We start from the raw sequence: 60,948 nt of genomic DNA on the forward strand, positions 1-60,948 counted from the left end.
GTGTCTCCCTCCGTGGCTGTGAGGAGAGTGATGTTGGGGCAGCCTTTCGTCCTCAGCCCTGGAGCCTCAGCGAGGCCATGTTTCTCTCTCTGCTTTCGGCTTGGCTCTGGCCAGGCCCCACGGAGCCGCTCTTGGGCTTCCAGGACTGGGGGTCCTCGGCATGAGAAGGGGTGCAGGGTCCCCTAGGACGCTGCCTAGAGCGGCCACAGAGCCCACACTCCGCTAGCGGCTCACCGTCAGGGCCGTGCAGAATTCAGGCCTTGAGTCCTGCCCAGAGCTGCCCCTCCAGGGATGCCGGTTAGACCCCCGCTCCCAGAGGCGTGGGGTTTGACGGAGGTCAGGTCCCCTTGGATGGTGGGGTGGGGAGCAACTGCACATCTACAGGAGGGTCCTGGGCCCGTCCCCGGGGTCTGCAGACGGTTACGCCACCCCACGCCAGGGCACATGTGGGGGTCTCCGTGTGCATTCACGTGGCGGGAGTGGGAAGTGAGGTGTCAGGCTGAGACAGGGCGGGGGTCAGACCACTCTGCTCGGACGGGCCGGGCTGCCCGAGGACAGGAAGGAGGCGGGAGGGGCGGTGAGAGCCGCCCCCACCCCCGCGCCTGTCCTGGGCCTCGGTCTCAGTGGTTGGGTGGGTGGGGCTCTTTCAGGTGCCCCCGAGGGAGACAGGCGGGGCTATTCGGCAGTCACGACCAGGGCCCAAGGGCCCCCAGCGTCCGTCAGCCCCTCAGTGCTGCCCCCAGCAGGGCCGATGTGCCGTCGGGCTCCAGAGCGGTCTCAGCCCAGCACTGCTTTGAGAAGCCGCTGAGAATGTTTCTGTTGCCCAGACCTGCGCCCGCCTCCTCTTTGCTCCTGCCTGCGGGTCCTCTCCTCCTCTTTAGGCACCGCTGGACCACATTTCCGGCCCAGGCACTTCTGGCCTCAGACACGGGGGTGGTGGGGACATCAGGCAGTGGTCATGCAGGTTTGGGACACGCTTGAAGCTCCAGGAAGGGACTTTGGGGTCTCTCTCGGCCCCGTCGTCTCTCTCGGGTATGGGGTCTCTCTTGTCCGTCCTGAGACGTCATCTCAAGTGGCGGAGCGGGAGCGGGCGCTGAGCTGCGTCCGAGCGCCCGGGCGTCTGCTTTGCTGCAGATAAAGAAACTCGAGTCTCGGCTCGGCACAGACTGTGTGGATGCAGACGGCAGCTCGTACGCGGACGGGGCTGAGTGGGCGCGGGATCCCTGCACCACCTGTGAATGCCGCGTGAGTGTGCACCCGGGCAGGCCCCGGGGATCGGAGCTCTCAGCTGTGGGGTCCCCTCCCTCTTCCCTCGGGAGCCGGGGCTCTCCCCCCAGAACCGTATGTAAAGGTTGATGGGGACCCCGCTCCCCCTGCTCAGCACAGGAGTGTCCACACGAGCGAGGAGGGGCGGCTCCCTGTCTCCGAGCGAACAGATGGAGCAGGCAGTGGGGGCCTCGGGGGCAGGTGGCCCTGCCCTAGAGGAGCTTCGGGGTGGAGTTGGGAGCCAGCTGGGGACGGGTCTGTCCCCCTGGGCGGGCAGAGCAGTGGTCTGGCATCCCTGGTTTGGACACAGCCCTGCCACTCAGCTCCTCCGTAGGCAACCTGGTCAACATGCAGGGACGTGATCCCCGGGGCCCCCAGGGCGAGGCTATGCAGGGGGCTGACAGCCCGGGGCCTGGGGATGGGAGGGGAGCCTCCGGAAGGAGCGGGGTGTCCGCTGTGGAGGAGAGTCAGTCGCCCTTTAACCCCAGAACCCCCCCAGGAGGCCAGCCCAGCGGGCCGGGCATAGCCAGGGCAGCTCCCAGGGCTGACGGCTCTGTGTTCTCCCCTCCAGGATGGGCAGGTCACCTGCTTCGTGGAGACTTGCCAGCCAGCTGATTGCCCAGCGCCCGCCAGGGTCAGCGGAGCCTGCTGCCCCGTGTGCTCCGGAGACTCCACGGGGAAGCAGCCCTGAGCGTCCGCGAGCCCGGAGCTTCTCCTGGCCCCGGGAGCTAGGCCGCGCAGGGGCCGGGGCGGTGAGGCTGGGATGCGGGGGCCACGGCTCGGGGCCGTGCGAGCTCGCCCGGGGACCCCCAGCCTGAACATTTCACCGGCCTGAGCGTTCACCGGCAGACCGTGGGGCAGACACGTGTCCTGACTCGATCTTAAGGTTTCTCAGGTTTCTATTTAATTTTTTTAATGAAAAATTGGTGCTACTATTAAATTGCACAGTTCAATCATTTAGGCTCCTAATTGATTTCACCTAGTATCACCGTTTCTTCTCAACTGAAAGTTAGTCCCGCTGGGTTCCGGCACCAGGAGCCTGCAGAGCGGAGCCGGCAGCGGAGGGACGCAGGATTTGAAAGAGAATCCGTCCCTGGCAAACAGAACAGTCTGCACGGACGTGGGGCGGCAGTGCCGGCGGCCAGCACCGGCCCCCGCGCCCCCTCCCTCGGCCCCTGCTGCTCCGCAGGCCCTGCCGGGCCCTGCCGCCTGTGACCCCCGATTCCACGCGGCCCGGAAGGTTTGAAGCCGCTGCGCTCCCCCGTGACCGGCGCACACGCTGCTGGGTGTGGACCAGGCAAGACGGCACCCCATCCGCACCAGCATTGCCCACGGCCACGCTCGCCCTGCTCTGCCGCCCGGCTTCACCCGCCGGAGTCCACGGACAAGCCGCCACGCTCTCGATCCCTGTTCCAACGGGAGGAACGCGCGTGTCGGGGACTTTCTGACTTCAGGTTGTGAGAGTCCGTTCAAGAAAAGCAGCCGGTCCGTATACCTCATTCGTATCTCTGCCGCGTGTGATGTTTGATGAAATTTCACGCATGTTTTAGCTTTGAATACGGCAGAAACAGCACGTCCACGCCGCTCAAGTTCCCGTAGGGCTCAGTGAGAAACAACTTCCATACCTCATGGCCTCTGTCTTTTTACTCGACCGGAACCTCCTGTTTGGTTCCAAATGCAAATGGTCTGTGTTCTGGAAAACAGGTCCCTGGATCCCTGCGCTGTTCTCGGACCTGAGTGTCCAGCGAGAGCCGGGCCCTGTGCCGGGCGCAGACATGGTGCCTGCCCGCGCTTCCTACTGGAGACCCTCTGGGACCCCGGCTGCCTCTGTCCATGTGGGCGAGTCTGGAGTTGGTGGTACCGTGTGGAGCCTCTCATGGGCGGGGAAGAGGAGGCAGGTCTCCAGGCGGCGTCCAGCAGGTGCCGGGCACTTTGAAAGCTGAGTTCCGGCCCAGCCCTCCTCCTCCCCGCAGCAGGAGACCCCAGTGCCTGCGGGGCTGCATTCCAGCCGGGGGGCGGGCGGCGGCTTTCCACACGGGCGGCTGGACTTGTGAGCGCACATCACTGGTGATCGGATCAGTACAAGCTCCAGTGTCCCGGGCACAGGGCTTCTCTTCACATAGCAGGGCAGACGGGGTAGATAATCGGGCCTTGGCACCCATCTCTGCAGACAGGAAACGGTTCACTTTGTCTGAGGTGGATGGTTACATGAGTTGCTCAGGTATGAGATCCCACATTCTGGAGCGTGTGGAGTCTGAAGGCGCCCGAGGTTGAGCGGTGGCCTGGTGCAGAGGACGCGGGGACTGGGATGGCTCTGTCTGACGCGCCGGGTGGCCGTCTGAGTCACCGGGAAGCTCTGTGGCTGGGGGTGGACCGTCCGCACCCTCCAGCGGCCCCCGAGGAGGACGCAGTGTGTACATACTCACTGGCCCTTCTAACCAGATGTTTGCCAGCAGCAAGTGCCTTTCTTCTGTTCATTGTAATCAGCCCGTCACCAAAGAGACGTTTGCACTATGTAACAATGCCTTTCAGTTCCAATAAACGGGCCACGTTTCCAAACAGAGCATGGGTCTTCCTTTCGTGAGCCGATCGGGAGGCAGGTCCCCGAGGGGCTGGGCCCTTCATAGAGAAACGGTAAAGGGGGAGGGGAACTCGGGGATACTCGAGGAGGGCTCGTGTCTCCTCCCCTGGCTGGGTGCTGTCCTGGGGACCGAGCTGGCCTCCTTGCTGGGAGTCTCGGGCGGGTCGGGGCGAACTCCCAGGAGAAAGCTGCAGCCCCTGCCCCACCCCCCGATGTTTCTGGCTCTGTGGCTGGAAATGTGTGGTTGTGGACAGCTGTCCAGCCCGTGGTGCCCTGGGCCCAGGCGGGATACAGGATGGGGTCCTGAAGGGACCTGGAAGTCATATGGGGGTCTTTGCAGGAACATCATGACCATTCATGGAAATATGAGAAAAGATAGATCAGGGGAAGATTAAGTATTGACATTTTTAAGTTGCCACATCCTTCAGAGCTTGTAAGAAGACCCCTTGAACGTTCATAGTCGCGCTGAGCCTGCGTCACTGACGGTCTCCTGGGGGTCTCGTGGGTCATGGGGGGGTGGGGAGAAGGGCTCAGCTCTTTCTCCCAGTGACAGATGTCACGTGACGTTTTGTGTGAGGTGAAGACACTTCCCTGCACGTGCGCTTGGGTGTTTCAGGATCGCCGGGAGCTGGAGCCCCGAGACTCTGGTGGGGCGGCTGCAGAAGGGCGTGTGGGTGAAAGGTCGACAAACGCTGGCCGAGGGGGGTGCGGGGGCCGGACTGTGGGCCTGGCTGGGCGGACGTCCCCTCGCTTCCCCAAGACCAGCCCCGTGCCAGCCGCGTGCCCGCCGCCCCAACGCGGCCAGGGCTGAGGCCCCTGGCCCTGGAAGGACAGCAGGCTGAGCTGAGGGGTGAGGGAAGAGCCACCTTCGGCCCGGTTCTGAGCAAGCCCAGTGGTGGGGCACGGCTCCCACCCCTGGGGCGTGGGGCATCTGGGTTTCACGGTCCACGCCGCTCGCCTGGAAGCTGCCTCAGCCCGAGGCTGGTGCCCGGGGAATAGGGGGTCAGCCCACTGGCCCACCTGAGCTCAGCTGCTCGCCACCCTGCAGTCACCAGGAGACAGATCAGGCCCCTGCCTGGTCAGTGGTTGACGCAGAGCCGAGCGCCATGTGCCATTTTAACGGAAAGAAGGTGGATGCTGTAAAATCGGCAGAAGTCATTTGTGTCCTACTTTATTTTTATTTTTTGTATCTTGCTTTAGAAAATAAGGAGAGAGATTAATATAAAAAAACCAACAGGGAGATTAGATTATAGGCGGAAATCAGAAAGAGGCACATGAAGGGCTTTTGAGATGATCATGAAAAGTGAAACAGTGAAAGTGCTATTCACTCAGTCGACTGTGTCCAACTCTGTGCGACCCTGTGGATTGTAGCCCGCCAGGCTCCTCTGTCCATGGGATTCTCCAGGTCAGAAGACTGGAGTGAGTTGCCATTCCCTTCTCCAGGAGATCCTCCCCACCCAGGAATGGAACCTGGATCTCCTGCATTGAAGGCGGATTCTGTACAATCTGAGCCACCACGAAAGCCCTTTTCCTTCATCTTTGAGATCATTATGACAACAACTAACTTCCTGATCTTGGTGGTTTTCATGAGTTTCTTTATAATAATTAAGCTGTCAATTCATTTTTAGGGTTTTTTTGCATATTTTATTTCATAATAAAAATCTGAAGTCATTAGAAAGACATTGCAGGTTTCAGCAATTTCAACAACTGGGAGCAGGGATGTCTCTGTACTTTCAATTTTCTCATAAGCCTAACATCTCCTTTAAAATATAAGGTTTTCATTTAAAGAAAAAGGAGAATGTATGGAAACATACCTAGTGCCTTCTTAAAATATTTGCAGCTATTTCCTGTGGGGAAAAATGTGTGCTCACGGCCATAAATGGGGCTTCCCAGGTGTCTCAGTTGTAAAGAATCCGCCGGCCAGTGCAGGAGACACAGGTTTGATCTCTGAGTCAGGAAGATCCCCTGGAGGCGGGCATGGCAACCCACTCCAGTGTTCTTGCCTGGAGAAGCCCATGGACAGAGGAGGCTGGCGGGCTACAGTCCACGGGGTCGCAGAGAGTCGGACATGACTGGCTAAGCACACATGCAATGACATAAACCGTTGTGTTCCATCTGCCAGAAGATTCTTTCGTGTGCCTAGTGAATTACCACAACGCATTTTAAATGTATTTAGGGGGGAAAAAAGGTTTCTCTGACAGTTTCAGGAAGGTTTCTCTGGTTTTACGCCCTCATCACCTCCCGCGGCTGTAGCCATAGCACCCCAGGACCTTCGAGACAGGAAATGAGGGTGCAGGGCGGGGGTTGGGGTGGTCTCTCCCCAAACGTGCCAGAGCCTTGAACTCCCTGGGATCCCCACTGTGGACGGTGGGAGCCTTGGCTTCAACAGTGGCACCGGTCGACCTGTAAGTGCAGAGGAGAGAGTGGGCAGGAGGCGGGGGCGCGGGCACCAGGTCCCCCCACGGGGAGGCCGCCCGGTGGGGAGACAGATCTGAGCCCACCTGGCTCCCTGCAGGCTGTCCTGAGCCTGTCCTCCCCATGTCCATCCCGTCCCGTGTCCGTCCCGTCCCGTGTCTGTCTGTTCTGTCCCGTATCTGTCTGTCTGTCCTGTCCCGTGTCTCTCTGTCCTGTTCCGTGTCTGTCTGTCCCGTATCTGTCCATCCTGTCCCATGTCCGTCCCGTCCCGTGTCCGTCTATCCCGTGTCTGTGCCTTGTCTGTCTGTCTGTCCTGTCCTGTGTTTGTCTGTCCCGTGCCTGTCTGTCTGTCTGTCCCGTGTCTGTCCTGTCCCCTGTCTGTCTGTCCCGTGTCTGTCTGTCTGTCCCGTGTCTGTCTGTCCTGTCCCGTGTCTGTCTGTTCTGTCCCATGTCTGTCTGTCCCGTGTCTGTTTGTCCCGTGTCCTGTCCCCTATCTGTCCGTCCCGTGTCTGTCTGTCCTGTCCCGTGTCTGTCCTGTCCCATTTCTGTCTGTCCCGTGTCTGTCTGTCCCATGTCTGTCCTGTCCTGTGTCTGTCCCGTGTCTGTCTGTCCTGTCCCATTTCTGTCTGTCCCGTGTCTTGTCTGTCCCATGTCTGTCCTGTCCTGTGTCTGTCCCGTGTCTGTCTGTCCTGTCCCATTTCTGTCTGTCCCGTGTCTGTCTGTCCCGTGTCTGTCTGTCCTGTCCCGTGTCTGTCTGTCCCATGTCTGTATGTCTGTCTGTCCTGTGTCTGTCTGTCCCGTGTCTGTCTGTCTGTCCCGTGTCTGTCCTGTCCCCTGTCTGTCCATCCCGTGTCTGTCTGTCCTGTCCCGTGTCTGTCTTGTCCCATTTCTGTCTGTCCTGTCCCGTGTCTGTCCCGTGTCTGTCTGTCCTGTCCCGTGTCTGTCTGTCCCGTGTCTGTCTGTCCCATGTCTGTCTGTCTGTCCCGTGTCTGTCCTGTCCCTTGTCTGTCTGTCCCGTGTCTGTCTGTCCTGTCCCATTTCTGTCTGTCCTGTGTCTGTCTGTCCTGTCCCGTGTCTGTCTGTCCCGTGTCTGTCTGTCCTGTGTCTGTCTCTCGGTCCCGTGTCTGTCTGTCCTGTCCCGTGTCTGTCTGTCTGTCTGTCCCATGTCTGTCTGTCCTGTGTCTGCCTGTCCTGTCCCGTGTCTGTCTCTCTGTCCCATGTCTGTCTGTCCTGTCCCATGTCTGTCTCTCTGTCCCGTGTCTGTCTGTCCTGTCCCATGTCTGTCTGTCTGTCCCATGTCTGTCTTTCCCGTGTCTGTCTGTCCTGTCCCGTGTCTAGTCTGTCCTGTCTCGTGTCTGTCCTAGTCCACATCTGCCCTGCCCCATCGGCTCCTCTCAGAGAGCTTTCCCTCCCTTGGGGGCGCCCCTTTGGGAACCATCCTGCTTCTTGAATGCAGCTCCTGTGCCGCAGGCCCTGGGCAGAACGCTCCTGCTTCTGCAGGTGTGGAGGGTTATGCCTTCTGCTTGAAATCTTGTGTATCCTCCACCTTTTATGTTTATGGTAACAGAGACTCTCAAACCCAAACCTTGAGCATTGTCAGTGAGGTCACATGTTTTAATTTGGAAGGTTCCAGAAACTCCAGAGGTGCCTGTTTTAATGTCTGTGAAATTTGCTAAAAGTGACTCAGTCTTATTTTCTCCTTCAGCGTCTGAAGTTCTTTTTTCAGAGGCAGGAAGCCCGCCGGTCTCAGGCTCGTTCCCCAAACAGCTCTGCCTGGTGTTGTAACTTAACAGAGCGGCCTTGGAGTCAGGGTTTTCCCCTTTGTAACTCTGACCGTCAGCCCAGTGCTGGCCCAGTCGCCACTGCCAGGAAGCCTGTGTGCCAGAAACAGCTGCTCTGTGGGCCTGCGGTGTCCCTGGGGGTGGGCGGGGACCGGGGAGGGGAGGAGGCCGTCCTTTGCTGCTGGCACGGACGGGTCCGAGGGTGGAAGCCGGAGCCCCGGTGGCTTCCCTGTCCTGGAAGTTTGGGGAGGGAGAGGGTGTGGGGTGGTCTGATCTCCACTGTAACCTCCCTTTTCCCACTCCCAGCGTCATCTCAGGCATCATAGAAAAGGTCCTGCTGGATGTGGTTTACCGAAGCCGAATCTCTCTGTCACGGGATTGGATTGAAAGCCCCAGGTTTCGGAGCTGTGTGTTTTACCCAAGCCAGTCTCTGGCACGGGCTCGGACTGAAGCCCCGTTTCCGAGCTGTGTGTTTTACCCAGGCCGAATCGCTCTGGCACGGGCTCGGACTGAAGCCCCGTTTCCAAGCTGTGTGTTTTACCCAGGCCGAATCGCTTTGGCACGGGCTCGGATTGAAGCCCCGTTTCCGGGGACCTGGAGACGGCCGTCCTGAGAGAAGGAAGTCAGACAAAGACAGATACCACATGATGGCATTTATATGTGGGATCTAAAAACAACACAAGTGGACTTACTTACAAAAGAGAAAACAGACTCACCCACAACACAGAAAGCAAACTTAGGGTTGCCAAAGGGGAAAGATTGTGGGGAGGGGTAAGCCAGGAGTCGGGGATTAACCTACACGCACTACTGTATATAAAACAGAAGACTAACAAGGACCTACAGGACAGCACAGGGAGCTCTACTCAACACACGGTAATGGCCTGTACCGGAAAACAGCCCAGATGCCCTGCAGGCGAGACAAGGCTGCCGGAACTGTGTGAGGCCTAAATACTGTGTACAATTGACTCACTTAGCTACACACAGCATGTAAATCAACTATGCCTGCATGCATGCTAGGTCACTTCAATCGTGTCCGACTCTGCAACTCCGTGGACTGGAGCCCGCCAGGCTCCTCTGCCCATGGGATTCTCTAGGCAAGAACGCTGGAGTGGGTTGCTAGGCCCTCCTCCCAGGGATCTTCCCGACCTACCTCTGCATAACATAAAAATTGAATTTACAAAGTCACTGCTGATTCTGCTCTTCAAGGTGAAGAGCTTCACTTGGAGGCTGATAGTGACGATCTTGTTTTTGCAAATAATATATCTGAAGACAGGCAAGTCGACGAGGTCGCTGGACAGGGTTAGAGGCCACGGGCCTGGGTGCAGGGAGCAGAGACCCCACTGCTAGCTGCCACGCGGCCGTGGTGCTCCCTGTGGTCACCGCGGCCGCTGTCCTGGCCCGTGGGATGGGACAGTGCCCTCGCGGCTTGCGCCCCTGATGCCTGCAGCCCTCCTCGAGAGGAGGATGAGGAACGCACTTCTTTCCCGCTCCCTCTTGGCCATCGAGACGGAGCCCTGGAGAAGAGAGACCCCAGGGAGGTCTTACGGAGCCTCCCCGATTTTCCTAAGAATGAGTTGAAACAGCCCCACCACCCGTTCTCCTTAAACTTTCTGTTTTCAAGTCTAGGAAAAGCCCTATAAACTTGATGCCTTGTCTAAATCTTATAAAACAATGAGTCCACCCTAAACTCCGACCTACCCACTGGACGACCAGGCACATCCCCTGGAGTCAGGCCCTCAGCTGGCCTTCTGCAGCACACGGGGCTCCAGACCTGCAGATCTGTGGGAGCTGGGGAGGCAGTCGGACCGGGTCAGCACGTGGCGACCATGGGGAGTGTGACCGTCCAGGTCTCGGTCTGGTCCCGCTCTGCGGACCGTCCGTAAGCCCCTTCCTACCCCAGGCGAGACCCTGCAGGGCCCGAGGGAGCCCAGGTGCTCTTGGCCTCTGGGTCCTCCTCTCCTGTGACTCACCCACGGCCAGCACTGCTGCAGCCTCGAGGGGTCAGAGAACAGGAAGGAGACTGGCTCTTGGGGACAATCTAGGCTTTCCCTGTGGTTTGGGTATTTCAAGGACATCCCTGGTGGCTCAGTGGTACAAAATCCGCCTGCCGGTGCAGGAACCATGGGCTCAATCCCTGGGTCAGGAAGATCCCCTGAGAAGGAAAAGGCAACCCACTCCAGTATTCCTGCCTGGAGAATCCCATGGACAGAGGAGCGTGCAGGGCTACAGTCCACGGGGTCACAAAGAGACAGACACAACTGAGTGACTAAACAACAACACAAGGGTGTCTCGAGCATCACCCTTTCATCTCTGGGCTCTGCGAGTTTCTCTGATTTCCTCCTTGTTTGTTGCAAGAGTTGGTGTGCTGGGTGGAAGCCAGCCTGCTCTGAGTTCTTTTCCTGACACCTCCATCCCACCTGCCTCACTTTCAGCCTGGCCTGGCCTGACCTCTCCGGGTTCCCTTTCTCTTCATGTGGAATGGGACAAAGAGCACCTTCCCTGCACAGTGAGACGTCACTGGGTGTGGATTTCCTCTTCACTTCCACCCCTGGAGACAGACACCGAGTCTTGTTGACGCCAGGAGATGTTTCAGAGGCTGAGCTGACACCCTCTGGCTGAAACGCAGAAGGTGAGCGTGGAGTCCCAGCATTACAGCCTAGAGCCGTCAGAATCTCGATGCCAATGATGAACATGTAGCTCAGCCCACGGAGAGGACCTGAACTTCCCTGGGAGGCCCGTGGGAAAGCGACCGCACTCAAGGAGGCTGGCTGTGCGCCCTCTCACAGCTGCCCTGACTCTCAGCGGAAGACGTGGATCTCGGTGGCCTCCAGGGTCCTGTCGTCTGTTCCCCCAGAAAGACGAGCTCTGTCCCGCCTCACCAGGCCCCGTTCACGGCCTGGGAAACGGCTGTGATCGGGTGGCCGGTGGCAGTGCCCGCCGCCGGGGCCACCCCCGTGGGCTGAGGACACGGCCCCTCATGTGCAAAAACCCTCCTGGGGAGCAAGCCGCTCTCCAGCAATAGGGGGTCTTTGGGGAGGGGGTGGGCATGCTGGCCACACTCAGAGCCGCGGTGCCAGCTGTCATCACGGCTGTGTTCGAGTCCCTCACAGGCAAATCACACCTTTAACTACAAGGGAGCCGAGGTCCTTGGCAGGAAACACAGTGCGATCAGGCGTCTGTTCTCGGGACGGCTGGCAGCCGTCCGTCACCTCGCCCTCTGTTGGGGTTTCTCATCTCAGGGCCATGGTCAGTGGATCTTAGGAAACTCAATGTGTTTCCTGCAGATCGGCCTGCGGTGCCCTCGTGGGAAGCTGGTTTCCTGGCATTCTTGTGGTCACTGGTGCGCAGGAAACCATTAGCAACCTGGATTGTCCATAAACCGGGAGCGATGGCTTTGGTCCCATGCAGGCTTCTGGGATCTCCCAGCCGGGGCCACCGGATTGTGGTGCGGGTTCATCAGGAGGCTGTGCGCTGGGGCTCTGGGAGGCGTCTCTGGTGTTTGGCTGGAGTTGGAGCTGTTGGCGCTGAAGATTAGTCCCAGAGCCGCCGGTGTCTGCTGGGCCTGACCTTGCCCGGTGCTTTCCTCTCAGCAGACGGAGCCTCCTGACCACCCCCTCCCCAGCCTTCTGGTACACGTGCTGCCCCAGCCCGAGGCTGCTTCCCGCAGGGATTCCCGCTCCCCAGACACAGAGCCCCGAGAGGCTGCTCCAGGCAGAGCTGGGCTGCGTTTGCTGGGTCCTCACCCCGCATCCTGAACTCCCTGCAGCGGGAGAACTGACCGCCGGACGGACCTGTGTCCAGGTCTGCGCGGGGGGCAGGCCAGCGGAGTCCTTATTTCACACGCCGCCGCGTCAGTCCCTGCATTTCAGGCCCCGCCTCCCGGGGACCCTCGCCTCCTCCTTGCTGGCCCCGCCTCCGCCCCGCCCCTCTCTTGCCCTGTCCCATCCGTCCAGGATGGCAGCGCGTCGGCTCTGAACTTGGAAACCGGTCGATGCCTCAGACGACAGGGGCATCTTGGCGGGGAGGCGCCGGCCGTCCCACCCGGCTCCCGGGCAGCAGACCCCAGGCTGCGCGGAGACCTGGTTGGATCTCCAATCTCCCCTGGACACCCTCCCGGGCCTCTGCTTGCCCGGCGTTCAGCTCCGTGACCTTCTCGGTGACCCGGAAGCCCCGCCCACCCCCGCCCCGCACTCGGGGCTGTCAGTCAGCCCCGCTTCTGTGACGCTGGCAGCGGCCTCTGCCTGCGCCTGAAGGCGGGCCCGCGTGCTGGGTCCCGGCGTCGCATGCATCCCAGCTCGACCTACCCCGACCTTCGGATCCAGAGCGTCTTCTTCTGGCCCGGGCTCGTCTCCATCAGTTTCCTTCGCACTCACATCCGCCTGCGCGTCTCCCTGGTTCATGCCTGGGTCCTGGTGACTGGGTCCGCCCGCTGGGTGCCCAGTACGAGCGCATCGCTTAAGTCAAAGCCGCTCAGTCGTGTCTGACTCTGTGACCCTATGGACTGTACAGTCCATGAAATTCTCCAGGCCAGAATACTAGAGCGGGTAGCCTTTCCCTTCTCCAGGGGATCTTCCCAACCCAGGGATCGAACCCAGGTCTCCTGCATCGCAGCCGGATTCTTTACCAGCTGAGCCACCGGGAAAGCCCGGGTGCATTCGGGCAGCAGGGACCTAAGCTAGAGGCACGTTCTCTCACAGATGGGCACCTCTGGAGCTGGGCGGCAGGAGTGCCCCTCTCTGCTGCGCCGTCCTGGTGGTACGGCCCTTGTGCCATGGGGAGGACCCTCCTTCCCCGCCACAGCGGCGGCCGCTTTGACTGGGGGGCTGCCCCCGTGGGAGTGTTTCTGGGTGTGTGCTGCGTCTCTTTGCTGCAGCCTGCGCCAGCGCCCACTGTCCGAGCTGGTGCAGGGGTGTGAGCATCTTCTCGACAGAAGTGGTCCAACTGCATCTCTTCTGCAGGACCCTCTGTGTCCACGGGGTCCTGGCCTTTCCCAGCGTGTTTTGGTTTCAGCCTGTTGACTCCCTGCAGGGGTTTTGGTTGGTATCGCGTAGAATCTAGAATTCAATCTGAGTTCAGTTGACTTTGTAAACACTTTATCCTCCCATTCATAAACATGACATATTCCTACATTTTTAAACTGCTTCCCTTTAATGGGTTTTGGCAAGGATTTATGGTCTTTCCCAAAGGTTTTGCACATTTTTCTTAGGTTTGCTTCTTGTTACTGTTTTGTGTTCCCAGGTGACTCACTGCTAAAGAATCCACCTACCCCTGGAGGAGATGTGGGTTCAGTCTCTGGATTAGGAAGATTCCCTGGAGAAGGAAATGGGAACCCACTCCAGTGTTCCTGCCTGGAGAATCCCATCAACAGAGGAGCCTGGCAGGCTACAGTCCATGGGGTCACAAAGAGTCAGACATGACTTAGCGGCTAACCAACAAACTGTTGTTTCATGCTGCTGTAAACACCATTTGTTTTTAACTCACTTTCCAGCTGTGTGTTGTTCGTGCATAAAAATGCAAGTGAATTTTGGATTTTGACCTTGTATCCAACAATCTGTATAAGTGCAGTTATTAATCCTAATAACTTTTAAAAAATAATTTAGATTTTCTACACATCCAATCTTTTTTGTTTTCTTTTTTTTTTTAAATACGGACAGTTCTGTTTGTTTCCTTCCCATCTTCTATGGCACTGGGTGCCCTGCGTGTTCACAGCCTGGATGGTGATTTGTAGGTGGTCAGCCTCTGTTCTTTTTTTTGTATAAATAGAGTTGGTACTCAGAAATGGCTTGTTGTTTGAGAATTTTTGAATCTAATTGTTACAGTAAACTTGAGATTGCTTTTCTGCCTTCTTTATGCCATTTTGAAGATACTACTTTTGCAACGTGTAACTGCACCAAATTATCTAATTGAGCAATTTCATGGTTCAAAATGTCAAAAGTTCACAAATGATAGTTTTTTGCTTGTATTGCTGGACTGTTAAGCTGGACCATCCCGATGGCGTCCTTTGTGTTAACGCTAGCTGTCTGGGTGACAACGTGGCTCAGTCTGGGGGCCCCGGTTAGCGTCACGGTCTGAACGGGACGGTAGAGTCGCCTGCATTGAATCATCAGACTTGTCTGGAAGTCTGCAGTCTGCTTTCTGCCCGTGGCTGAGTGCCCGGCGCAGGACGGGGTGGGGGCCGGGGAGCGGGTGAGCCTCTGACCTGGTGTAGGAGCTGCACAGGCTCGGCTCCTTGTCTCCCCGATTCTCGTCCAGCCAAGCAACGCAGCCCTGACTTGGCAAGTGGCCTCTGTCTGGAAACACTCAGCTTCACTCTCCTGGTGGTAGAGAGTGGATCGTGGAGTGAGGGGCAGAGTCTCGGGGTCTGTGGGCGGGGGGCTGGCAGGGCCCCCCTGGATGCGCTTTGTTGTTTTGTTTCTGCTTCTTGCCTCGCCCACACAGAGGGTGTTTGAGTCACTGTGGGAGCCTTCAAAACCAGGACAAGGGGCGGGCCCCGAGGTGGTCGCTGCTGTCAGGAAGGCCGGCTGCGCAGGGGATAGCTTGCAAAGCACTCTGACCCAGCAGGTCAGCAGGGCTGGGCGTGCACCCCAGTGGGTGGACGGCTGACTCTGCTCCCAGGGGTGCGATTCCTTGAGCCTGAAGGGCTCGAGTCATGGTTTCCTTGTTCTCCTTGGCCCTGCAGACGCAACTGAGAATGACTGTCAGGGTGGCGTGACCAGCCCTGGACACGCCCTGGGGACAGCCCGCAGGGCTGGGGGCTGTGAGAACAAACGACGGACCCTCAGAGCTGCTGAGGGCAGGCTCGCCGCCGTGGGGCTGGCCAGGCGTTCCCAGACCCTCCAGGCAGATGGACCTGCTCCTACCTTCAGGCCAGGTGCTGCAGAAACCCGGACACGGCTCCGGGAGCTGATGAAACAGAGGTCGGTGGTCCTGCTCCAGCTGACCCGGGGCCGGCCTAGGGTCACTCTGCTCAGCAGAGGAACACAGCCTCGTCCTGTGCGTCTGTGTAAGGACGCCATATTAACACAGACAGCTGAGGGGCCGTGCCCTCTCGTCCAGCAGCCCGGCACCCGCAGGACGCTCAGCTGACGTGTGTTTGCTCCTGAGACGCATCACTGCCTCCTGGACCGCGGGCCCCCAGGCCGCCCTGCGGTGCTGTGGTTGGACCACTTTAAATAGAGACATCACCCCAAGCACAGAACTACGACAGCACCCAGCGGGGGTGAGGGAGCCCCAGTGCCCAGGCCAGCTGGAGCAGAGGCTGCGCTGGGACCTCAGCTGGGCACGGCCCCTGCTCTGCGGTGCCCATCGGTGACCTCAAGATGCTCTGAGTCTCGATTCAGGGTCATGAATGCGTCTCAGAGAATAGGTGATTTGCAGACGTGGAGGAGACCAAGGAGGAAGGCGGCTGGCCACGTGGGGGCAGGGGGCGGTGGTCCCGGACAAGTCTGGCACCCCGGCTGGCTCCGTCAGGGGGCAGTGGTCCCGGCCGAGTCTGGCACCCCAGCTGGCTCCGTCGGGGCAGTGGTCCCGGCCGAGCCTGGCACCCCAGCTGGCTCCGTCAGGGGCCGGTTGTCCCGGCCGAGTCTGGCATCCTGGCTGGCCCTGTCCCCTCTGCGTGGGAGCCGAGTGTGGGGTGTGCATCTCCAGCTCCCACTTCATCTGAAGGAGCCGCCCTGCTGGGCCCCGTGGCTCTGGTCACAGCCTCCAGCCCCCTGCTTGGCCGGCTCCATGGAGGACAGTTCACCTGGGGCAGAGGGCCCATGAGCTCCCCAGCGTCTGAGGGGCCAGAGACCTGGCACGTCCCCAAGAAGCAGGTCCACGCTCCCTGACCTGACCCAGAAGCTCCCATTTTCCACGGAGCCGCCGCAAGGCTGACCGCCCCCCAGGCCCTCTGGGGTGGACCGTCCACCTCCCAGCGCCTCACACTCTGAGTCGGAGCAGGAAGCACATACATTTTGGCTGGAAACGAGCAAAACCAGTCAGCGCTCCACACACACATGGAAGCACTCCCCTGGGCGAAACCACAAACCCCGGGAAAGATCAGTCTCGACAACCATGTCAGCCCAGGCGTTTCCAAACGAAAATTGTTTTTCCAGTTTGGGGGTTGGAGAAAAGTGGATTTAAACACTGCCAATAAAAAATAGTTCACATGGCAGTTTGAGACAACTCTATTTTCTCAAGAAGGATTTTTACAGCCCAGAGCCTAACTTTTGGGAAATTTGAATGAGCTTGTGCTCAGCATCTGAGGTGTTTGTAGAAAAGAGAAATGAGAATCTATCACAAGCCCACCAGCAAGCTGGGCCCACCTGCACTGAGACTCACGTCAGGACCCCCAGAGTTGCCATTATCACTAATTAATCAATAATTTTATATTGGCATATAGTTGATTTACCATACTGTATTGCTTTCATAAGTACAGCAGTGATTCAGCTTTATATATGTACGTGTGTACATTTATTTATATTCCTTTTTCATTGTTTTCCATTATACGTTGTCACAAGATGTTGAATATAGTTTCCTGTGCTATGTGGTATGTCCTCGTTCATCTATTTTATACAGTAGTACGTATATGTTAATCCCAAACTCCAAATTTATTCCTCCCTCAATTTCCCCCCTGGTAACCATACACTTGTGTTCTCTGGTCTGAGTCTGTTTCTTTTTGTAAATAAATTCATTTGTACCCCCTTTTTTAAAAAGATTTTACATGTAAGTGATATCACATGATATTTGTCCTTCTCTGCTTGACTTCCTTCACTTGGTATGATAATCTCTAGGTCCATCTATGCAAATAGCATAATTTCATTTTTTTTTATGGCTGAGTAACATCCCACTGCCTGTACCTAGCGCATCTTGGGTCCCCATTCCCCTGGTGATGGACACAGGCTGCTTCCACGTCCTGGCTGTTGTGAACAGAGCGGCAGTGAACACTGGGTTGCGTGTGTCTTGTCAAGTTTATTATCACTGTCATCACTGCAGTCCCACTGAGCCCGAGAGCGACCCAGGCGGCTGGAGGGGGTGGAGTCTGGGCCCCACGCGGGACACCCAGGCTCAGAGATGGCAGCGGTGTGCAGGCAGGCTGCTCTGAGCGTCCCAGGGCAGTAGGGCTCACTGGGACCAGCTGCTGTCCGCTCCGGACCCTCGACTGCCCACCTGCTGTCTGCCTTCAATGCCGAGCTCCCGGAAACATCTGGAAGGCTCCTGTGAAGCCTGGCACCCCCTGTTCCCTTCCCCAGCGGATCTGCAGGTTTGTGAACTTTGGGGGGTGAAACAGCAAGTTCCCTGTCCTGAAATAACCTCCCAGGCCCTAGATGGAGTTGCTCCTCCTAGGACCCTCAGGAGTGTCCGTGTCCCTGCAGAGGCTCTGTGGCCCCCAGGCCCAGCACCATGGCTGGCACACACCCCACGCGCCAAGCCACTGGACTCCTCACCCCAAACAGGGCTGGCGGGCGCCCCAGACGCGGTTTCTGCTTCTCTTCCTCAGTCTCTTTTTGCCCTGCAAAAGTTTCCTGCCCCCCACCCCACCCCTCCGCCAGCTCTCCCAAAGCAGGCTCTCTGCTTGGAGCCGTGCTGAGTGAAGTCTGCTGCCGTCACCTAAGCAGTCCCCTCAATTTCACTTCCTGTGACACCCCCAAGCTTCGCTGGCCGGGGCCTCTCTGCACACCTGGCCGACCCGGGGCTCCTGGTTCCCGCGGGCACCGGCAGATCAGGTCTGTCCGTCTGTACTGAGCCTGTGCTCAGCCGGACAGAAGCAGTTGCTGAAGTGCCTGGGCTGCTGACCGCAGGCAGGCCTTGCAGGAGGTCAGCCTGGCCCCACTGATGAGGACTGGGGCCCGGGAGAGGGCTGGTGTGGACCCTGGAGGGCGCTCCAGGGACCCCAGACTCCCGCTCCCCGGGGGAGCGGCTCTGAGACTCTGAGTCCACCAGACCGGGTAATTTTCCTCATAAAGTTCAGTAACACACAACCGCAAATGTAAGTGACCCTCTCAGCTCCTGGACGGGTCTGTAATATGAGAGGAAAGTCATTTATGAATCTGCAGAGACGGATTCCGGCTGGCGCGCGTGGTGAAACTGCACAAATCGTCTCTCCTCTCTGGCAAAGACGTGAGCCGCTGCCAAGCTCTACACCCCACCCTCCTACTTTCCCCCAAACCTTCGTTTTCTGGCATAGATTGTCACGGCCTCAGCCTCCTCCCTTTCCTCTGAATTTCTGTGGTCGGCCCTGCAATGGAAGCTTCTGAAGGAAGCATTTCTTACGAACAGTACCATGTTCCCCCTGACGACGAGCTGCCCCGAGCAGCCGCAGACTGCCGTCTGCCTCGAGAGTGCAGACGGCGGATAGTCAGGGAGGCCGGGCCCCAGACGCGGGCCGGGAGGGCAGGCCCCCGAGCACAGGCCGGACGGGGAGACCCCCTGGGTGCCGCCCGAGGGCACGGTGGTCCCCCGAGGGGCCGGGGGGACGTGGCCAGAGGACACAGCGGCACCCGGGGGCCGTGCCCCGTGGGGCTGCCCGCTCGCCCCGGGAGGGCACGCTGGCCGTTCCTCTGGTGGCCTTTAGCGCACCCTGCTCGCTCACCTCCGACGCGTGGGCTGGGTCCTGACGCAGCGCACCCCGGGGCCAGGCCGGGAGAGGCCTCAGCGAATGGGAGCCCCGGAGAGGCCGCAGCCCACGCGGTTCCACATTGCGGTCGGCCGGCGCCCACGGGGCGGGCCGGCTGCGCTCCGGATCACAGCGCCGTGGCCTGGCCCCAAAACAAGTTCCGGAAACTGGAACCCGCTTCCTTACGCCTGAGGAAAACATCTCCAGGAGTGCCTCCGCCCGCTAAGAAAATAGGTTTCCCAGCTGAGGTTTCTACAGCAGCAGCGGGGCCAGGGTTGAGGGGCCGTCTCTGGTTCCCCAGCAGGCCAGCCTGGGGTTCTGTGGGCTGACAGGGGTGCCGCTGGCCGATGCGGTCAAGCCTTCGCCGTCCACACCGTGTGGCGCCCCTCCACCGCGCCCCACCGCCCCGAGTCCCTGCCGGGCTTGGGGGATGAGCGGCCACTCTCTCCCGCCCCACAGCCTTGAGGGGGAGCTGGGACAGAGCCCCGGGGAGTGCCCACTTTCATTCTTGTGTATTTTGAGGCAAGTTTCCACCCAGTCTCGACTCTGCTGTGTTCAATTCAGTTCAGTCGCTCAGTGGTGTCTGGCTCTTTGTGACCCCATGAACCGCAGCACACCAGGCCTCCCTGTCCGTCACCAACTCCCGGAATCCACCCAAACTCATATCCATCGAGTCAGTGATGCCATCCAACCATCTCATCCTCTGTCGTCCCCTTCTGCTCCTGCCCTCAATCTTTCCCAGCATCAGGGTCTTTTCCAATGAGTCAGCTTTTCGCATCAGGTGGCCAAAGTATTGGAGTTTCAGCTTCAACATCAGTCCTTCCAATGAACACCCAGGACTGATCTCCTTTAAGATGGACTGGTTGGATCTCCTCGCAATCCAAGGGACTCTCAAGAGTCTTCAACACCACAGTTCAAAAGCATCAATTCTTGGGCACTCAGTTTTCTTTATAGTCCAACTCTCACATGCATACATGACTACTGGAAAAACTATAGCTTTGACTAGACGGACCTTTGTTGACAAAGTAATGTCTCTGCTTTTTTAATATGCTGTCTAGGTTGCTCATAACTTTCCTTCCAAGGAGTAAGCATCTTTTAATTTCATGGCTGCAGTCACCATCTGCAGTGATTTTGGAGCCCAGAAAAATAAAGTCAGCCACTGTTTCCACTGTTTCCCCATCTATTTGCTGTGAAGTGATGGGACTGGATGCCATGATCTTCGTTTTCTGAATGTTGAGCTTTAAGTCAACTTTTTCACTCTCCTCTTTCACTTTCATCAAGAGGCTCTTTAGTTCTTGTTCACTTTCTGCCATAAGGGCGGTGTCATCTGCATATCTGAGGTTATTGATATTTCTCCCGGCAATCTTGATTCCAGCTTGTACTTCTTCCAGCCCAGCGTTTCTCATGATGCACTCTGCATATAAGTTAAATAAGCAGGGTAATATTCTGCTGTATATTAACTGTTTTTTTCTTTTTCGTCTCATGAGCTCAGTACCAACCAAGCCGAGTGTATCTCACTGCAGAGGGTCCCTGGACACAGATCCCCCTTCACCTGCGGGGGAGGCCAGGGGTAGGAAGGCTTCGTGCAGAAAGGGACACCCGTGAGTATTGCAGTATTTCATTTTGTCTTCAGATCATCAGGTAAGATGCCTCCGGAAGTTCATCACTGATTAAAAACTACCCTGAGAACGTTTGCAGTGCAATTCTCTGACTGCCACAGGAATTTCTCTGAGAACTCTCCCTCCACGGGAAGTGTGTTTTGTCCCAAAGTTGGGGCACCTTGGTCCTGGCAGGGTGGCCCTCATGGTGGGTGCCTGCCTGTGGGGTCCCCAGAGGCCTGGGCGGGATGGAGGCGGGTTGGAGCAGAGCAGAAGGGCGCTGACATGCACTGACACCCCAACCCATTCTCTGGGCTTGTCTCCTGTCACTTTAGCCCTGCTCTTCAAGAGCCAAATGTTAGAGAATCGCCGCTGTGTCCAGGGACACATTTCATGGCTGAAACTCATTGTGGATAAGTTCGCTTTCAGCCTAGAAGCCTTGTGAATAAGCAGAAGTAAGTGTGAAGTGCTAACAACACAAGGGCTTGCGGGACCTTGGACCAGCCCACAGGAGAAGCAGAAGGACACGGACATGCTGTGCGTCCTTTAAGGCTGGGGCTCTAAGAACCTGCCCCGCACATTCACACCCAATTCTGAACCCTCCACTTCCCCTTCCCTTGTACAGACGAGCCTGAATTCCACCCCAAGTTCAGATGGTTTTTCAGGATGCCGGTCCACCTTCCTCTGTCTGCTGGCTTCTAAGTAAAGCGGCTATTCCTTCCCCATCACCTCACCTCTCGACTTGCCGGCCCACTGTGCTGTGACCCCAATGGGACCTGACCCCTCGGGGTGACAGCCGACAGGGGCAGTGGTGACACTGGACTCCCAGGCGAGGAAGCAGGTAGAGGCAGAGGCTGCCCGTGTTTGAGGCACAAATTGGAAAAGACCCTGATGCTGGGAAAGATTGAAGGTGGGAGGAGAAGGGGACGACAGAGGATGAGACAGTTGGATGGCATCACCGACCTGATGGACGTGAGTTTGGGTGGACTCCAGGAGTTGGTGATGGACAGGGAGGCCTGGTGTGCTGCAGTCCCTGGTGTCACAGAGAGTTGGACACGACTGAGCAACTGAACTGACCCCAAAGAGGCAGTCCTCTTAGTGGAAGCCCGGGCTAGTCCAGCAGAGAGCCGCGGCCAGAGCTGCCCCCGTCCCCCAGCAGGTGGTGCCGTCCACCCACAGAGCAGGCAGCCTGGCGCTCAGGGAGCCCTAGGGGCCAGACGTGTGCTGGAGGGGATGCTGTCTTCCGGTCCTTCGTTCACAAGGCTCGGGGGCCCAGGTCCAGCACAGGGGGCTGACACACACGGAGGAGCAGAACGAGGTCCCGGAGGCTGAGGTCCCAGTGGACTGGCGGTGCTGGGGGGCGGCGCCCGCTGGGGGCCCCGAGGCCGCGGATCAGGGCTGCCCACCGCCCGCCCGTCTGTCCCTCCGCCTCCTCAGCAGGAGTCCTCCAGAGCGGCCACTCCTTACCCCCCACAGCTGCGCAGGGACCCACGGGTCTGCTGTGTCACTGCTTCCCCTCCTCGGGACAATCTAGGCTCCCCCCAGGGACCAGCTTCCTCTCCCCAGGCGAGAATGGAGGGTGGTGGTGGGGGGTCTCCTGTGGTGGCCTAATCGTTGTCATTAACGGGTCTTATATCAACAATAAGAACTTAAGATCACGGGCCAGGCTGATCCAGGACCTACGTACGAGAAGCGGTATTTTCAGGTTACAAAGAGTAACACCTGCTTCTCAGCGCAACACCTTAACATGCAGAGCAATCCTTCGCCTTCCTGGCCAGCTCCCTTCTTGCTGGCACAGAGCTGAGCTGCAGGATCTTGTCTGTCACCACCTTCCCGTGCTCTCAGGGCTGGACAGGTGCAGGCCGCAGGCAGCTCTCTGTGCCCAGTTCTAACCAGGAGGAGGCTCCCTGTGTCCTGGGGAAGCAAAGACCCAGCGGGGCGGCGGTGGCGGGGGGAGGGGACTCCCCACGAGCCCACCGGAGTCCCTTGGAAGATGATCCAGCTGAGCGAGGAACAGGGAGGGGCAGAGATCGCCTGGAGCTGTGGGGAGGGGGCTGGGAAGTGGGGCCTGGACTCCAAAATCCATCGGCAGGTTCCCAGATGACGGGACGACTCGCTGACCCTCTCCCAGCCTCAGCCGTGGGGGAGGACAGGAGGGAGGAGGGACGCGGGTCCAGGCGCCCGCAGTGACGGGTGACGTGGCCCTAGGCTCGCAGTGCGTCCAGAGAATCAGCGGAGGAGAGGCAGGGCCGGGAGGAAACCCAGGTGGAGGCATGGGGTCGTGGAAGAGGGGGCAGAATGCAAGTGAGAGACAGTGAGGCCGGGTGTGGGGGCGGGGACACAATCTTACGTTCCTCTGGGCGGAGGGGAAAGTTCATAAATATGTAACATTGTAAATACCTTCTCACAGCCCTCCCCCCCCAGGAGGGACCCATCTGGTGTGCTTACAAAATATAAATATGTATGATATGTAAATACATTCTCTTGCCCCCCCCCCAGGCACCCGTCCAGTGTGTTTACAAAACATAAATATGCATAATATGTAAATACATTCTCATGGCACCCCCTCCAGGAGGGACCCGACCGGTGTGCTTACAAAAGGAGCCAGACGACTGTACAGTGGTGGGATTTATTCACCCGGGCCCGGTCAGCGTGTCCTGATCAGGCAGTGGGCAGCGTGTGAGGGTCCGCTCACTGCGCCCCAGGTGTCCAGGCTGATGTGAGTGCTGTCTGACTCTGGCCGGTGAGCAGCGCACACGCCCCACAAGGGGGCTCCTACTTGCAGAGAAGGACTTGGGATCCACAGGCCGGGCCCTAGGGAGAGAAGGAGAGAAGCCCTGGGGAGCTTCAGACCAATGGGAAGCCACGTGCCGCCCCCTGGAGGCTGGCGAAGCACCTACAAAGACCTGGTCCCCGGCCACCTGGCCCCTCCTCGCTTGGGGGAGGGGGAAGCATTCTTGGTTCCAGGCTTGCAGGCAGGTGCCAAGGCTGATTTCACTCCGCCTCCAAGGACGGGATCATTTTAGCTCTGAACACCACCTAGCCCTGAATTCCAAGCAGGCCCCGGGGAACAGTAATGACTTTTAAAATATAACCCCATTGGGGTCATTCATGCTTATAAGGTAAAAATAGTGAAAAGCTAGTTCGACTGATCTTTTCACACTGATTATAACTGTTTCCTTTTTTAAGAAGCGCACTGTAAAAGTTGACGCTTTCTTTCGGCTTCTGGCTCCTCTGCAGGCAGCGTCAGCCGGTACTTGAGACTGGATGCTGAAGCCTGAAGGGACCCTTGGGATGGTAGCCTTTCGTACAAATGAAAGGCATTTCCAGTCCTTTCCCTCCAGGTCATTGATTCCAATGTGCCTCTACTTTTTAAAAAAGTAGGTTAACACTTTGACAAATTAGCATCTCCCGTGAATGCAGTTCATAGAAGGAACCGGGCAGAGGGAAGGTGCCCTGGGGGGTGGAGCTGGCGTCAGATAGAAAATCAGGAGGGGCCAGGCTGATGGCCTGCAGCCCCAGTGCCTCCACTGACTCCCTAGGTCTTGACAGACACCTGTGAGGTTGCAAACCTCAGGAAGGCCCGCTATGAACCCACCTGCTCTGCAAGCCCCACGGAAGCGTCCGGCGGTGGAGCGCTCACGTCTCGGGATCCTTCTCCCTCTCCCTCCACGGGCGGCAGCGAGGACTTGGGGTCAGCGAGCGTCCTGTGGATAAACGTGCCCTCTCAGCGGTCGTCACCTAGAGGGGCCCGCGCCAGGCAGCCTCCAAGGGCCACTCCCAGCAGCACCAGCTCACTCCTCAAACACAGAGATGTGCTTTAGATTCAAGCCAACATCTTGGTTTAGAAAACAAAACTGGAAACTCCGTGGAGCGCGGCTGGAGGCAGACGCCTGGGCCCCACTGGAGCGTCTGAAGAGGCTCTGCCTCAGGGAACCCAGCACCACCCCCAAGTGAAGAGCGGGACAGCAGACGTCACGGTGTCGAAATGGGGGCGACTGGGACGCTTCTCAGACACAAGCTCAGGCTGAGCCAGTGGGGACTTTCAGAAACGCGTCCAAAGGTGTGAGGACGCCTGACTCAGGGTGGGCCATCAGCCTTCAGCTCTGAGCGACCCTGGGGGAGGGTGTGGCAGGGAAGGCGGGGTGCTGAAGGGGCTGGGTCCCAGGTAGGGGGTCCTGGGGCCCTGTGAGTGGGAAGGAGGGAAGGAGCAGGGGAACTGAGACGGGACCCACGGAACACGGCGTCATGGGCTCTGCCGGGCCAGGGGCCACGTGGGATACCAGCCTCCCTGGATGGCGGGGCAGGATGCCTGAGTCTGGGTCCCCTCGCTGGATGGCGGGGCAGGAAAACTGGGCTGAAACTGCCTCTACTCAGCCCCTTAACACAAGAACACAGCTCCATATTTTTCTCAAAGATAAACTGATAAACAGCAAAAAACTGACAGTAACAAAACCACACTCTGTATACTGTCTGCAGCCGCTGTTACAGCGACAGTAAGGAACTTGCCCTTTAGGCCAGCTCTGGGCTCTGGCCGGCAGAGCGGGCGAGGCCAGCCTCCCAGCAGGTCACCTCCCTGTGAGGAGGAGGCAGGACGGGGAAGCAGGTGCGCTGACCCGAGGTGTGTGCATGGAAGGTTGGCCCTTGGGCCCAGGAGAGGCTGCCCCGCCTGGGCCCCATCCCAGCTTCTTGAGGGTAAGTGGGAAGCATGCAAATTAACCCTTCTTTCCCCAGTTACAATAGCATTCCAGTAGAAACAGCACAAAATGCAGCTGCCAGCTGCCTAAGGCACAGGATAAGGCTTGTCCTAAACAAAGAGATTCTGAGGACTTAAACCTCAGGCCCTGAGACTCAGGGTGGGAAACTCAGGACAAATGATGAAACGAGAGCACATCGGAGGAACTGAGGTGGAAGCCTCACCTTCCCGCTGATGGACTGAGGACTGACTGGTAAACACAATATGGATGAAATTTACCCCAAAAGGGTTGACCTGAGAAGTTCAGACCGCAGGAGTAACTCGGCAGAGAAGCTCTCAGGACTGGAGACTGATCAGCAAGATGGATGGGCCCAGACAACCGATCACAAACCAAGCTTTTCATGCAAAAGTTGCACAGAAAAATATTTATCTTGGTGAACATAATTTCAATGAGATAATGTAAACAGTGGTGTGTTTTCATTGCATGAAGAAAGCTGATCAGACAGTTGGTTTGATGGAGTTAACTGTTGATCAGTCTTTCAGTGGAAACATGTCAATGCTGGCGTATTTCTGGTTGAAATAATTATGTTAATAGTCATTACCCCAAAATGTACAGGCTTAGATCCAAAATAGTAGGGGAGGGATAAATGGCGGGGGGGAGAGAATCAATACAGAAGGAAGGTCAAGGCCCCCAGAGCACCAGAGAGGTGCCCTAAGAGGTGTCTGTCTCTGTCTCTGTCTGTCTCTCCATCTTTCTTTCTGTCTCTCTCCATTGTCTCTGTCTTTGTCTCTCTGTCTCTTCTCTGTCTCTGTCTCCCTCTCTGTCTCTCTGTCTCGCCCATCAGCCCCCTCCCTTCCGCGGGGCTGGAATCATCAGGGCCGCAGCGTGCAGATGCCCAGGGGCTCAGAGGAGCCTCTGGGAGAGGGAGCTGTGGGTTAGGCTCCTCCCATCAAGGCTCTGAGGATGCAGAGTATCCAGGGCCCGCGTGCAGAGGCCTGCGTGGTCCCCATAAAGAACTCCTGCCCCTCCCCTCTCTGTCAGCAGTCTCCCTCCCCCCACGGGCTGACAGGTGGCTCAGGTAAGAGACACTTCGCAAACCAAAGTCGTGTCTGTAGGGACTTCTCCAGGCTCCAGAGTCTGCAGTCAAGTGTGGCAGGTGCTTCCCTCCCAGACTCCCTCAGGAAGGTACTCATTCATCCACGCTGATGATCTTAAAGAAAACAGCTATTGCTCCCGAGTGTGGGGGCTGGAGGCACAGCATTCTTCATAATAATAGGTGACAGATGTTTGACTGCAAGGTCTACAAACGCAAAACTGCACCCAAATGCTAAGCTATGGTAACACCAGCTTCACAGTGGGAGCGTGAAAAGCTCCCAGCTGATAGCTGTAGCTCACAGCTACAGAGCCAGCTGATCGGGGCTGCTTGCCTAAGCCTGTCTCATTTTCATTGCTTAATTGATTTATCGGTATCTAAGGGTTTTAAGAACTGGTAATAGCTAAACTTTCAGGACCAAGGGATTGTGAAAACACAGGGGCCATTTCCTGATGCCATCCCCTTCTAAGACTCCTGGTCTGCAGTCAGGGTAAGTCATCTACCGGTGTGCGAGAGGCGCTGAGCTCTCGGGAAGACAAGACACCCAGCACAGGCCCCTGGGAGCAGAGGGTCAGTGTGACGTGCGGACATGGGGTGGGTGCTACACCCGAGTCTTAGAAGCAGGACTCCTGCAGCCAGCAGTGGAGAGCTGGCCCCCAGGCTGACCTGAAGGTCAGCCGGCATTAGAGGCTCGTCAGGGCGGTGGGCCTGGGCCCTGGGCCAGTCTGCCCACATGGTGACTGCCACGCAATTTGTTAAGTGCACACTGGACGCCCAGCAGCAGAGCCGGGAGCTGGGAGGCCACAGCAGCGGTGGGGGCTGGGGGTAGGGCTGGGGTCCAGTCTCCCAAGGGGTGGACACAGCCCCCTAGGGGAACCTCGCACTTGGCTCTCACCCCCAGAAACACACAGACCTGGTCATTTGTAACAAAAGTTCACCTTTCAATTTCCCAGTTTCTCCGGAGTCTGCTCTTGAGGGAAAAGAGAGGAATGAAGAATAAGGTTCTATCCAGGAAAGACACTCTTCTCTGAGAAACCTTCGTTAGATCAAGAACCTTCGTCATTCATCACAACCACTTAATCTGACCAGCGATCTGGTATCACCGAGTCTCCATCCGAATGGTGGACACCCTCTGCTGTGTAGGGTCGCTCCACCCTCATCATTTCGAGCTGAAGGGGAGTCAGGAAGGCAAATGGCTCTAGACACAGATGGGTGCCAGTGGAGACAGCCGTGACCTCCACCAGCTTCAGGACAGCCGGGCCCAGGGTGGGGAGCCGCTGCGAAGTGGGGACTCACCACCTGCAAACCACCGTCCAGGTGAGGCCGGCCAGACCGCAGATAAGCACGGCGCCCAGCACCAGGGAGACCACAGACGCCCGCGGGAGCCTCCCGGAGTCTGGAACAAGGGCGTAGCCGGTCAGCGAGCCTGCCAGCCAAGGACTGGGGCCAGCCTGCCCACCCGACCCCAGCCCGGGCGCGCCGACCCTGGGAGCCCAGCAAGCTCTGTCCCGCTGGCCGCCCATTCCCTGCTCGCCTCTGCTACTCTCGGAGCTGAGCTCTGCTCTGTGCTGAGCTCTGCTCCTCTCGCGGGAGCTTTGCTGAAATGTCTCGCCCTGGTAACAGGAGCTGGTGCAGGAGCCGGAAGCCAAGTTAAGATTCCAGACCTGCAGCTGCGAGGCTGCGTGATCCTGAGCAAGCTGCTTATCCTCTCTGTTCTGCACGTGGGGCTCAAACACCGTGCTTCCCCCTCAGAGACAGTTCAGGGGGGTTGAAACTGTCTAAGCATCTGCAGCAGGGTCTGCACCGCCCCCCCAGGGGTTCATGGCCTCCTGTGTCTCAGGCACAAACCCGCGGCACCCTGCTCCCACCCAGTGTCAGAGGACGTGGTAGTGGGGAAACGCAAGGCCAGACGACGACCTGCAGTAACCCTGAGTGTCACACAGACACCCCCGGCTGGCACAGGGAGGCCGCAGTCACCCCGAGTGTAGCACAGACACCCCCGGCTGGCACAGAGGCTGTGGTCTCACCCACACAGGTCCTGCCATCCTCGCCGGGCACGTGGGGGTCGCTGCACTCACACTGGAAGCCACCCTTGGTGTTCTTGCAGCGCGCGGATGCGTGGCAGGGGGGGTCCACTTCGTCCTCACACTCGTTGACGTCTGCACGCACGACGGGAGGTCAGTACCCAGCCCCCTCGCCCCTCCCCAGGAGGCCAACCCCTCCCCGGTCCTGTCTCTCGTCCGGAGCAGGGGGAAGTCACCCCAGGCCTGCCCCTTCCATGGCGGCCACCAGGCCCGTGGCCCCGCAGTGGGCCCGGGGCAGGCCCCTGGGACAGGGCCTGGAGGCTCAGACCATGCAGGCCGCTGGGCCTCGCTCAGATGCAGAGACTCGGCCTTCCTGGGAGACGGTGGCGCCCTCGAGTCAGCCCACCCCAAGCCGCAGCGTCCAGCCCCACGGTCCACACTGGGTCCACCGCTGAGGACATGCTGGCTGTGCAGTGGGAGCCAAGACCTGACCCCGGGCCTGAGGGTGGGGGCGCAAGCTGAGCCCCCAAAACGGGGAGCATGTGCAGCCTCTGCGGTCTGCCGCCTGAACCCATGACCATGCCAGTTCCCCAGGCTCCGGTGTCTTAAGTAACTAGCCCTCTATTCGGCCGATTCCAGGAGACTTGGGCTAGGGCAGGACGTGCAGACAGAAGATGCGTCCTGCACACTCCACGACCACACACACTGCCCCACACTCTCCGTGGGCCCTGCGTTTGGAGGCATAAGTGAGCAGGGGTCAGCCTTTGCTGACCGAGCCCCCACCCCCACCCTGGACCCCTGAGACGGGCTGTAACTCAGACCTCGGAGCAGCCAGCCTGTTCAGAATCCGGCTGACAGCGCTGTCAGCCCGATACCACCCTGTACCCGTCTCCGGGGAGCAGTCAGCCCGAGATGTGAAACCTTATGTTAGGAAAAGGCGGGAGGTGTGAGGACGTCGGGTGTGGAAGGGCGATGCTGCCCTCCGACAGATGGTTCCGTTCCCTGAGGGGCTGTGTGACCTCCCTGGAGAGACCGTGTGACGGGGCCCCGGGGCGGAGCACACTCTGGGCGGGGGTGAGCTCAAGGCACGGACTCTCCTCTGCTCTCCTGGTTCGAAGCTTTCTTCCTCCTTCACTGTCCTTCACGGGCCCTGGGAATAGAGCTTTGGGGTCACAGACACCCGAAACAAACAGCCAGCGTGGTGCACAGAATGGCCGGGAGGTTTAGGCGGAACAGAGGAAGGCACGCCCACGACGCCACGCCCGGTGCGAGCGGGGCGCTTGCGCCCCAGGGCAGGTGTGTGCCGGCCCCGCGGCCCCGAGGACCGCGGCCCTAGGCGAGGCGGGCACTTCCGCTCCGCACCAGCGCTAACCGGAAGCAATGCTACGACTTCCGCTCCTGAAGGGTTACCTGCGGGACATAAGTATGGGAGTGACGGAGAGCAGGTCAACGGAGACAGCAGACGCATCCACACGTCACCGCATTAAGCCCAGCCGGGTTCCCGGGGAGCCACGCTCCGACGGAATCCGGGAGGGAGGCCTCGCCCGCCATCCTCCCCGAGTCCACTGCGCTCATGGCCTAGCCCTCACCTGGTGGGGCGCCCGCCACAGCCGCGCCCACGTCCTCCGGGGCAGATCTGGACGCGTGACGAGGCAGAAATGCCCTCACACCCTCGGTTTCCAGGCAGCACCCAGTGCCGTTGGCTCAGCTCCAGGTTGAACCTCGACGTCGCCCAGGGCCACTATCTCGCTGCCTGGTCATCCTTCTCGCACCTGGAGGGAGCATCTGCACCTTCCCTGCGGCTGCCCCCTGCCTCTCCTGGGCGCCCCTCCACGACGCAGAGTCTAGAGGCCGGCGCCCTTCTGGGACAACACTTTAGAATCCCCAGAATTGGAATGAAAATCTTGTATCGTGATGACGTGTACAGAACACGACAGTTACCATCTTCCCTGTTTTTCAGGGCACATTCTGGGAGAATTAGGTACCTTCACAAGCCGTCAACTTAGGACCACCCTGCATCTCTCGATGTTTTCATCTTCCCAGAACTGAGCAAACTGGATCTTGCTTTCCTTTCTTGTGAACCAGCCCGATTCTTGCCTGAGTCCACCTCCCACTTCTCTAAGGTCCTACTAACGCGGTTTATAATGGCGACCTCTCCTGGAGTCTGGGAGGCATCCTGCTTCTGCTCGGGGATCTCGGCTCTGGGTTCCTCCAGGAGCAGGAATGCTGGGTCCCCGCAGAGAGGAGACTGAGGTCTCGCCGGGAAATGGCGACCTCCAGTGGGGACTCCGCTCCGTTGATGTTTCCAGTAGAAACACCTGCTTCATGGCAGGACTGGCTCTGCGAGCTCCCTCCCACAAGCCTCCCTGGGGTTCCCGCCTCTTCTGCCTCCTCTGTCCTTCCCGGGTCATTCACTCTGTGAGCAACTGTGAGGTGACTCCTGGGGCTTCATTTCTAGAAAGATGACTGAGGGACGGGGGCCCCTGGGAGGGCATCCTTTATCCAGGAAAACAGTCCCTGGAAGGCAATGATACCCAGAGGCACTTCTGCGTGAGTTATACTTATGTGTGCATGCATTGGGGGTTTGCTTTCAGTTCTTTTTTTAAATTCAAGTGTAGCTGCTGTACCATATGATGTAAGTTATTTTACATTATAATGTGATATGCTATATTATACAAATTATAATGGGCTGGTGCTAGTGGTAAAGAACCCTCCTGCCAGGGCAGGAGACACAGGGTTTGATCCCTGGGTTGGGAAGATCCCCTGGAGGAAGCCATGGCAACCCACTCCACTATTCCTGCCTGGAGAATCCCCAGGGACAGAGGAGCCTGGTGGGCAACAGTCCATGGGGTCACAAAGGGTCAGACTTATGACTGAAGTGGCTTAGCATGCATGCATGCACACAAATTATATTACATAATTTATATTATGTTCACTTCAGTAGCTCAGTCCTGTCCGACTCTCTGTGACCCCATGGACTGCACCACGCCAGGCTTCCCTGTCCATCACCAACTCCCGGAGTGTCGTCCCCTTCTCCTCCCGCCTTCAATCTTTCCCAGCATCACAGTCTTGTCAAATGAGTCAGCTCTTCGCATCAGGTGGCCAAAGTATTGGAGGTCCAGCTTCAACATCAGTCCTTCCAGTGAATATTCAGGACTGATCTCCTTTAGGATGGACTGGTTGGATCTCTTTGCAGTCCAAGGGACTCTCAAGAGTCGTCTCCAACACCACAGTTCAAAAGCATCAATTCTTTGCTGCTCAGCTTTCCTTATAGTCCAACTCTCACATCCATACATGACTACTGGAGAAACCATAGCCTTGACTAGTCGGACCTTTGTTAGTAATGTCTCTGCTTTTTAATATGCTGTCTAGTTTGGTGATGGAATTCCAGTTGAGCTAGTTCAAATCCTAGAAGATGATGCTGTGAAAGTGCTGCATTCAATATGCCAGCAAATTTGGAAACTCGGCAGTGGCCACAGGATTGGAAAAGGTCAGTTTTCATTCCAATCCCTAAGAAAGGAAATGCCAAAGAATGCTCAAAACTACTGCACAACTGCACTCATCTCACACACACTAGTGAAGTGATGCTTAAAATTCTCCAAGCCAGTGTTCAGCAATACGTGAACCATGAACTTCCAGATGTTCAAGCTGGTTTTAGAAAAGGCAGAGGAACCAGAGATCAAATTGTCAACATCAACCAGATCATCGAAAAAGCAAGAGAATTCCAGAAAAAATATCTATTTCTGCTTTATTAACTATGCCAAAGCCTTTGACTGTGTGGATCACAATAAACTGTGGAAAATTCTGAAAGAGATGGGAATACCAGACCACCTGACCTGCCTCTTGAGAAACCTGTATGCAGGTCAGGAAGCAACAGTTAGAACTGGACATGAAAAAGCAGACTGCTTCCAAATAGGAAAAGGAGTACGTCAAGGCTGTATATTGTCACTATGCTTATTTAACTTATATGCAGAGTACATCATGAGAAATGTTGGGCTGGAAGAAGCACAGCTGGAATCAAGATTACTGGGAGAAATATCAATAACCTCAGATATGCAGATAAAACCACCCTTATGGCAGAAAGTGAAGAAGAACTAAAGAGCTTCTTGATGAAAGTGAAAGAGGAGAGTGAAAAAGTTGGCTTAAAGCTCAACATTCAGAAAACGAAGATCATGGCATCCAGTCCCATCACTTCACAGCAAATAGATGGGGAAACAGTGGAAACAGTGGCTGACTTTATTTTTCTGGGCTCCAAAATCACTGCAGATGGTGACTGCAGCCATGAAATTAAAAGATGCTTGCTCCTTAGGAGGAAAGTTATGAGCAACCTAGAACAGCATATTAAAAAGCAGAGACATTACTTTGCCAACAAAGGTCTGTCTAGTCCAGGCTATGGTTTTTCCAGTGGTCATGTATGGATGTGAGAGTTGGACTATAAAGAAAGCTGAGCACTGAAGAATTGATGCTTTTGAACTGTGGTGTTGGAGAAGACTCTTGAGAGTCCCTTGGACTGCAAGGAGAACCAACCAGTCCATCCTAAAGGAGATTAGTCCTGGGTGTTCATTGGAAGGACTGATGTTGAAGCTGAAACTCCAGTACTTTGGCCACCTGATGCGAAGAGCTGACTCATTGGAAAAGACCCTGATGCTGGGAAAGATTGAGGGCAGGAGGAGAAAGGGACAACAGAGGATGAGATGGTTGGATGGCATCACCGACTCAATGGATATGGGTTTGGGTGGACTCCGGGGGAGTTGGTGATGAACAGGGAGGCCTGGTTCATGGGGTTGCAAAGAGTCGGACATGACTGAGCAATTGAACTAACTAGGTTGGTCATAACTTTTCTTCCAAGGAGTAAGCATCTTTTTATTTCATGGCTGCAGTCACCATCTGCAGTGATTTTGGAGCCCCCCCCAAAAAATCTGCCACTGTTTCCACTGTTTATCCATCTATTTCCCATGAAGTGATGGGACCAGATGCCATGATCTTAGTTTTCTGAATGTTGAGCTTTAAGCCAACTTTTTCACTCTCCTCTTTCACTTTCATCAAGCAGATTTTTAGTTCCTTTTCACTTTCTGCCATAAGGGCGGTGTCATCTGCATATCTGAGGTGATTGATATTTCTCCCAGCAATTTTGATTCCACTGCCAATTGTGCTTCTTCCAGCCCAGCGTTTCTAATGATGTACTCTGCATATAAGTTAAATAAGCAGGGTGATAATATACAGCCTTGGCAGACTCCTTTTCCTATTTGGAACCAGTCTGTTGTTCCATGTCCAGTTCTAACTGTTGTTTCCTGACCTGCACACAGGTTTCTCAAGAGGCAGGTCAGGTGGTCTGGTATTCCCATCTCTCTCAGAATTTTCCACAGTTTGTTGTGGTCCACACAGTCAAAGGCTTTGGCGTAGTCAATAAAGCAGATATAGATGTTTTTCTGGAACTCTCTTGCTTTTTCGATGATCCAGTGGATGTTGGCAATTTGACCTCTGGTTCCTCTGCCTTTTCTAAAACCAGCTTGAATATCTGGAAGTTCATGGTTCATGTATTGTTGAAGCCTGGCCTGGAGAATTTTGCGCATTACTTTACTAGCGTGTGAGATGAGCGCAATTGTGTGGTAGTTTGAGCATTCTTTGGCATTTCCTTTCTTAGGGATTGGAATGAAAACTGACCTTTTCCAATCCTGTGGCCACTGCTGAGTTTCCAAATTTGCTGGCATATTGAATGCAGCACTTCTAGGATTTGAACCAGCTCAACTGGAATTCCATCACCTCCACTAGCTTTGTTCATAGTGATGCTTCCTAAGGCCCACTTGACTTCACATTCCAGGATGCGGTGAGTGGAGCCGGGATTCTGGCTCTAGGTGAGTGATCACACCCTCATGATTATCTGGGTCATGAAGATCTTTTTTGTACACTTCTTCTGTGTATTCTTGCCACCTCTTCTTAATATTTTCTGCTTCTGTTAGGTCTATACCATTTCTATCCTTTATTGAGCCCATATTTGCATGAAATGTTCCCTTGGTATCTCTAATTTTCTTGAAGAGATTTCTAGTCTTTCCCATTCTATTGTTTTCCTCTATTACTTTGCATTGATCTCTAAGGAAGCCTTTCTTATCTCTCCTTGCTATTCTTTGGAACTCTGCACTCAAGTGGGTATATCTTTCCTTTTCTCCTTGCTTTTCACTTCTCTTCTTTTCGCAGCTATTTGTAAGGCCTCCTCAGACAGCCATTTTGCTTCTTTGCATTTCTTTTTCTTGGGGATGGTCTTGCTCCCTGTCTCCTGTACAATGTCAGAAACCTCTGTCCATAGTTCTTCAGGCACTCTTTCAGATCTAGTCCCTTAAATCTATTTTTCACTTACACTTTGTAATCCTAAGGGATTTTATTTAGGTCATACCTGAATGGTCTAGTGGTTTTCCCTACCTTTTTCAATTTAAGTCTGAATTTGGCAATAAGGAGTTCATGATCTGAGCCACAGTCAGCTCCTGGTCATGTTTTGCTGACTGTATAGAGCTTCTCCATCTTTGGCTGCAAAGAATATAATCAATCTCATTTTGGTGTTGAACATCTGGTGATGTCCATGTGTAGAGTCTTCCTTTGTGTTGTTGGAAGAGGGTGTTTGCTATGACCAGTGCGTTCTCTTGCCAAAACTCTATTAGCATTTGACCTGCGTCATTCTGTACTCCAAGGCCAAATTTGCCTGTTTCTCCAGGTGTTTCTTAACTTCCTCCTTTTGCATTCCAGTCCCCTGTAATGAAAAGGACATCTTTTCTGGGTGTTAGTTCTAAAAGTTCTTGTAGGTTCATAGAACTGTTCAACATCAGCTTCTTCAGCATTACTGCTCAGGGCATAGACTTGAATCACCATGATATTGAATGGTTTGCCTTGGAAACAAACAGAGGTCATTCTGTCATTTTTGACACCACATCCAAGTACTGCATTTTGGACTCTTTTGTTGACTATGATGGCTACTCCATTTCTTCTAAGGGGTTCTTGCCCACAGTAGTAGATATAATTGTCATCTGAGTTAAATTCACCCATTACAGTCCATTTTAGTTTGCTGATTCCTAAAATGTTGACGTTCATTCTTGCCATCTTCTATTGGACCACTTCCAATTTGCCTTGATTCATGGACCTAACATTCCAGATTCCTATGCAATATTGCTCTTTACAGCATCGATCCTTGCTTCCATCACCAGTCACATCCACAACTGGGTGTTGTTTTTGCTTTGGCTCCGTCTCTTAATTTTTTCTGGAGTTATTTCTCCACTGATCTCCAGGAGCATACTGGGCACCTACCAACCTGTCTATCCCATCAGGAAGCTTCCATAAGCCTCTTATCCTTCTCCATCAGAGGGCAAACAGACTGAAAACCACAATTGCAGAAAACTAATCAGTCTAACCACATGGACCACAGCCTTGTCTAACTGAATGAAACTATGAGCCATGCCATGTAGGGCCACTGGAGATGGACAGGTCTTCGTGGAGAGTTCTGACAAAATATGGTCCCCTGGAGAAGGGAATGGCAAACCACTTCAGTATTCCTGCCTTGAGAACCCCATGAACAGTATGAACAGTATATTATGTTACACTGCAATATTATACAAGTTATTTGAAAAATGCAGACTCTGCGGTCAAGTCTTGCAGAGACACACCCGTTGAGCCACTGACCTCGACAGACCGGGGGCTGGGAGTCCCAGCCGCGCGGCGTGCAGGTGACCTGCTCCGGCCCGTGGAGCTGGAATCCGTGACGACAGGAGAACACCAGCACCCGACGCCCAGACTCGTCGCAGAGCAGGAAGCCCCCGTTCTCCACTGTGTCCGGGAAGCCGCAGGCGTCGTCTGGGCAACCGGGCGCCAGGGACCACAGTCAGCGCAGCACACCTTCCGGCCCCTCCTCCGGGGCTGCACCCCCAGCCTCCCAGGATCAGGTCCCCAGTCTCCTTCCGCCAGGCAGGACCCAGCTCCGGGCCCCGCCCAGCTCTGGCCCTCCGATGCCCGTGCCCCGGTCAGGCCTCTAACTCCTCCCCTTGTATCAGCCTTGCCCAGGCTTCCCGCCCACCCCCCGGAACCCCGTTAATCAAGTGCGACACAGTCCACATGGCGCATGGCGGGGACGGTCTCAGCCATCTGGCCACCCTCTGAGCCTGGGAGTCGCAGTGGCTCCTGGGCAGGTACGGGCTGTGCCCCAGGGAGCAGCTGAGCAGGAAGCGCCCCCAGACCAAGCCTACCCTCCCCTCCCCTCCGAGACACGGGGCTCCTGCCCCCAGACCCCGTCCGTGACCCCCGAAGAGAAGCTCGCTGTTCCGGTTCCGGTACCTGGAGGGGGGGCCTCCCGCCAGGCGCGCAGGTCCATGCCCGGGATGCGGTCACATGACTCGAAGTCCCGGGGCCACTGCGCCACCTGGAAGGCGTCGCGGGGCACGCGGGTGAGGCCGGTGTTGTCGCAGATGACGCGGGACAGCGAGTGCTGGCCCAGCTCACGCCGCTGGGCCTCGGTGAACACCGCGCGATGCTCCCACCAGAACCTGCGGGGGACACGCGTGAGGACACTCCTGTGAGAGCGCTGGCCGGGCCCGCCGACCCACCCCGGTGCCCACACTGCCCCCGCCGTGGCCTGAGACCCCCCCCACAGGGCAGCGCACCGGGCGGCCAGGGGTCTCGGGAGCAGGACTGGCCCTACCAGGTGGTGACGATGAGGAGGAGGGCCTCCAGCCTCAGGAGGGCCTGCAGCCTCAGGACAGGCTCCAGCCTCAGCAGGGCCTGCCCTGCAGGATCTGCCTGGGGCCCTCCCCCAGCCCGATGGACGGATCGCAGGACAATCCCAGTGCTGGAGATAGGCTCCCTTCGTCGCCAGACAACACACTGCCATCAGAGCCCGGAGCCAGACCTGAGAGCCAGTGCGCTCCCCTTGCTCCATAGTGTGAAACCCCTTCCTGCGAGGGGAGCCCTCTGCACCGCCCGCCCTGGCCCCTCAGAGGGAGCTGGTCGGGGCCCCTACCGGTCACCATCCCTCAGGGCCTTCATCTGCTTTCCCACGAGGCAGGCGAACAGCGGACCGGTCCGCGCCCCCGGAAGGAAGCTCTCCGCCAGGCCTCCCAGCCACACGTCCATGTTGTCGGGGTGCCCGTACAGGTCCAGGATTCTGTCTGCCACGCTCCCGTTGGCAGTGGCCGCGCCCAGGTCAGCCCGGGTCTCCAGCCTGGACAAGCCGCAGAACTGCCGCCACTCATTGTACCCTGCGGGGAGAGGGCCAAGGCCGCCTGTCCCCAGGGTCTGGACGCCCCCCGCCCGCCCGCCAGCTGCGGCTGTGGCTGCAGGATCCTGGCCACAGCAGCGCCTCTAGGCCCCTGGCCCGGCAAACCTCGCACCAGACAGTTCCAGCCCTGGGGGCGGCGGGGTCTCCCGGAGCCTGTCCACAGACCAGCGGGGAGTCCTGCCCTGCTGCTCGCTGCTGGCCTGGGCGGTTCCCCCAGGAGGGCTCCACCTCAGCCCGGTGCCGCGGCTGGGACGGGCCCTGGGACACGCACTCTGGGCAGCGGGCATCCCTGCTCTCCACCAGGGACGCCTGGTAGACTCCTGTCTCCCTCCCCGGGCTCTCAGCGCTGTTGTGTCTTTATCACAGAGTCTAGGCCCGACGAGAGGGTCTTTACTCTCCCCAGCGACCAGGAGACTGGACCAGCGACAGCCTGGAGGCACTGGGGTAGCGCCCACTGGCCCCGAGGAGGGTCAGGGAGGGTCGGGGGGAGGGGGACACTGCATTCTGGGGCCCGACGTGCTGCTGTGTGCCCGGGAAACGGCCTCGCTTCCCCGGCTCGCTCCCCCTGGACACCTGGGCCCCTTCCCCGAGCAGCGGCTCAGGACATCGGCTGCTCCAGTGTCAGAGGAAAGCTGAACGGCCTTCAGTCTCATGACTAATGTGCCTTACAAGCCGCTTCTTGGATGCGGGCAAAGCCGCAGGTTCGGCTCGCTGAGCATGGAGGCCCACCTGGCAGGCCGTGGTCCCGGCCCCGCTGCAGGTTGATGGACGCCAGGTCCAGGGTCCCTGCGTCTGAGAGCACGAACAGCCTCTCTGTCAGCTCCTCGTTCAGCAGCTGGTCCTGCACCTGCAGCTTGGCCGGTCTTGCCAGCAGGCCCCGCATGACGGGGTCCACGCCGCCTGGAGGTGGCAGAGAAGAAAGGTGCGCCCCCAGCTGAGTCCTGGGAAACAGAACAGGCCTCGATGGCAAAGTCGGCTGCTTCGGAACAAGCGTCTCTCATGAGCTCAGGAACCACCCCGCCAGGGATCCCCAAGTCTCCCAGCCCTTGGGTGCTGCCTTACGATGGAGTCCCCCTTCCGGACCCCAAGAGTCCAACCATGATGTGCGTTGGAAGGGACCAGATGGCGGCTTAGGGGCAGGGCGGTTGTGTTCGTTTCTGAGCCACAGAAACATTACAGCAGAAGGAAGCGCTCGCTGAGTCTAAAGCGCAGACCAGTGAAGGAAGCCCAGATGGCTGAAGGCGCCCAGGGCCCTGCCTGGGAGTTCTGGAAACCCGGAACACCGGAGAGAGTCTGATGAACAGGGTTTGCCGTTTAAAAAGCACTTTGGCTGTGCTGCTGCTCTCCAGGGCGTCTAGCCAGCAGGCAGGATGCCACCCGGCCCCTCTTCTAGAGGGCGGGCCAGGAGTGCCCACCTTCCTCGAGGAGCCGCCAGGGCCGGAAGAAGGCGTCCCTCAGCAGCAGGCGGGGCCCCGGGCTCTCCTGGAAGCCGGCGTCCAGCCGCCGCACCAGCGGGTGGATGGTGGCGTGGCCGAAGCGGAAGGCGGCCGTGGAGAACACGTTGGAGACGGTGGGGTCCACGCTGGGGTCATAGCCCCTGTAGGGACCCACATGCTGCCCAAAGGCCTCGGGGCCCAGGATCCTGGGGATGTAATCGCGCAGCGTGATGATCTGCGGACAAAGGAGAGCTGGTGGGAGCCCGGCCCGACACGGGGCCCCAGCCTGGGCCACGGGGAGGGGCTTCTTCCTGCACAAGCCTGGGGGCCGCCGCACCCCAGAGTTGTCTTTGGGGGTCATGCCACTTGTCAGGGGAGGAGGAGACAGGAACTCTATCTGTTCCAAATAAATTCCCGAGTTCTCGGCCTTTGTGGAGTTGGGTCAGAGACAGTCCCAGACGCCCTCTGAGCAGGCCTGGCCCAGCAGGGCTCAGCGGCCTCTGCTCTGACCCCTCGGTGCCTGGGCTTCCCTGGACCAAAGGCGGACAAGGGGCAGGCCCATCCCATCTCGAGGTCGCCATGTGGACCTGGACAAGACCCGCCTTCCTCCTTTGTAACACAGGATCTACAGGGTCACCGAGGGCTTAAAGGGCTGCTGTCCAGGGTCTGCTGCAGGAGCACCCACATCAGAGACCGGTGAGTGGACACTACCAACTTAAAACAAGGCCCTCCATCAGCCCCGTGAGACCCGTGGATTCAGTAATGGTGTCTGTCGGGTGCAAGTAATTTTTCCAACATCACTCAACTGAGAATGGCCAACTTGACACTCCATTCAACATCCTCTGATTTGAGGTTTAAAATATCATAATCATCTTTTTGCTAATTTGTGAATCTCATTCAGATTGCTTTCCCTTTTTATTTTCTCCATTGTCTCCAAAATAAATCACAGTAATTGGGGAACCCTTCTCAAAGGGTTTCCACGAGGATTCAATGAGTTAAAACCCCCGGAGCACTTAGAATGGTCTTGGCATCTGGGGAGCACCGGTGGGCAGAGCATTACTGCAGCTGCGGCGGCCGCGGTCTCCTGCGGAACGATCACCGCCAGAGGGATAACCGGCCTTCCAGGGGATGCGGCGCTTCCACGGGGCCGCCAGGGCCTTAGTGCTTCAGAATTGGGGGGGTATAAATCTCACCCCGGGGGCCCACGCAGCCCCGCGCAGCCCCGCGCAGCCCCGCGCGCACCCAGCCGCGGCGCTCACAAGGCCCCCCGCCCCGCGCACCTGGTGCAGCGCGCCCACCACCTTGCGCGCCTCCTGGTAGGCGGTGTCCGCGCTCCAGTGCGCGTTGAGGGCCTTGAGCGCCGCGGCCAGGCGGTTGTGCTCCCGCAGCCACAGCGTGTGCAGGGCTGCCAGGGCGGGGACCTCGCTGGCGCGGCCGTCGCCGGCCAGGAAGCAAGGTGCGCGGGTTCCGGGGGCGCTGGGCTGGGGCGCGCAAGCGCGGGGCGCGGACGGCGGCGCGAAGGGCAGGAAGGCGCGTCCCGCGTCCTGATAGCGCGCGTTGACGCGCAGCAGCCCCTCGGCGCTGGTCCAGTTCCGCAGCCGCCGCTCCGAGGCCGCGGAGCTGCCGTACACGGTGGACGCGTCCAGGAACGAGGTCAGCCCGTTCATCTGCTGGCGCGGGTTGGCGGAAGACAGGTTGCCGAACAAGGCGCCTTGGGTCCCGGTGCCGCAGGCGGCCGTGGAGCGGTAAAAGGGCAGACAGACGGGGCCCGCAGCGTTCGCTGGGAGCTGGGAGAGCGGGAGTCGGGTTAGCGCGGCCTGGGTCCCTCCCCAGAGGCGCTAGGCGCTCGGGCTGCCCAGACCCGACGGCATCGGCCTCTCTGTGCCAGCCTGCGCGCAGCCCTACCCCAGGTCAGGGGTATCGGACTGACGCGCAGCTGCGCAGATGCCCGCTGCCCCAAACTTCCCTCTGGTTTTGCCCCGCCTGGGGGGACACCCCTGCGGATTTCATCAATGTGGGTGTGAGGCTTGGGGAGCGCCCCATCTGCTGGCTCTCCTTGCCTCTCCCCCAACCAGGAAGCTCCTCCTGGGTGGGGCCCGCGTCTCTCCAGCCCTTCCTAGCTCAGGGCTCCTAGTGGGGAATGCTGCTGAGCTAAGGTTTATGGAGTAAATGTGAGTGAGTACTCCCAGCCCACACATTCTTTGCTCAAGGGGAGGAAATGTCCCTTGCCAGCCTCAGAGATTCTTTCTTAGGAGAAGTCACTGTAGGAAAAGTACAGTAAAAACCCTACCTGTACATCTCCTTCCTTGCAGGCAGGGGGGAAACCAGAAGAATATTAACAGAGAACGGTTCTGCTAGCTCTGTCAGAAGTTCCTAGGCTCCTGCCTGAAAGCTAGCGGTTGAATCCCAGGGGTCTGTTAGGAAGGCAGGTGCGCTGAGGATTCAGGGCAGGGCTGTTCTCTGCTTGGCTACGTGTGACAGCTGACAATAGCCACAAAGCGGGAAGCAACCAACCCCAGTGCTCACCAATAAGCGAACCGGTTAAATAAGTTGTAATTTGAACACAGTTGGGTAATGAGAGTCATTTAACAGCCCGGTTTCTGTCCATTTGATGACGTGGAGCCGTGTGTAAGATTTATTAGTAAGCGGCTCACGCTGTGTTCACATCATGCACGCAGTAGGACACAAGAGATGTACGTAAGGTGTGTGTGCATGCTCGCTCAGTAGTGTCCGACTCTGCGAGCCCATGGACCGTAACTCGCCAGGCCCCTCCGTCCATGGGATTCTCCAGGCAAGAATACTGGAGTGGGTTGCCATTTCCTTCTCCAGGGGATCTTCCTGACCTGGGATCAAACCTGTGTCTCCTGCATTGGCAGGTGGATCCTTTACCACTGAGCCACCAAATAAGGTATAAACACACACACACACAGATAATTTTAATTTCTTTTTTTTCTTTGGCTCTGTGGGGTCTCAGTTCCCCCACCAAGGACTGAACTGGCACTCTAGCCTCTGGACCACCAGGAGATGCCCATACAGATAATTTCATACCCATTCATGTGCAGATACTTTCTGGCAGAAAATACAGGAAATTCATCACAGCCGTAAACATCCCCCCCCCCCACCCACCTGGGAACAGTACAAAGAGTGAGCCGTGTTTGAGACTTTAACGTGGTATCTGTTAGTTTCATAATAAAGTGAGGGACATTCAGAAATCCTACCTGTATGGGAAAGCATGGGCTTCGGGGCTTGCAGGTCAGCTGGCAGTCAGCCCCCGCCCCGGGGGCAGAGGGGCCCGTGCTCTGCGGCGTGAAGGCGATGTCGTGGTCGATGTACTGGCCCCACGCCGTCAGGAGGTCAGAGTACTGGTCGTCGTCCGTCACAGCCTCATTGGAGGCGTGTAGGACGCGTCGGGTCACCTCCCGGACCTGGAAGGGCAGACCAGCCGTCATGTGCGGGAGCCACCTGCCCACGGGCGTGCGGAAGCCAGCACCTGGCAGTGAGGGGCCAAGGGCGAGCCTGCGTCTCAGGGGCTCCACGCCGCGCTTAGGGCCCTGGAGACCCCCGACTGTCCTCCTCGAGATTCATCGCTCTGTGCTGATTTGGGGCCAAGAGGGCAGGAGGAGAAGGGGACGACGGAGGATGAGATGGTTGGATGGCATCACTGACTGGATAGATATGAGAGTAAACTCTGGGAGTTGGTGATGGACAGGGAGACCTGGCGTGCTGCAGTCCATGGGGTCACAAAGATCGGACACAACTGAGCGACTGAACTGGTTTCTTCATTTGTAAATAAAATACAAAATGTCCATCTTCCGGGAGTGGTGTGGACATTACACTGAATCCTCCAGGGATTAGCTCCAGATCGTCCATGGCTGAGAGGGGGTGCCTGGTGCCCGGGGGTGAGGGAGAGGGTTGCTCCCCAGCATTGAAGCCCGTGGAGTTTGCCTGGCCCGAGCTCAGACCTGTTTGGTGTCAGTGGCTTTTTTCCCACTTCTCTGTTTGTGACCCCGTACGTGTACACCTGCTATCCTGTGCTTGTCCCACTACTGCATTTTGGGGCCAGACTTCCTTTCTGGTTTCTCAGGTCCCAAAGGAGGGAGGCTTTGCCCCAGGAGGGGTCACACCCAGAGCTTCCCCAGCCCTGATTCAGATTACTCAGAGGATGAGATTTGGGACTCTGAAAACGGTGAGAGTTAGATCAGATTTGGGATTCTGAGTTGATGCTGTGATGGCTGAGATGATGGGGGCCTTGGAATGAGGTAGGTGGGTTTTGCACATGGATTGGGTCTGACATTTCTGGGGTCTGAGGGTGGACTGGTAGCAGGGTGATAGCCCCCAGAGATGTCCATGACTGCATCCCTGGAGCCCTTGGCAACATCACATGGCTAAAGGGACTTGGCAGGTTTGGTGACTGTAAGGACCTGGAGCTGGGGGCGAGCCTAGATTCCAGGGGGATCTGATCTAACCACATGGGTCCTTAAAACCTGAGACCCTTCCCTGACTCACAGGAGATGCGACTTTAGAGCAAAGGCACAGAGATGCAGCCTTGCCGGCATGGGGGCCCATGAGCCAAGGAATGTGGAAACCACCCACTGCTTTATTCATCCAAGCAATCAGTCAGGCTGGGGACCGATGACCCATTTTTGGACCCAAGGGATCAGCTGATTAGGTATAAGTTTGATAAATGATTTGCCTCTGGGAGTAGGTAGAAATTGCCATCTTTGCATAAATGAGTGAATTCGTCAATTATAAGCATCTCTGAACATGGCTAGTTTTCCGTCTACTTATTACTTGACTCTGCGTTGGTCCACTCTCTGGCTAGTCAGAGTCACAGTTCCCGGGGTACAAGGGAAGTACCCACCCTCCCCCCCTCCAACAGGGGCACCCGCAGGGGCCTGCCCTGCGGAGCAAGGTCTCATCAGAGGCTGGGCCCCCCCAGGGGAGGGGAGGTTTGCCAAGTTCTGAGACTCCTTGCAGCCCTGTTCCGGCAGCACTGACCGGGGGCAGGGGAAAGCCGTTGTACAGGAAGTGGGGGTTCCAGCCTCGGGGCTCACTGATGCCGTCCTCGTAGGCGGGGGGCAGCCATCTGGCCAGCGCTGTGTTGGAGGCTCCCCAGCGGGGGTGGTCTCTGTGGAGACAGAAGGGCACGAGCTGGGTCGGAGTCCAGGAGGAGGAGGGAGGCAGCGATGGGCCGGTGCTGTGACCTGGCGCCACGGTCTCTGGGTGAACGCGCGAGGTGCAGCTGCTCCCTGGGGGTGACCGGAGGTGAAGCCTTTGGTCCAGCGGGGGCCGCACGCCCCGCGGTGGGGAGATGCTCGGGGGATGCGCGGGAGCGGTGGTCTCGCGAGAACTGACTTCCAGGGCAGCAGCACGTGCCCCTCGCCCAGCGCCTGAGCTGATGCGGGCTGCGCATCCGCGTGCTGGCGCCCCCTCCGCCCAGCTTCCGCTTTTCCTCTGAGGCTGCCTCTCATCCCGGAACGCAGGACGCGCGCCACAGGCACCCCCGGGGCTCCGCGCAGAGGCGAGCTCTCCTGCTCCTCCGAGCACCCTCCCTCAGGGCGCCCTGCAGCCGCCTGGGCAGCTGCCCTTTCCTGTCGCCCGTGTTTACCTGGAGGACAAAGTTTCCGCTAGAAAGTGAGGTCGCTGACTTCTGAAGCGTACTCAGTTCAGAAGTGGGACGGCTGTATTCATACATTTATTTGAATCAAAAATAAGCCAGCCCTTGTCTGAGAGAGAGGAAGTGTCACTTGGTTGGCGGATCAGACAACGAGATGGACTCAGCCGAAGAGGAAGATGGGAATGTTTTCCTTAAACAAACGGATCTGTAGTTTTGTTCTGCTGGTCAAGATTTATTGACAAAAACATAAAGTTCCTGTTCAGGCAGAGTTCTGCCTAATGTCATTTTGATTTTACAAATGACTTTTGAGCTTGCCTTTTGTGTCATGAAGATGCCTCAAGGAGAAAGGTATTAAGAAGAATCAATATTAACATTAAGGTATTAATAAGAATCAATTGATAAGAATCAATCAAACTGGAAAAGGTCAGTTTTCATTCCAATCCCAAAGAAAGGCAATGCCAAAGAGTGTTCAAACTACTGCACAATTGCACTCATCACACACTAGCAAAGTAATGCTCAAAATTCTCCAAGCCAGGCTCCTACAGTACGTGAACTATGAACTTCCAGATGTTCAAGCTAGGTTTAGAAAAGGCAGAGGAACCAGAGATCAAATTGCCAACACCCATTAGAACATCAAAAAAGCAAGAGAGTTCCAAAAAAAATCTGCTTTATTGACTACCCTAAAGCCTTTGACTGGGTGGATCACATCTGGAAAGTTCTTTAAACAGCTGGGAATACCAGACCACCTGACCTGCCTCCTGAGAAGTCTGTATGCAGGTCAAGAAGCAACAGTTAAAACTGGATGTGAAACAACAGACTGGTTCCAAATTGGGAAAGGAGCATGTCAAGGCTGTATATTGTCACCCTGCTTATTTAACTTATATGCAGAGTACATGATGAGAAACACTGGGCTGGTTGAAGCACAAGCTGGAATCAAGATTGCTGGGAGAAATATCAATAACCTCAGATATGCAGATGACACCACCCTTATGGCAGAAAGTGAAGAAGAACGAAAGAGTCTCTTGATGAAAGTGAAAGAGGACAGTGAAAAAGCTGGCTTAAAACTCGACATTCAGAAAACTAAGATTGTGGCATCCAGTCCCATTACTTCATGGCAAATAGATGAGGAAACGATGGAAACAGTGACAGACTTTATTTTCTTGGGCTCCAAAATCACTGCAATGGTGACTGCAGCCACAGAATTAAAAGATGCTTGCTCCTTGGAAGGAAAGCTATGACCAAACTAGATAGCATTTTAAAAAGCAGAGACGTTACTTTGCCAACAAAGGTCCATCTAGTCAAAGCTATAGTTTTTCCAGTAGTCATGTATGGATGTGAGAGTTGGACTATAAAGAAAGCTGAGCGCCAAAGAATTGATGCTTTTGAACTGTGGTGTTGGAGAAGACTCTTGAGAGTCCCTTGGACTGCAAGGAGATCCAACCAGTCCATCCTAAAGGAGATCAGTCCTGGGTGTTCATTAGAAGGACTGATGCTGAAGCTGAACCTCCAATACTTTGGCCACCTGATGTGAAGAACTGACTCATTTGAAAAGACTGTGATGTTGGGAAAGATTGAAGGCGGGAGAAGGGGACAACAGAGGATGAGATGGTTGGATGGCATCACTGACTTGATAGACATGGGTTTGGGTGAATTCCAGGAGTTGGTGATAGACAGGGAGGCCTGGCGTGCTGCAGGTCATGGAGTCACAGAGTCAGACATGACTGAGTGACTGAACTGAACTGAACTGAAGAATCAATATGTCCCAGAAATGTTTCTCACAATGAGAAAATGAGAGACTGATTGGTAACTAGTCCTTGAGCAAATTAGATATGAATAGTAAATCTATACATAGGTGATCAAATATGTAAACATATAAAATAAACACACAAATAAAAACATTTACAAAATATAAGGATAAAATACCTACAGAACATATGTAAAAATAAAGGAGAAAATAAAATACTTTTAATCATAGAGTATCCTACATGTAGGAAAAAAATCAGACAAATTAGAATGGAAATGTTTGTTCAAAAAGAAAAATATGGGAGTTTTCTGTTAGAGAAAAATTTGCTCTGTTCTATAAAAATGGATTTTAGGGTTTAAAATTGTGGTATCCAAGGTCTCTCGGTCTTTATCAACACAGCCCTGTGGCAGTAATAGCCATTGGGGTGTTTGGTGGTTCCAGAGTTTTCCAAAAAGACAGGAGTGAGGCTGGAGTTTGTAGGTGAACAGGAGACAACTGTGCTGGGCTCTCTGGGGTCACGCGGCAGAGCCACTTGAGTCAGAGAAGACCAGGATCTAGGCTTCTGAGCTGCTTTCCTGCATCTGACGTGTAGGCACATGTAGGCAGTGAAGTCTACAAGAATTGGGGCAAGCTGCTAAGGGTTTTTAAAGTATTTGTAAATATAAATATTGAAAAATCAGTGGTTTTCAGAATTGAAAGAGACACGTGTACCCCAGTGTTCATCGCAGCACTGTTTACAATAGCCAGGACATGGAAGCAACCTAGATGTCCATCGGCAGATGAATGGGTAAGAAAGCTGTGGTACGTATACACAATGGAATATTACCTAGCCATTAAAAATGATACATTTGAATCAGTTCTAATGAGGTGGATGAAACTGGAGCCTATTATACAAAGTGAAGTAAGTCAGAAAGAAAAGCACCAATACAGTATATTAATACACACACATATATATGGAATTTAGAAAGATGGTAACGATGACCCTATATACAAGACAGCAACAGAGACACAGATGTGAAGAACAGACTTTTGGACTCCACGAGAAGGCAAGGGTGGGGTGATTTGAGAGGATACCATTGAAACATGTATATTACCGTATGTGAAATAGATCACCAGTCCAAGTTCAATGCATGAGGCAGGGTGCTTAGGGCCGGTGCACTGGGATGACCCAGAGGGATGGGATGGGGAGGGAGGTGGGAGGGTGGTCACCCATGGCTGATTCATGACAGTGTATGGCAAAAACCACCACAATACAGTAATCAGCCTCCAATTAAAATAAATTAACTAAAAAATCAGTGGTTTTGGCACTAACTTATTACCAGTGGACTGTAACACCCACCCATTGTTCCTATGTGAATGCGACTTGTTTGGTGTCCTGCCTGAGAGGGAGAGGAGCTGTGTGCTGAGGACTGTGACCGTCTCTAAGCGCCTGTTTGAGGCAGGGCCGCCCGTGGCTCCTGAGCCTGTAAATAAGGCGCTTCCTTTCTCCCGAGACTCCCGCCCAGCCCAGCTCTCAGGAGTGATGAGCAGCAGAAGGTGGGGGCGCTCCCTTCTGTCTGAAGGACAGGGAATGGGCATGAATTCTAGCATCAACCCTCTGCTGCTCTCCAGCACCACTGAAGGGGCTTGGTTTAGGGCCGCATTTCATCAGCTGCAGTGAGTCAGCCTTCACGCGGTGTTCTGATGAGTTTCAGTGGCCAGTCTTTATTGAAATCCCATAAAACGCTGATCTTTGACTCAAGAATCATGCGAGTGTTTACCTAACTGCTCAGGCGACAGGGTTTTTGCTGACTGACTGTCGGGTTTCAGCAGCTCCTGGGAGGGCCGGTGGTCTCCGTGACTGTCTCACTATGGGGTCAGAGCCCAGCCTCCTGGGCAGGACCCGGGGCGCCATGTGGGGGGCCTCGTGGCCCCTGGGTTGGGCCCCCCGCCAGGCTCCTGGCCCCGCTCTTGGAAGCTGCTTGGCTGGGGCGGGATAACCCAGTCCCCAGAGGGTCAGCTTCCCCAGCACGTGGTTCCTTTAGTAGCTTTGCATTAGTGACCTTGCTGGGAATGGTCGCAGAGCTGACAACCAGCGGGGGAGACGTCTCTGGAGGGGAGTTTCAGAGGGAGACAGGTGTCCCCCCTTCCCTGGGATCTGTCTGAGCATCAGCTCCTCTCTCCTGGGCACCAGGAGCCTGACAGTCTCTGGGCCTCTTCTGATAAGAACTGGATGTGGGAACACTTTCGTTTGAAGCGGGCAGGTCTGAGCCTGCAGAGAACCAGCGACTTTGGGGCTGACCCTCAGCCTAGTGGCCCCAGCGGCTCATTTATAAGACAGCAAACCTGGCTTCAAGGTGCTGGCCCTCCAGGTCTCTGGGCAGGTGTTTTATGATTTGGACGGAAGAAGAAGTGTGACGTTCCTGTTGGTCCTTGGATCTGGTTACTGTAAATACTGGGACACAAGATACAGTAGTCACCATGGAAGGAGAGAGACTTACCTTCACCCACGTTTCCCTGGAGGGCACGTCCACTTGGGCCCACCAGCAGGGAGGCTGGGCTGCCCCCTCGTTGGGGTCGGGGTGACAGCAGAGAGTGCAGCCCTGGGCAGAGGAGATTGGGGCCTGGTCCTGCCGTCTGCGACTCCATACCTGACTGCAGGTACAGTCTCCCTGGAACCGGGCCGTGGGGCTCACGGTGCAAGGGTCTGGAGGCAGAGGGGTCACCTGGGACACCTGAGCGCTGCCTAAATGGACTGACCTCTGGACGGAGCGAGCCGAGATTGGACAGCAGACATGCAGAGAAAGAGATGGAAGAAAACCGGGGTGACCCCAGGGAAGCCGGGGAGTTTTACAGCTAACATCCTGGTGAAAGTGGTTCCTGTCTACGGGGAGCTGAAGACCTTTGAGACCTGTGTCTTATTGAAGACACACACAGGAGTGTTGGGGACGTGGGTGTAAGGGAGAGGCTGGACCGCTTCTTATCACTGTGTAGAGTCAGTATTAGGCGCGTTCTTTAACAAAATCTCAGATGATCCAGGGACAGTCCCTCCTGATGGCGACTGTCACGTTCAAATCCAATTTGCAGGTGAGATGAGGACCCCGGGAAGTACCTGTTGTTGCAGGCGCCCGTGATGAGCCTGTACTTGTTGGCCAGGCAGGTGTCCGGACATCTGGGTGGCAGCATGTGAGGCAGGCATCCGGACAGGTTCGCGATCGCGCTCAGCAGCCCCTCTGAGAGAGCATCTGAGGGAAGGCCCCGTGGCATCAGCCCTCTGCGGCAAGGACAGCGTGCCTGCCCAGTGACTGTCCTAACCTGGCCCCCACCCCTGCCAGCAGGATTCACACGGAGACTTTGTCCCTCTTGGTGGGAAGCCCTTCCTTCTCCTTGAAATCAACCCTTTCTCATTTACTCTTCTTGAGTGTCCTCATTGCTAGGAACCTGGGGTTTAAAAGTTTATCTTTGCTTTGTGCTCTTTCGGAAAAGCAATTCTGAGCGCTCTGGCCCCAGAGATGAGCACTGGGAGCCTGGATGTAGAACCCCGGGTTTGCCGCCACCCCAGCCCCAGAAGACACTGACTGCATGGCCTTGATCAGCCCCCACCCCGCCTCAGATGCTCCCTAACAACGCCCCAGTGTCCCTCTACAAAACCCTCCGTTTTCCCTTCATGTTGATGTTGGGTCCTACTTATAAACCTTTCTAGTTTTAGGGCCCCTAAAACAATCTATTCTGGTTTTTTTTGCCAATTCTGTTGCTATTTGTGACAAATACAAGCAAGGACTATTAGTTGAAGAAACTGTTGTTTCTCCAAGATGGTTCGTATAAATCTTCAAAGACAATGCCATAAAACTGACCAGATACCAAGGAAACGAGATTCACTAGCAAAACACTGGAAGGCATGCATCCCGATTTCAAAGGGAGGAGGAACAAAACAGCTTCTCAATTATGAATGTTCCCTGTACAACCTCTGTGGAATGACTCTGTGGACAGCTGAATAAAGCTTAGGCCACGATTTTGTTCAGCTGATGGAGAAATAGGCATTCCTGAACAAAATGGGCAAAAATGCTCCATACCAGGAGATGCTCAAGCACACACAAGAGTTTAACAAACGAAGTCCATGAGAAGGACCACGATTGTAGCTGCATCAATACAAAACCAACACTAAGATGCATCCGGGAGGGAGGGTGCCAACGTTAGATTGTAGATGCCCACTGGTGATGGGGTGGTAGGGGGCATCTGGATCCTGTCACTGGTGTTACATCCTGAATTTTCTAGACTACGCTGATGATGGGAATAACAAAATACACCCTAGATTACAGGGGTCTTAAGTTTTGCACCTTGGCCTGGGCTGAACCCATCCACGAAGCTCCACAAACAGCTGCAGCCACAGACCCGGGCAACGGCTTTGCGGCTCTACGGCGTGAACACAAGGCCCACAGACCCGGGCAACGGCTTTGCGACTCTACGGCGTGAACACAAGGCCAGGGGATTCAGGGCCACAGTCATCACCACAGGACAGGACCGCGGACCGACAGTCCTCAGAAATGATTTTCAACTGCTTCAACGGAAACCTTTTCAAACGGGTCCTTGGTTGCTATAAAGTTGGTTAAACTGAAGTGTTAAGCCCAGTGTCTGAGAATTCTGGTTAACCTCAATTTAGCTGAGTCTGTCTCATTCTAAAGTAAATCAGCATTAAACTCACCTACAGCTAGCTGGGAGGAAAGACTCAGTGACTTAGGAGCTCATGGCACCACACTGGAGAAGTCTGCAGAAGTTCACTGGAACTGATCGTGTTTTTTCAGTTCCTCGTCCTAGGGCTCACCGATGTACCTCACATTCGAAAGCACTTCCATTCTGAAGTGGAATGGAATTCCACTTAAACGCCACTCGGACTCTTAAGTCAGTGGAGTCCTCGATGGGACGCAGCCCCGGTTTACTGGTCTGCCGGCGTCCAGCTGAGCGGACCACAACGGCGACTGCTCATTTCAGGGGGAGCACGTTCGTCCCCAGAGGCCCCGGCAGGTCCCCAGAGGCAGTTTGCTCAGAAGTGGGGTGGCTGTCCTATTCTCCCTGGACCACGCTGCCTCCCCTGGAAACTTGTTTCCCCAAGTTTTAACCGGGTCGGTGGGGGCCTTGGAAGAGCCTTCCAGTTATTTCAGACCATAGAGCAGGATGCTGAGATTGTTCAGCTGGCTCTCCAAACTCAGCCTGGACAGCAGAGAAACAGTGATTTCCCACCCAGCAAAGCCAGGACGTTGTGGCTCCTGACCAGCGTCTCACGCACTGCTCGCTTGTCCCGTGAGCCGTCGGGGGGCACAGGCCTCACGCCCTGCTAGGACCCTCCCCACCTCCCCGCGCTCAGCCCTGCCCCCCGGGCACTCACCTGTGGGCAGCTGGGACTGTCCAGACCTCAGGTGACCCCGTCTCACCGCCTCCTGCACTGAGGCCTCCATGACCTCTGCCGCCCGGGACGCAGCGCGGCTCGTGGGCCCAGGGAGTTTGGAAAATGACAGAAGTTGCGATGGGGAAATGACTTCCCTTTTGTGGAGGCTTCTAGGCACAGAAGGAGTGAGCACGTGTGAGGCAATTCGCTTCAGTCGTGTCCGACTCTCTGTGACCCCAGGGACGGTAGCCCGCCAGGCTCCTCTGTCCCTGGGCTCCTCCGGCAAGAATACTGGAGTGGGGTGCCTCCAGGGGATCTTCCCGACCCAGGGATTGAACCCACATCTCTTTATGTCTCCTGCACTGGCAGGAGGGTTCTTGACCACTAGCGCCACCTGGGGGGCCCACAAAGAGGAGATGTGAAGTCATTTGTTCTTTTATGGTGTTTGGTGACCTCTTAATAATCAGTCATGTGAACCTGAATCATAAGTGACAGGCAGGTGGGGTTCAGGGACCCCATCCACGAGGACCAGGGATTCAGTGAAGGGACAGGACCCGCGTGCAGACAGTCTGCTGGAAGGCGAAGAGACAGACAGACTTGCACAAGCAAGCTCACTTAATCCTTGTCACCGCTGTGTGGGGTCAGCCTGCTTGTCAAAATCCAGGTGGTGAACGGACTTGCTCATCGCCTGTCCATTCACTGTGCATCACCATGGAGACAGAGATTCTGTTGCTCTTAGGACACTTTTTGACAGTGTCTCACCTGTGTGTGTCTGCCATTGATTCACATTACTCTTTGTAGTAGACTTCCATTTTTTGTTTCGATAAGGTGATCTCACATTTTATCTGGATCATTTTTCTAGCCTACTGTGAAATAGTGGTGTTTAGTGTTATTTAAGGATGTTTTAAGGGCTTCTGGTAAAGAACCCGCCTGCCAGTCCAGGAGATGCAAGAGACATGGGTTCAATCCCTGGGTCAAGAAGAGCAGGGTATGGTAACCCACTCCAGTATTCAGGCCTGGGAAATTTCATGGACAGAGGAGCCTGGCAGGCTACCGTCCACAGGGTCACAGAGTCAAACACCACTGAGGCAACTTCACACGCATGCACACGAGGCTATTTTAAGCACTAATTAATCTTTCTGAGGATATCACTGTGAATAAGTAAATTATGTAACTTGAAAAAAATCTGGCCGGACGTGTGGGTTCCCACCACTGGGAGGGGCTCTGAGAGCCAGCAGCCGTCCTGGTCCCAGTCCCCGAGGCACAGAGGCTGTGACCCCTTGGGACGCACGCTCTCAGCGGAGCGGCTCGGCACGGTGCAGCCACAGGCCTGGGACTCAGCCGTCTGGGGGCTCTGGTTTCAGTGGGGGCAGCCTGTTGTCAAGGTTTCTAGTGCTTTTCTTCTGCTGTTACTAAAATCCACTGTTGGCATAGTAAGCAAGAAGCCTTTGTTTCAACATTTGCATTTAACACAAAGCCCCCAGGCCACAAATTTTGTGAACTCTGTGTGTTAGCAGTGAGTTCCCCCTGGTGAGAAGGCAGGTCACCTAGGGACAGGAAGGGGCAGTCCTTCCCAACCCGTGGAGATGTCCTTGCCCCATCTTCATTGATAGCTGACACCATGGTTGTGGACATGCTAACATTGTCTGACTTCATGGGAAATATCTTTTCTCTTTTTTTCCCCTTTGATTCAAATTTTTATAAATAAAACTTGGTTGCAGCTAATATGGATAATAGAGGCTTTTTCTGGTGGGAATAATAGAAATTGTGAAATAAATCGACCACTGCCTTGTGATATTTTGTGTCTTGAGAGCTGATACAATTATTGCTTAGTTTCCAACAAAATAGCACACTTGTGAAGATAAAACCTGCGTTTTAGATTTTTGTTTGTTGTGCTTGGAGAGGAAATGGCTACCCACTCCAGGATTCTTGCCTGAGAAATCCCATGGACAGAGAAGTGTGTCGGGCTGCAGTCCATGGGGTTGCAAAAGAGTCAGACATGACTTAGCAACTAACAACAACAAATGTGAGACTATAATATCCTTAATGTTGATTCTATTTAAAATTAAGGTGTTTCCTAAAGATTCAAAAAGACTGGTGGGCAGATTTCATTCCTAGGTAAAGTTACACCTGTGTGTCTGGACCCCCTCCCCCCTCAGTCTGCCGGCCGTTTTCCAGGAGCCAGGCTCACTCTTCTGCCTTTCGAACCGGGAAATACTGAATTCCCACTGCGTCATTGCCCTTGGCTCTGTTTTGCTAAGAGAGAAACTTTGAGACTGAATGAGGTTCTCAGTTGCTTGCACACGATCCTAGAAGCATGAATAAACTCATGTGAGTTTCAGCTCCTAATTTGTAAAATGCGGGACGTCATGAAGATGAGGATCAGCAGATCCATGCAGATATCCCACCGCCCGCCCCCAGGCACCATACCTTCTCATTGCAGCGTAGATGGACTTGTCCACCAGGAGCCTGCTTGCCTCCACGATGCCCCTGACCTGAGACTCCTCGGTCTCTCCTGCGAATGAGGCATCACAGGATCAAACACAAAGTTCACCAAGCCTCCGCTCCCTTGGGTTTCTCTTCCGAGTCCAGCTTGATGCCGTGACAGCCAGGTGGTTCTGGGCCTCCACCCGGTTACCACTCCCCTTCCTCCCTTCCTTCCCCTCCCCTCCCCCTCTCCCGTCCCCCCCAACCCCTTCCCCTTCCCCTCTCTCCATCAGGGCCCCCACTGCCCCTGGTTCATTTGCATCTGATTCTCTCCTAACAGCTACATTTGCTGTAAACATCCTTGCATTTCAGTCTCGACTTTGCACAAAAACTAGAAGCGAACCACGATCCCCGTGGTGATGGAGGCACGTGATTTCCACGATAACCACTCTGTGTGGAATTTTTGAGAAAGGACTTGAAGCCTTGATACACAGACAGTCCCACGGTTCACAGACCAGATGTGGGTCTAAGGGCACCTGTTCCTCAGTGTTTATCAGCCAGATTCCCACGTGCGTGTGGTGTCCACGTGCGGCCCTGGGAGGCGGGTGTGAGCCTGGCCACAGCCCTGCCATCTCTAAGACCCCAGAGGAGGAGCAGCCCACCCAGCAGAGACCCCACGCTGAGGGGCGCCCCCTGGACACCCGACGGACACCGTGGCCCAGGCCTGGTCCTAGTGCCTGGTGCCCTCAGCGGGCTCTGGACGGTGACAGGGAGCCCCCGACGGCTCATGCCTCAGTCTGTGAGCCTGAGTGATGTAACCCAGCTCAGACAAGAGGGCTGGAGGTTTGTCCTGCAGGCTGTGACTGATGAAGGCGATGTGTCAAAGAAAGTCCAACCCTTCAGTATGAAAGACAGCTAACCAGCCAGGACCTAGTGTGTAACACAGGGAGCTACATGCTCAGGATTCTGTAATAGCCTAGAAGGGAAAAGAATCAGAAAAAGAATGAATCTATATGTATACACACACACAGATGTAAGTATGGGCTTCTGAGCTGGGTGGCACTGGGGTAAAGAAACTTCCTGCCGGTGCAGGAGACAGAAGGGACTCAGGCTGAATCCCTGGTCGGGAAGATCCCCTGGAGGAGGAAACGGCAGCCCACTCCAGTGTTCCTGCCTGGAGAATCCATGGACAGAGGAGCCTGGCGGGCTCCAGTCCACGGGGTCGCAGAGAGTCGGGCACGACTGAGCGACTTAGCACGCGCGTGTAACTGATTCCCTTGCTGCACACCCAGAACCAACACAAGCTTGTGAACCAACTGCGTGCCCAGTCGCTCAGCCCTGTCTGTGGCCCCACGGACTGCAGCCTGCCAGGCTCCTCTGTCCGTGGGGTTTTCCGGCCAAGGATACTGGAGTGGGTTGCCACTTCCTCCTCCAGGGGATCTTCCCGACCCAAGGACTGAGCCCGCGTCTGTTGCATCTCCTGTGTTGGCAGGCAGATTCTCTACCACTAGCACCACCTGGGAAGCCCTAAATCAAGTATACTTCCATTAAAAATAATTAAAGAGTTAACGTGTAGTTGTTTTGTTTAAAATGACTGATGACTTGTCAATTGGAAAAAACATCATTGTATTAAAGATTGTAAACTTTAAACCCTATGACTAATAATATTTTCTAAATAAGTAATTTTCAAAAGTAAACAAGTAGTCACCTTCAAAATACTGTAATGAACAATGGACTAGTACAAAGTATAGTGTTTTTATCAAATGCTGTGTTGTATATTATTTATATATATACTGAAAGTTTAAGGAAAACACCTCTTCAAGATGGAGAAATAGTAACAGTTGCTCTAGCAAAGCTGTAACTACCGTCTTTCCCAGTTCCTAAAAAATGCATGACTTCTCACACTGGAGCTCTTGTGTGCGGGTACTTCTGTGTTTTAGCGAATAGATCTGGCTCATGACGACTTTGTTACTGTGGCTTTGCAGAACTAGGTCTTTGATAAGTGTGGAATGAAATGACCAGTCAGTTCACAAGCATTTACTGCAACTCATCCTGGGCCGGGTCTTGGGGTGATGGGTTCACTGGGCTTGGAGGATGGGGGACACTTAAGGTGAGGTTGGCGTTTGTGTTTTCTAGTTTGTGTTGTCCAGACAGCATGCACTCAGTACTTTAAACGGAGCGTCTCGGTGACACTCACAAATAGGACTGCGGTAGAGAACTCTCCAGTCTTCTCCGCTTCACAGACAGGAAAGTGGCCCCGTCAGCAATGTGCAGGGACGGAGCGGCAGCCTGGCCTCCTCTCAGCCTCAAAGGCCAGGCCGATTTCCCAAGGAGCGTCTAAGTCCACGAAGGGCTTTGGTGCAACTGTCCATGTGGCCACGAAGCTGGTACTCAGCAACATTGGAGACATGGGGCTCCCAGCGGGAGGCTCCCTGGGGCTGAAGGTGACTATGGGGACTCGGGCGGCTCGCCAGGCCTGCGGATGACCAGGGTCTCCAAGGAGGGGCTGGAGGAGCAGAGCATCCACTCCCGATGACCCCAGCAGGACGAGTCTGCCGGGCAAGGCCCCTGGTGCAGACGCTAGCGGCCGGAGAGCCTCCCGGAGATGCCCTCCCGTGTCCTGCACCAGGAACATCCCTTCTCTGTGTTTGAGACTTTTTTCTTTTCTTTTTACCAAAACAAAAGCAGAGTTTGAGCTGTGAAGATTTTAACCACAGCACAGCTGTACCTTTCTCAACTGAATTTGGCATTGCAGCCCCCTGATTCCACAAAATATGACAAAGGAGTGACTTAATGAGAAATGGTTGTGTGGTCAAGGAAAACACAATGACTCCCAAAGAAATGGTTTTAAAATATACGAGCAGGTAAAATTGACGTCTTCTGTTGCGTAATCATAAGAAAGTCAGTTATTTTTCAGAAAGAATTGTGTTTTAATCCTTCTAAACGCAAGAATTATTGTTCTTTTCTTGGAAAGCAAAAGAAACACTGAAGCAGTCTTACCTGACTCCGGAGAACTCACGATGCTTTCTGTTCTGGTAGCTGCAAGCAAATCCTTTATGATTTCGGAAGACCGTAATTTATCGCTACTCACCCCAAAGGAGGCCCCCGGGTCTCAGCAGGAACGAGAAGACGGCTCCGGCGCTGCTGACGGCCAGCACCGCGCCCAGCACGGCCCGCGCCCGCATCTGCGAGGAGGCACGCGTCAGCCCGCCCCCACGGGGAGCCCCGCCCCCACGGGGAGCCCTGTCTCTGCTGCCCTGCATGGTGCTGCCTGCGTCCTGTCTGCCCGCCTCGGCCAGGGTCTGACTCTGGGGGCTGATTGGCCAAGGCAGGGACCGGCCGTGCCTGCTCGACTGTCTGAAAACAGATCTTTCCTCTTGAGTGGCCGTGGTCCCCAGAACAGCTCAGTGACAACCTATTTTAACTCATGGGGATGTTGAATGGTATAAAATTTCTGGGAGTAATTACTAGGAATAAGATAAATCTATTTCCTATAACACATCTTAGTGAAAAAAAAAAAGAACAGTACAGGGAATTTAGCCTTTAGAAAAGAGGTAAGTAAAATTCCTAAATGGATATAGGGTTTCCTACAACTTTCTTTTTCCTGCTTATAAACCTATTTCAGAATTGCAGAGTTGTTAAGACAAAGCAGAAGATTCCTCGTCAAATGTTTCCTTTTTCCTAACTTATATCTGTTCCTAACCTCCGGCTTTCTGTCGATATTTTCGGGCCACAGACTTTGTGAAACCAGGTGCAGCCCAGAGCGTGTCTGGGGCTGCTGACTGCGGACCCTCCTGGCCGCACCTGCCGGCCGTGCTTCTGCGCTGAGATCACAGGAAACCTAGCGTCGTCCGCCCAGAGTCTCTCCTCCAGCTAGCTCCAGACGAGCCCTGAGCCCAAACCACCACCTCCCTCCGACCACTTTGCAGGTCTCCGTGACTGATTTCTCCCAGAAAAAAGAGATACAAAGTCCCAAGGCCTGACCTTCTCCTCTGCTCAGCCTGGAGGCAGGCGTGCAGGGCAGGCGACCCCTGGAAACGGCCAGCTGCCCCAGGGCTTGGCTTCCCGCCTATAAAGCGGCTCTGGGTTCTGCCTCCCGCCCACGTCACCGAGCTGGACTGGCTCCGGACCCTGGGGCGGCTGGACGTTGGCCTCTGGGTTGGCACAGAGTGCCGCCTGCTGGCGGCTCGGAGCAGGTGCGACCTCACCTGGGCCCACGGATGTTGAGGCTCTGGCTGAGGAATCAGAAAGAAAGGGAAAGAGGGTACGTGTCGGGAAAGAAGGAACCAAGTCAAACAGGCCCCTGGCAACCCTGGCGCTGTCCCCTCTGGCTTTTCTGCATTAAATTCCGTATGAAGAGCGCCGTGGTCTTCAGGGGCCCCGGACTCTCCAAGAAGCCCTGCTGATCGTCCTCCACGACCCAGCTCACAGCCCCATTTCCGGGAGGGGACGGAGTGCGTCTCCCAGATTGTGGGGTCAGCTTCTGAACCTCTGCAGTCCCCATCTGAGTCTTGCAGTTTTTCTCTTCTACAGTACACGAAGATCATCTTTCTCCTCCTCTTTCCCCCTCTCTCCTTCTGGGACTTATTCAAGCCTGAGGCATACTTTGGACTATAGCCCACCAGGCTCCTCTGTCCATGGGATTCTCCAGGCAAGAATCCTGCAGTGGGTGGCCATCTCCTCTTCCAGGGGGCCTTCCCAACCCAGGGATCGACCCTGCATCTCGTGTGTCTCCTGTGTTGCAGGTGGATTCTCTACCGGCTGAGCCATCAGGGAAGACCCATCTCCTTCGGGACTTATTCGAGCCTGGAGGATGCTTCCTGCAGGACAGCCGAGGATAGACGCTCACACACGTGCAAGGCCTCTGAGCATCGGGAGGTCCCTGAAGCATTGGAATGCCATGATCAGTGTTGGAAGGCTCCATCTGCAGGGACCACAGTCAGACAAGCAGGTGGGGTGTCCCTCAACAGTTCTGGTGATTTCTCCCTGAAACAGCGGGGACAGGCCAGGTCAGTGAGAGGAGGGGCCAGACCCTGCCGTCAGTGAGCCAGGGACGTGAAGACTCGCTTTCCTGAAAACGGGGACCCCAGCTGGCTGAGTTTGCCACCTGAAGTCTTGGGGACCCCGTTCTGATGCTGGGGAAGCTGTTGAAGGAGAGCTTGGACTCAGACTCTAAGGACCAGAGCTGCACTTGGCCGGAGCTTCGGGGGGTCTGCCTGAGGGGTGCGGGGGCACAGAGGGGCCGCTGCCTGACACACGAGGGGCCAGGGAGACATGGGCCAGGAGCCTCTCCTGGACCCCACTGGTGACGGCTGTCAGGGCCTGGGGTGAGGGTGACCCCAGAGGAGACCTGGGACCCCGAGGGCGACCCCGGGGGAGACCTGGGACCCCGAGTCCTCACTGGACACCACGTGGATGCTCAGAGGGGGTCAGCGTGACACAGCCTCGGAGGCTGGCCCTGACGTGGCTGTGCCCTCACCGCGGCCGGCCACATCCAGGTGCAGCGGGTCCTTGAGCTCTCGTGACCCTTGCAGAGCCTGGAGTCTGTGCGGCGCCCGCTGTGGGGTGAAGTGTCCGGGCCACTGAGCCCTCAAGGGTTTCCGGCTCAGTGGTGCCCCCCCTGCGTCCTCGTCCTCACCAGCGGCTCTAAGAGCACTGGGCTGAGCAAGCGTGTCAGACAGGGATGGAGCCCCGGGCCTTAAGTCTTCACGCTTGCCCGGGGCTCTGAGGGTTTGATGGAAGCTCAGCCAGGCAGCCTTGCCCCGAGGGGGCGGGGGGCAGACAGAGGTCACCGTCCTCCAGGAAAGAGAGGGAAGAAGGGGCAGCTTTATTCTTTCTTTCATGCATTTAAGTCACTTTAAGGAATGCTGGAGATGTCAGTGGACATTGAGAGGGTCTCGGGTTTTTCTGGTTTATTAAACATTCTGATGACCTGTTTTATATTGTGTATCAAGAGCACTGATATTTGATGAGTTATAAACAAAAACCTATATGGCTTTCCTGACATGCCCCAGTCACTGCTGATAGACAGTCTAGGAAAGGGGGCCATTCAGGAGACTCACATGGACTCGTGGTGAAGAAACGTGTGTGTCCACGGCCCCGGGCCCTCCAGACCCAGTTCACACACGATCCTTGGACGCGGTCTGTGCCAGGGACCTGCTCCACCCCCTGCCATGTGAGGGCCCCTCCCGTCCACGGTGACATGGCCGCCTGCAGGCGTGGTCCTGCCTGGGTCATGGCGGGGCTCGCCCTGACACCAGCCCCAAGCCACGTGGGCAGAGCCAGCCCGGGAACATCAGTGGTCTCGTCTGGGGTGAGGCTGGTGGTCCGTGCCTGGGCTGGCTGGGAAAGCCCTCGGGCCCACTCTGCTGGTGGGACCCCAGGTGTGGACTTGGCCCGAGGTTGAGGGGCGGGGGGTGCAGGGCTGGAGGGCGGTGCTCGCCCTGACGTCCGCTCTGTGGTACGGGCTCCAGGGCCCTCTTCCTCCTGCTGTTCAGTCTTCTGGCCAACCCTCAGCCCCTCTCCCACCCCCGAGGAATCTGGAATTCACCCTGAAAGTCGGATGCTCGGAGCCCCATCTCTGCAGAAATGGGTCCCCAGTGGAGCCTGGTGGCCAGGTTAGAGGTGGGTGTGGCAGCTGCGTCCTTCCACTGCAGGTCCAAGGCTGGGCTGGGGTGGGTGCTCCTGGGGGCCAGCGGGGTGGGGGGGGAGCCTGGGGAGGGTGGAGCAGGGTGGAGGTCAGCTATGTCCTCCAAGGCCAGGCTGGGGTGGGTGCTCCTGGGGGCCAGCGGGGGGGACCTTGGGAGGACGGAGCGGGGCGGGGCTCAGCTGTGACGTCGGCTTCTCCGGGGAGAGCAGAGTGCATTGTCCACAGAGGTGTCGCTGGACAGACCTGGGCCCAGCTCCCGGGATCACACATCCTCTGTGACCTCAGAGCCCAGGTGCCCACAAGGGTGCCTGGACCAATGCCCTCAACCTTTCAGATGCAGAGGAGGACACTCTGTCCAGGCCCAGAAAGGCTCTGTAAGGGTGGCGTTTGAATCACTTCTATTGCTCA

The 60,948-nt window shown here is 56.0% G+C and overlaps 3 protein-coding genes across 6 annotated transcripts in view; 1 reads left to right on the top strand and 2 right to left on the bottom strand.

The window, feature by feature from the left end:
• PXDN (peroxidasin) overlaps positions 1 to 3,827 on the top strand; it is a 65,050-nt gene extending 61,223 nt beyond the window's left edge. For 2 of the 3 annotated variants that reach the window (XM_043452966.1, XM_043452967.1), the window contains 2 exons: positions 1,135 to 1,245; positions 1,838 to 3,827. In XM_043452966.1, coding sequence (XP_043308901.1) covers positions 1,135 to 1,245; positions 1,838 to 1,957 — 231 coding nt within the window. In that variant the 3' untranslated portion in view covers positions 1,958 to 3,827. The remainder of the gene's footprint in view (positions 1 to 1,134; positions 1,246 to 1,837) is intronic. The other variant, XR_006266592.1, reaches the window with a different exon arrangement.
• A 4,874-nt stretch (positions 3,828 to 8,701) lies between these two features.
• LOC122432082 lies at positions 8,702 to 12,445 on the bottom strand. Its single transcript, XM_043453824.1, has 2 exons — positions 9,742 to 12,445; positions 8,702 to 9,557 (listed from the first exon to the last, which is right to left on the bottom strand). Exon 1 carries the CDS (start codon positions 10,734 to 10,736, stop codon positions 9,780 to 9,782), a length of 957 nt encoding a protein of 318 aa, XP_043309759.1. The 5' UTR covers positions 10,737 to 12,445; the 3' UTR covers positions 8,702 to 9,557; positions 9,742 to 9,779.
• A 10,403-nt stretch (positions 12,446 to 22,848) lies between these two features.
• On the bottom strand, positions 22,849 to 57,973 carry TPO (thyroid peroxidase). Of its 2 annotated transcripts, XM_043453822.1 has the most exons (17): positions 57,876 to 57,973; positions 56,983 to 57,076; positions 53,895 to 53,979; positions 51,465 to 51,634; positions 49,194 to 49,326; positions 43,740 to 43,869; positions 41,960 to 42,166; positions 40,022 to 40,528; positions 38,721 to 38,976; positions 38,035 to 38,205; positions 37,048 to 37,285; positions 36,366 to 36,574; positions 35,718 to 35,888; positions 28,056 to 28,187; positions 27,325 to 27,424; positions 23,837 to 23,945; positions 22,849 to 23,052 (listed from the first exon to the last, which is right to left on the bottom strand). In XM_043453822.1, the coding sequence occupies exons 2-17, from the start codon at positions 57,074 to 57,076 to the stop codon at positions 23,014 to 23,016; spliced, it is 2,751 nt and encodes a 916-aa protein (XP_043309757.1). In that variant the 5' UTR covers positions 57,876 to 57,973; the 3' UTR covers positions 22,849 to 23,013. The 2 variants fall into 2 exon arrangements, with proteins under 2 accessions (XP_043309757.1, XP_043309758.1); XM_043453823.1 differs by lacking the exons at positions 27,325 to 27,424; positions 28,056 to 28,187.
• Between the last annotated feature and the right edge of the window lie 2,975 nt (positions 57,974 to 60,948).

This window comes from Cervus canadensis, chromosome 30 (genome assembly GCF_019320065.1).
Source record: "Cervus canadensis isolate Bull #8, Minnesota chromosome 30, ASM1932006v1, whole genome shotgun sequence".
In the NCBI taxonomy this organism is placed as follows: Eukaryota; Metazoa; Chordata; class Mammalia; order Artiodactyla; family Cervidae; genus Cervus; species Cervus canadensis.

What these genes read in the sequence shown, in the direction of transcription:
- TPO (XM_043453822.1), bottom strand. Translation starts at nt 57,076, where the DNA reads ATGCGGGCGCGGGCCGTGCTGGGCGCGGTGCTGGCCGTCAGCAGCGCC. An exon ending in CCAGCCCCCGGTCTGTCGAG is followed by an intron (nt 28,188 to 35,717) that starts GTCAGTGGCTCA and finishes TCGTGCGTGCAG; the next exon opens with ACGTCAACGAGTGTGAGGAC. An exon ending in TGGACGGTGGTTTGCAGGTG is followed by an intron (nt 23,946 to 27,324) that starts GTGAGTCCCCAC and finishes GTTTATCCACAG; the next exon opens with GACGCTCGCTGACCCCAAGT.
- LOC122432082 (XM_043453824.1), bottom strand. Translation starts at nt 10,736, where the DNA reads ATGTTCATCATTGGCATCGAGATTCTGACGGCTCTAGGCTGTAATGCT.